This window comes from Canis lupus, chromosome X, assembly GCF_003254725.2.
Source record: "Canis lupus dingo isolate Sandy chromosome X, ASM325472v2, whole genome shotgun sequence".
In the NCBI taxonomy this organism is placed as follows: Eukaryota; Metazoa; Chordata; class Mammalia; order Carnivora; family Canidae; genus Canis; species Canis lupus.
The window spans coordinates 75,661,251-75,733,339 of record NC_064281.1 but is presented as its reverse complement, the minus strand read 5'-3'; the positions used below and the strand labels follow the sequence as shown (position 1 = coordinate 75,733,339).

At 39.6% G+C, this 72,089-nt stretch overlaps 1 protein-coding gene, 1 long non-coding RNA gene and 1 pseudogene across 5 annotated transcripts; 1 reads left to right on the top strand and 2 right to left on the bottom strand.

Annotated features, from left to right (window-relative positions):
* Window positions 1-3,092: 3,092 nt before the first annotated feature.
* Window positions 3,093-5,727, bottom strand: LOC112649467 (signal transducer and activator of transcription 2-like; annotated as a pseudogene).
* Window positions 5,728-42,000: 36,273 nt separating this feature from the next.
* Window positions 42,001-50,859, bottom strand: LOC112649405 (uncharacterized). 4 transcript variants are annotated; one of them, XR_003129564.3, is made up of 6 exons: window positions 48,800-50,859; window positions 48,388-48,473; window positions 46,697-46,786; window positions 44,541-44,681; window positions 42,805-43,264; window positions 42,001-42,194 (listed from the first exon to the last, which is right to left on the bottom strand). It is a non-coding gene; the product is annotated as an uncharacterized LOC112649405 (long non-coding RNA). The 4 variants fall into 4 exon arrangements; XR_004813092.2 differs by having other exon boundaries at window positions 42,908-43,264; window positions 48,800-50,042; XR_007409315.1 differs by lacking the exon at window positions 46,697-46,786 and having other exon boundaries at window positions 42,821-43,264; window positions 48,800-50,856.
* On the top strand, window positions 48,045-52,366 carry ARMCX2 (armadillo repeat containing X-linked 2). Its single transcript, XM_025431671.3, has 4 exons — window positions 48,045-48,198; window positions 49,386-49,449; window positions 49,769-49,841; window positions 50,202-52,366. Exon 4 carries the CDS (start codon window positions 50,329-50,331, stop codon window positions 52,138-52,140), a length of 1,812 nt encoding a protein of 603 aa, XP_025287456.1. The 5' UTR covers window positions 48,045-48,198; window positions 49,386-49,449; window positions 49,769-49,841; window positions 50,202-50,328; the 3' UTR covers window positions 52,141-52,366.
* Window positions 52,367-72,089: the final 19,723 nt, after the last annotated feature.

The window sequence follows — 72,089 nt, the reverse complement described above, 5'->3', positions numbered from 1 at the left end:
AAGACATGAACAGAAATCTCACAGAGGAACACATAGACATGGCCAACAATCACATGAGAAAATGCTCTGCATCACTGGCCATCAGGGAAATACAAATCAAAACCACAATGAGATACCACCTCACACCAGTGAGAATGGGGAAAATTAACAAGGCAGGAAACCACAAATATTGAAGAGGATGGGGAGAAAAGGGAACCCTCTTCCACTGTTGGTGGGAATGTGAATTGCTGCAGCCCCTCTGGAAAACTGTGTGGAGGTTCCTCAAAGAGTTAAAAATAGAACTGCCCTACGACCCAGCAATTGCACTGCTGGGGATTTACCCCAAAGATACAGATGCAGTGAAACACCGGGACATCTGCACCCTGATGTTTATAGCAGCAATGTCCACAATAACCAAACTGTGGAAGGAGCCTCAGTGTCCATCAAAAGATGAATGGATAAAGAAGATGTGGTCTATGTATACAATGGAATATTACTCAGCCATTAGAAATGACAAATACCCACAATTTGCTTCGACGTGGATGGAACTGGAGGGTATTATGCTGAGTAAAATAAGCCAATTGGAGAAGGACAAACATTATATGGTCTCATTCATTTGGGGAATATAAAAAATAGTGAAAGGGAATAAAGGGGAAAGGAGAGAAAATGAGCGGGAAATATCGGAGAGGGAGACAGAACATGAGAGACTCCTAACTCTGGGAAACGAACTCTGGTGGTGGAAAGGGAGGTAGGCAGGGTGGTGGGGGTGGGGGTGACTGGGTGACGGGCACTGAGGGGGGCGCTTGATGGGATGAGAACTGGGTGTTATGCTATATGTTGGCAAATTGAACTCCAATAAAAAAAAAAGAAAAAAGAGCTCTAGGGAGTTGTAAAAATAAACAGATCACAAATACACCATTAATATCAGCAACGCCACCAATAACAACAGTAGTCAGGTTCTATTCTTTAAACCCTAGGATTTACATGTATGATTTTGATGGGGTGAGGGGACAAACATTTCTTTAAACATCTTAATGAGATATTATGTTGCAAAGGGTGTGGAAAATTGTCATTCTCATACACCCTTGGTGGAATTATAAATTGCTGCAAGCTTTTGAAGGCAAATTAAGAATGTGCATGCTCCTTCTAAAAATGAGGAAAATAAATGGCACAAATATTGACAAATTAGGGGCACCTTGGTGGCTCAGTGTTTGAGCATCTGCCTTAGGCTCAGGATGTCATCCCGGGGTCCTGGGGATCAAGTTCCGCATCAGGCTCCCCACAGAGAGTCTGCTTCTCCTTCTGCCAATTTATCTCTCTCTCTCTCTCTCTCATGAATAAATAAATAAAATCTTTTTTAAAATTGACAAAGTTAAGTAATATATATTAGACATGAGAGTGTTTCTATAGCAGGAGTTCAATTGTTTCTAAAACCAAAAATATAGTTAAAAATAAAGACCTTAAACTGTATTCATATTTTAATCTTAAACTTGGTGAGATCTTTCAGAAAAAAATAAGATATGATATATACCTAAAGTTCAATATAGTTTACAGATTAATTTCTATTAATCTTTAGCTAAATCAGATAAAATTCAAAATTTTACTTAAAAATCCACACATAGTAATGACCAATATATATAAGATTATTACCTACACTATATCTCTCTTCCCTGTGTGTGTGCATATACTGATGAATGGTATATAGTCAGTGTTAATGAGGGTTATTTTTGAATGATAGGGTGAATTATCACTTCCAATTTTGTACTAAAACTGGTTATAATATTTAAGTAAGCATATATGTGTGTGTCTATACAAATAAACAGATTATTCAAAAAATTTGAGAATTTAAGTAATTATTAAAATTATTGATTTTGAAATATTGATAATGAATGAATAAAATATGCATGACCTTTTAGACACCAATTTCATAAAAATTTATCACACAAAAATAATGGGCATACTTAAGTAAAAATATATGTGAGAATATTCACTTAATCACAGTATGTAACAGTGAACAATTTTTTTTTTTTTAGGTCAGCACAAAGTTTATTAGCCGCATCTGCTCAGAAGGACCTCTTTTGAACAGGACTATTCCTCTAACATACCAGCCAGAAAACAGCCCCATGTGCAGGGCCTCACTTCTGTTCATCTCAAGTCATACTAGAAACATATTTTAGAACAAAGGCAGTTGTCCTGGGGTTCCCTGGGAATGACTAATGTGTGAGATTGTCTGGAGCCCCATGAAAAACATTCAAGGTTCTAAGTTCCAGGAACCTGGTTTTTGCCCAGGTCCACACCCAAGGAACAGAAACTCTCCTTTCAGATAAACAATATATTGCACAAAAGAATGAATGATATCTTAACAGAGAAATATCTAAGATGCAGAGCAAGATCTTGCTCTGTAAAAATATCAAATTCTACCTATACTATAAAAAGCGATTCCTAAATGCCCAGCAACCCCACCATCCTTGACCTCCAAGAGTAACAGTTGGTCTCCTAAGCAGTGAGGAAGTGGAGACTAGACAGAGAGAATTATTGTGCAAAGCTTCACAGGCATATTAGATTGGCAGGATCATTTTAGGAGAAGGAATGGGTGTGGCCAGCTTGGGAGGCAGGGGAGGAGACTGTTAAGCAGAAGAGGTTTATCTCCTATTCCCTTCTTTTGAGGGGAGCTTCACATGATGGGCTGAAGCAGAAAGCTCTCAATCTCTGCAGAACAAAGGAATTTAGGACTTGAATCAGGAGTGAGGGGAAGAAGGAAGGAAAAGATTATCCTAGACATGAGGGAACCAGAAGAGAGAAATGGAATCCCATCACATGTCTCTGCTCCCTACCAATGGCCAATGCTGTGGGCACCACCACATTAGCTTTACCAACCATTCGAACGTTGACATTCCTCCCACACTGGAAAGAAGCCACTCCAAGTGCCTGAGCCCTCTAAGTACCTCCTAACTGTCCTGGCCTACCCTCAGAACTCCTGTACCTCCCAAAACAGCAGCTGGCCTAAAATCCTAGTTAGAGCCATCACTAACATCTATTCTGATTCATTGGCGCCTCTTTCATACCTGTAGTATGGTTTTACTTCCCACTCCAAAACCCAGAGTTAACTTAACCAGCTTTGAATGGGTTTTCCATTCTTAGAGAGCAACATCATGATGTAGGGGGTAGCAGGGACAAAAAATACAGGAAGAACAGGAAATGTAGTTCCTAGTAGTCAGAAGGAATCAAAGGTCCATCCGTGTAGAAATGGCTGGAGTGGAAGATGTAAGCCTCATCCATGGTGTTCTGGCCAACCAATAGTGGGTCACCATTTGGCATGATTTCCTCAATCTTCATACTGTTTCTGAAAATTTCCATTTCCTCAGTGTTCAAGTGTCTCAGATCATGGGGCAGATCTGGCTCTGGAACTGCCTGTGATGCAGGGTCTGGGAGAGGCTCCAGCCTCAGCTCTGGTCCCAAGTCTGGCTCTGACACTCCCTGGGGTACCACGTCTAGCGTAGGCTCCAGCATGGGCTCCAGTGGTGGCCCCAGATCCAGCCCAGCCGCGAGCAGTGGCTCTAACTCCAGGCATGGCTCTTACTGTGGCAATGGGGCTAGTCCCATCTCCAGCTCAAAGGACTCTTCTTCTGGCTCTGGCTTAAGCTCCAGCGGTTGTTGCAGCTCATCTACCTGTCTGTTAGAGACCAAAATGAGCCTATGTTTCAGGTATTTCCTCCGTTCTTCGAGATTAACTTTCTCCTGGTAGTAGCACCCAAAAGCCTCATCCCGGGGGATTACGGGGTAGAGGAAGCACAGTGGGTTCTCAGGTATGTTCTCTTCGGTAAGCAGCTGGTAGTGGCGAATGATTTTGGTCAGTGGGAGAGACTGTATGTAGCACTTCCTTGGTGAAGGGTTGCAGAGAGTTGATGAGCACCTTATCATCATCCTGGTGTTCCACCCAGGAGCAGGTGATGCCCCCTTCTGATGTTTCACTGAAGCGCAGGAGAAAGGTGCCGGAGATGGTCTTCTTCAGCAGCCTACGTTCCTTGCTCCAGCTCACAAAGCCCATGATGCATCCATCATTCCAGAGATCCTTCAAGTGGTCATGTACCAGCTCCAGAATTTTGTCTAACCACGTCCAGAATGGTAGCTTGCTGGGAGGGCTCTCTCGCTTAGTGAAGTTGGCCCAGGATAACAATGCGCCCTCAGTCCTAGGGTTCTGACCAAAGAGCTTGTTCCTCAGCATGTTCAGCTGGTCTGGGTCAAGGCCTCGGCCAACATAGGAGAACTGCCAACTGAGAGCAGGGCCCAGCAAGCTCCAGGGTGCCATGGGAGGGCTGGAGAAGAACTGCTGATTCTGGGAATTTGAGCTAAGCAGATTGAACCAAAGAACCGAGGCCCAGGCAATGAAAACTTGGTTCATATTGGAAATAATCACCACAGGGAGGGTGTCCGTTTTCAGCTCCTCCTTCAGACCCTGGTAGGTGTATTTGACTGTAATGCTGATAATGTGCAGTTCCTCTGTCACACCCAGCATGCCCTTATTGCAGCCCTTTCCTGGGCCACCTGAATGTTGTTCCACCAGAGTCAGGTAACCGAAGTCCCAAATTAAGCCCTGACTCTGCCCCTTCTCAGGGGTCAGGGTTTTCTGGTTTGAGGTTAGAATGTTGAACTTCTGGAAGCCTTGTGATTGGGGATTCTTGTCAATGGAGACTTCTGCAGTCAGTGACTCATTGCCTTCCTGGAGTCTCACCAGGAGCCTGTCTTGAGGATGAGGGGTCGGTGGGGAGTTTGGGACATGCAGGGCTGGGTTTCTACCACGAAGGCTCTGTGGAGCAGGCGCTGTAGCAACTCCATGACCTGGGCCTTCCGCAGGTCAACCCCTGCGGTCAGAGGGTCATCCTGATAGCTAACCAGGTGATTTAATCCCTTCAGCTCCTCCAACAGCTGGTGCAGGTGGAACAAGAGCTTGGCTCCAGCTGTGAACCACTTCCCCAGCTGTTCCAATCCTCCTTCCTGAGGGGCTCCAATGCAGGCTTTCTGCTGCTGGGCTTTCCGTTCCTCCAACTTAGGCAGCAGTAGCTCAATAGGGGTAGTTAATCGGCCTAGCAATGCTTTGGTGGCATCCAGTACCTCCTTTCTCCTTCTGTCCAGTTCATTGAGAGTTTCCTGCTGAAGCTGGTGCTGTCTCATCTGATGGGAGTCTAAGGAGAATTTCTTCGCTTGGGCCTAGATCTTATATCAGAAGCAGAAGACATCCTGCTGGTTTTTCAGTTGGGAGATGGATTTCACTAGCCTCTCCATCATAGCCTTTAATTCCAGGATCCAGGACTCAATCTCATCCTACAGGTGTTTTGAGGGCTGGATCTCCTTCCTCCAACTGAGCCCTCTGAGCCTGGGTCAGAATTCTTTTTTCTTCCAGAAGGAGATTGAAGATCATCTCAGCTAACTGGGTAGGGCCCTGGGGAAGGGCCTGAATGTCCCGATAGAATTTTTGCAAGTTGTGCTGTAATAAAAAGCACTTAGAGTCCTGGCTGCAGCGGCCACACTCATACTTCAGTTGGTCCATGAAGTAGAAGAACAGCATGTTCGCCTTGGAATCATCATTGACCAGGGCAGCCTCCTGCCAGTTCTGATCTTCAATCCAGACAGCCAAGTGTTGTCGAATGTCCACTGCAGGCTATCTGAGTAGAGCTGATGCAGCTGATCCTGAAATGTGTTGTCAAGATTCTGTAGCATCTCCCACTGTGCCATTTGGGGTCTGAGTCTGAAGGATGCATGTTCCCAACTGGAAATATTGCTGGACTAAATCATCCAGAGTCTCATGATTGCTTATCACTACTAAGAGGCTCAGGCTCCCTTCCGTCCAGCCAACAGTGAACAATTTTAAAAGGACCTAAAACACATATATAACTGATTGGTTAAATTAAAAGATGTACACATTCATCTGACTAGATTAAAGGAAATTGGGTGGAACTATATGTATTGTCATGGAAAGATATCTAATATATACTGTTAAGAAAAAAGGGGATCCCTGGGTGGCGCAGCGGTTTGGCGCCTGCCTTTGGCCCAGGGCGCGATCCTGGAGACCCGGGACCGAATCCCACGTCGGGCTCCCAGTGCATGGAGCCTGCTTCTCCCTCTGCCTATGTCTCTGACTCTGTGTGTGTGTGTGTGTGTGTGTGACTATCATAAATAAATAAAAATTTTTTTAAAAAGTGAGTTGCTACACCATATACCCTATATGATCCTTTTCTGCACACGTGCTCACACACAGAGAATGAGACAGAATGAGAGGTTGATATTTTGCAAAGAAAATAACAGGAAGAGCTACCTTGAAAAGGGAGGGGAGAGATATACAGGAAAATCTCCCTTCTTAATTTAAATAATTTTGTATCATTTGAATTTTTGCAGCAAGCATATATAGTTTGTAATCAGAAAAAAATCTTAGTTAAAATTTTTAACTAAGGAGGAAATCTTATTGAATAGTGATTCATAAAATGATGTAAAATATATTTATTGACTTGAAATATGTTCACGGTTCATTTCTAAGTAAAAGGAGCAACCTGCACACATTTGTAGGTGTGTGATAGAATTAGAAAGATATGTGTAGAATATGTTTTAGTATGGTCTCATTTTTGCAATAGAAATATGTGTGCTTCCCTAAAGAAGATTCTTCTGAAGGAATGTTCTCTAAGCTATAAATAGAGAATATTTCCACAGATTTGACAGGTGAAGGAGACGCAAAGACAATTTTATTACCTGTGTTATACAGTTCTATTTCATTTGATTTTTTAAAAGATTTTATTATTTATTCATGAGAGACACACACACACACACAGAGAGAGAGAGAGAGAGAGAGAGAGAGAGGCAGAGACAGAGGCAGAGGGAGAAGCAGGCTCCATGCAGGGAGCCCGATGTAGGACTTATTCCTGGGACCGCAGGATCACACCCTGAGCTGAAGGCAGATGCTCAACCGCTGAGCCACCCAGGTGTCACTCATTTGATTTTTACAAGGATGTATTACCTTTGAAATCAGAAAAATAGGGATTAAAATTAGAAGCATGAAAAAATTTTGTTTTACAAAATAAGGTACAAATATATTTGCTCACATTGAAAGATATTTACAACTTATGGCTAAATTTAAAATGTAAATGTAATTTAAAATTAAAATTGTATGTACCTATATATTTGTGCTTAGAAAATTTTAAAGTATGAACAAACCTACAGAAACACAACTGAACATCTAAATTATAGGTTTCTAAGTAAATTGTATTTTCTCCTTTATCTTTTCTGAATCCTATAGATTTTTCTCAATGAGGAAGTATAACATCTATAATCAGAAAGAAGCTGCAAACCTGATCCTATTTTATCTTTAGTAAATCCTACGTTTTTCTCAATGAGCAAGTAGAGCTTTTACAATACAAAAGCTGTCAACAAGATCCTATTTTTTCTTTAAGCCTTGAATGTGCACACACACACACACACACACACACACACATTCTCTTTAGTTGAGAATGGAAGATTCCTTAAGACTGAGATGGCTCCCTGCCTGCTCTGAACAGAGGATGGTAGTTGTTCCTACTCTGCTTTGTGTATATTGTGGGAGGAGTAAGCTGATGAGGAAGAGAGGAGGAGAAGGAAGGGAGAGGAGGGTGGGCAGAGGGAGTGGGGAGAGGGAAGAGGAGGATGGGGAGGAGAAATGGATACCATAGACTAGAGGCCTGGCTGACTTGCCTAGAGAAAATCTCAGCAGATGCTGCCTGTCCCTGATGTATTTCTTAGGCTATGCAAACTTCTGGAAAGCTCTGTCTGGAGGTTAAAGTAGCAGTCTCTCTTTGCTTTACTTCTACCTTCCTACCTTCCCTCTCAGCATTCCCATTCTGTGATATTCAAGCTGCCATTCTGACTTTAAACTCCAAGCAGCATTCATTTGTATTTTCTTTTCTTTTATTTGTATTTTCTAAATATTCTCCAATTCACATGTATCATTAGTACAGGGTGATTTTCTATTTCCTTTAGGGGATGCACATGAGCTAGATGTCAGTGTTGTGATTGAACCTCAGAATATTAAGATACTATAGGGCCACAAAGCACAATCATGACCTGATAGACAAAACATTGGAATGAGAGTCAGATGATAAAACCAGGTACTTGAGTCCTTGGGAATGTCACTACTATCTTATTGTTAAAGTTATCTTATGTTGAAATTTTCCATATAATTCATTTTACTTTTCTCTCTTTATGCAGCATCTTTTTATTGTTAAAAGGCATAATTCAGTGTTTAAAAGAATAAAATGAATTGTACTCATTATAGAAAATCAATTGAATCAATACAGCTGGGGACTAAAGGATTCCCAAGACCCAGGCAATGGCCTGCTTCTCCAGCATTACTTGTTAGCCATGTTAATGACTGGGTAACCATGACAACCATCAGGACTCAGACACCAAACCCAGGCTCTTCACCACTAGATTATGCTGCATCTTAATGAACATGTCTAGGAGGGCCCCACCAGCAGACTCTGGCAGACAGAATTGCACAAACAGCCTGAAAGAGAGAGGAAAAAAGGAAATTGCCTTCCTCAAAAGAGGAGGAACACCAAGAGCCCTCAAAGGCCCCAAGAATACAAGGAGTATAAAAGTATCACACACTCCCAACCCAGCCCACCCCACCTCCAGACACACAGACACACATAGATAGGAAACCAAAGTAGCAAGGAAAGAAATGACATTGATGTGGGATGTCACAAAAGTTCTCTTTTTCCACACCATGTGATATACATTTGGCCTCTGCTGTCTGAGCCTCTGGTTTTCTCCTGCTTCCCATTTCCCTTCTCCATTTCCATAATCTGGCTTCTTCTAGCCAGCTGGTTCACCCTCAGGGTCTGTAGGCTGATGATACCCACATCTTTTATCTTGCACACGAAGTCCAGATCCATGTGATCAACTGGTCAGTGAAGAGCTCCATTTGGACAACTCACTGGCTCCTAAAATTCAGCTTTTCCCAACTTGAGCTCCTCCTCCTCCTCCTCCAACTGTTCCTCTTCTTCCCCTTTCTCCTCCTCTCCTCTTCCAAGGGGTCTCACTCTCAGTGAAGGGCACTAACAACCCACTCCACTGCCCAAGCCAGACTTCCTTCTCCACTGCACCCCCACATCCCATCCATTTACCTCTGAAATGTCTCTCATCAGTCCACATTTCCTGGTTATCACTTCTGCCAACCTAGCCCAATCATCTCTCTCCTGGATGATGGCAACAGGCTCCTAAACTGGTCTACCCACGCTAGAGGGTGGGGCTGAGAGTGGTTCCAACACACTCTGCAGCCAAAGTGATCTCCCTCAAATTTGAGTTCCTTCACATCTGACTTAAAGTATCTCAATGCCTAGCTTGCCACTACACTGGGAATAAGGCCAAACAACTTTATGGGCAGGCAAGGCCTTCCACAGCGCCCTTCCTGCCTACTCCTTCACTGTTTTGGACATACTGAGCTTATTAATGATCTCTGAATGTATCATTCTCTGTGTCACCTCCTAGCTTTGGTACATGTTGTCCCTTCTCCTGGAATGCACTCTTTCTTCCCTTTTATCTGGCTGGTCCCCAGGGCTGGTCCCTCAACCTTGACTAGCATGTTGGATGTGTGCATATTCTGCTGACATACTTGAGCAAGCAAGTCCCTCCTGTCCTATAGTCTATTTTGTCACATCCATTGTGGCTGGCTTTTACTTGTTTAACTTTCAGAAGGAAGCCTTATTTCCAAACTCTTTGATGTGTGTATATGTGTGCGTGTGTCTATATTTCTCTTCTTGAAGAAAATTTGGTTATAGGATGACTTAATCATTTATTGCCAGAGACTGAGTTTAGTCCTTTGTCTATAGTCATGTATTCCATTAATCATCTAGTGTATTTTCTTATTACTGGTCTTTATTCATGTGCAAGAATATTTGTGATCTTATGTTTCTTGTAAGAAGGGCTCTATAGTCAGACTGCATAGGTACAAACCTTGATTTTATTGTTATGTGTATGACTTTGAAGAAGTCACTTAATCTTTCTCTTTTTAAAAAAAAAAGATGCTATTTACTTATTTATTTATTAGAGAGAGAGAGAGAGAGAGAGAGAGAGAACACATATGAAAGTGAGGAGTGGGGGAGGACAGAAAGAGAGGGAGAGGGAAAGGATCTTGAGTTAGAAGCCCTAAGGGGCTGGATCCCAGGACCCTGAGATCATCACCTGAGCTGCAAGAGTCTGGTGGCCTGATCAAATGAGCTACCCAGGTGCCCCTGTCTCTTAACTTCTTTATGCATTTTTCTTATGTGAAAAATATAATTTTCATACAGTATTTGTGAAATATATATGATACAGATTGTAGAATGTTTAGAGAAGTGCCTGGCACATAGTAAATACTCAGTGAATTTTAGTCAAAGGTGTCATCCTGAATGCAGTTTTCCTTTGCATATGCCTTTTTCTCTAAAGAACAGAGAAGCTACTGTCTCTGTGTTTGGAGTCTGTAGCCATTGAGTCTCTTCCAGTCATCGTTTTTCAAACATACTTTACTCTCTCAGCTTTCTGCTCAATTGTAAGTTGAGAGTTAAATATATCCAAAGATTATTCCAGCTTCAAAGACCACAAAGGAATTAAAGAGAACTGGTAAGTACTTAATTGAGAAAACATTAATTTGGCAATTGTTCCTGTGATTTTGGACATTATGAATCAAATGTCTGGCTAGAGTGAGAGAAATAGAAATTTAGTCTTCAAATAAAATTAGGTGTGTGATATAATTTTGGTTTATCTTGTTGAAGTATAAATTAATAATCACTATAAGGTCCAAATAATAAGGTCTAAGTATGCAAGCAAAAACTCTCCCACCCACTATCTCCTAATTAGCTGACATTTTAAGGTAGGATGGTTTTGAATGACCAGCCAACTGCAAAATAGATTTCCTTTGTTTCTTTCATTCTCTGCTCATTGAGTTAGAATAAATCACATCATTAAGAAGCTTCTCTGGGCAGGCAGTCTACAGAAGGGGGTGAATGAAGGTGAGCCACATGAAAAGGTATTAGAATCATGGGCATTTAAACTACCCCCTTATCTTGTAACTCAGTGTATCAAGGTGTTAGGATTCTCCAGAAACCAGGAGCCCTCACTGCAGAATGCACATTAGTTCACCAATCATACTGCCTTTTTTAGGTTTATGGATGGCCCAGGGCCATATATATCAAGAACAATCTCTTGATATTAAAAGAGGGAAAGAAAAAGAGTAGAAGGAAAAGAGATAGAGAATAGTTATTAAGTTCATGGTATATACTTTATCCTAAATCTTGGACCTATGCCTGTCAATATCTAGCAAAATGTCCTGATTACTTTTAAAAATTATGAATGAAAATATTTTAAATTTAACACCATTATTTATGTACTTTTAATTCACAAGCACCTTCCCAAAAGCATTAGAAAAACTTTTTTTTCAAATTTTTGTTTAAATTCTAGTTAGTTAACATATAACATAATATTGGTTTCAGGAGTAGAATTTATTGATTCATCACTTACATGTAATACCCAGTGCTCAACACTGTGCCCTCCTTAATACCCATTACCTATTTAGCCCATCCCCCACCCATCTCCCCTCTGGCAACCCTGTTTGTTCACTATAGTTAAGACTCTCTTATGGTTTCCTTGCCTCTCTCTCTTTTTTTCCCCCTTCACCTATGTTCATCTGTTTTGTTTCTTAAATTCCACACGATTGAAGTTATATGGTATTTGCCTTACTCTGATTGACTTATTTTGCTTTGCATAATACAGTCTAGCTCCATTCATGTCATTGCAAATGACAAGATTTCATTCTTTTTGCTGGCTTAGTAATATTCCTGTGTGTGTGTGAGTGTGTGTGTGTAAAACACATCTTTGGGCAGCCCAGGTGGCTCAGCGGTTTAGCGCTGCCTTTGGCCCAGGGCCTGATCCCGGAGTCCCGGAATCGAGTCCCACGTCAGGCACCCTGCATGGAGCCTGCTTCTCCCTCTGACTGTGTCTCTGCCTCTCTCTCTCTCTCTCATGAATAAATAAATAAAATCTTAAAAAAAACCCACATCTTCTTTAATCTGAATGGGAATATTTTATTTTATTTATTTTAAAGATTTTCTTTATTCATGAAAGGCAGAGAGAGAAGTCATTTTATAAAATCTCCTTATAATTTTATAAAATCTCCTTAAAAATATAAATATTCATAAACTTTGAGAAGAGTCTTGGTTCATAGTCCCAGATAGCAGTCCAGCTGTGTACTCAACACTGTTCTCTCCGTCAAGCACGAGGTTTGCTTCTCCATCTGAGGCTCCCCACCACTTTGCCATCTTCCTTTAAGAAAAATCTTACTGATATACTCCTGGACTTAATTTTGTTTTTCTTTTTACCTACAGCTTTGAACTTAAGTTTTAGATTTATTCTGGTTCCCATTTGTTTAGAAACCAGCCTCAATGACTCAACTCAGTGACAAGGCAATAGGATATCAAGGCAATTTAGCAAGCATAACTAAGTATAAATAGGAAGAAATGAATTCTACATCACTCTTTTACAATCTAGAGACCTTTTTATGTAGTCAAAAACATTCTGCATGAATGACCTCAGTTTCTCTTTAACTGAAAACTTCCTGGGCTTCTGTTTGGGAAGAGTGGAGAGCAGATAGTACCCCTCAGCCATTAATAACTTTATCAGTTTGTGTGTATAAGTGCGTGTTTGAACGGGAGAATATAGGAAGAGGAGTTACAAGAGTGGTAATGGTGAGATTAATGAACATTTGAAGACCACTAACCAGAATCAGGAGCTAAGAGTATTGAGGTCACTGTTCAGGGCTGATCCTTTCACTGCTTTTGGCTTTCCATGGAGACTCTATTTTTAGAGACTGCTCTCAGTGAGTTACTTAGAAGGTATACATATAAAAAGTCCCAACTCCAGCCATGTCCATAACGGTTCATTCATCCACAGGCACCAAGGAAAGCTCCTCTTCCATAAGAGACCTATAGCAGATCCTACTGAGGCCTTAGCTACTTCAGGGTTGAGTTCCAATTTGAGGGCATGGAGAGTGAAATCAGAGCTTCCAGAAGGAAGGAAATAAATTTTATTGAGCTTCAACTGCGTGCCAGTTCACCACATCAGGACATATTATTGCCCCAAGAAAATTACTGAGTTTCACATTTTCAGGCAACAGAATGTTAGTGGGCTCCTCAGGAAGTGTAGTAATAGAGCAAAATCTCCTTGCTCTTGATTTCTAGCTAATTTTTACTTAGTCACAGGAAAGCTATTCAGTTTTATACATTAATCTTGTAACTGGCCATTCACTAAAGTGGCTTATAGCTTCTAATGCCTTTCCATTTATTTTTTTGAATTTTCCAAGTATTTTTTTAATTTTTATTTATTTATGATAGTCACAGAGAGAGAGAGAGAGAGAGGCGCAGAGACAGAGGCAGAGGGAGAAGCAGGCTCCATGCACCGGGAGCCCGACGTGGGATTCGATCCCGTGTCTCCAGGATCGTGCCCTGGGCCAAAGGCAGGCGCCAAACCGCTGCGCCACCCAGGGATCCCTAATTTTCCAAGTATTAAATCACATAATCTACAAATAAAGATAAAAATTTGCTTCCTCCTTTCCAATATTTATACCTTCTTTTTCTTTCTCATATCTAATTGCACTGGGTTGCAACTTCTAGAACCATGTTAAAATATAATGATGATAGCTCTGTTATTTTGTTCTTCATTTTGCTGAAAATGCTTCTGCAGTGTTTCCTCATTAATGAGTCTGGCTTTGACTTAAGATATATTTATCAATTTTATAAAATCTCCTTAAAAGTCATGATTATGGGATAAATATTAGCAAATTCTTTTTATGTATCTATAAAGATGATGGTATGATTTTCCTTCTTTAAAAACTGTTTTGATTAATTATAGCAGTAGATTTCTTAATATTCCCACATTTTTACATTACTGAAATGAAACCCAACAAAGAGTATTACTTCTAATGTAATGTTGGCTACTATTTGCTATATTTTATTTGATACTTCTGCATTGCTATTCCTAAGGAGGCCAAGTGTTCAGTTTTGGAATATTTATTGGGAAAACATGTTTATAACTTCCATAATTATAACTAGCTTTATAAAAGGGAATCTGGAAGCTTTATTATTTCTTTATGGTCTAGGATAGTTGAAATAACATGGAAATTATCTGTTTATTAAAGAACTATTTAAAATTTTAATCTGAGAAGTGGCAAGATAAAAATCTATACTGGCAGTAATGTGCAGAGGAGAGAGACCAGAAAAGAGTCTGGGAGTTATTGTAATGGTACAAGCAAAAGATGAATAAGGCCTGTTAAAAAGAGAAAGTGAAAAAAAATAAAAAGAGAAAGTGGTGATAATCCTGGGATTGCAGTAGTGGTGATGGAAGCAAAAGACACTGCAATAAAAGGAAGGAGAGAATTTGGTAACCAATAGGATTGCCAAATAAAAGACAGGGTAGCAAACATTAATTGAGTGACCAAGTAGGAAGATTGTATGATCCAATGCACCTTTTGATAGGTAAATGCCCTTTTTCTTGGGCAGCTCCAGTGATTGTATAACTGGAAAAATTACCATTTTGAATAATGAGGATAGAGCAGTGGTGGAAAGAACAGCCTTTAGTGTTCATGCATGATTTGTTTTATGAGGTTAGAAATTTATGTCTGTTTTTTTTTAGAACGGGGACAATGGTAAAACCTTTTATGACACCACTGAGTTTATTTAAGAAAAAGATGCAACTTCCTTTCTTCCTTTCCTGCAGAACTGAAATAATAACAGAATGGTAAGAAAGTAGAATATATGAACACGATTCATAGAAGTTGAAGTAATTTTTTGGAGTGATTTAGGTTACACAAAAGAAGGATTTCTTTGTAGAAGGGGATACTTGATGTGAAAATGTTTAAGTCATTTGTCCTCCCAACTTTGTGACTGAAGAATTATAGAAATGTTAATGAATAGTATATTCTATATTCTGGAACCCAAATACCTTTTTTTTTTCAAAGATGTGTTTTGGGTCACAGATTATTTTTACAGTATTAAATAATTTTTTAAAAATAATTTATTTTGCATTAAAAGGGAAAATGAAAAATACCCTGTAAGCATAATTATAAATTTCTGAAAGAAAAATTATAAGTGTTTGTAAAAGAAATAGTTTAACACTTAAAAATATATTTTATTTAAATTCAACTTGCCAACATATAGTATAACACCCAGTGCTCATCTCAAGTGCTCTCCTAAGTGCCCGTCACCCAGTTACCCCATACCTCCCCACACCTTCCCTTCTGCAACCCTTTGTTTCCCAGAGTTAGGAATCTCTCATGGTTTGTCTTCCTCTCTAATGTTTCCCCTCTCAGTTTCCCTCCTTTCCCTTATAGTCCCTTTCACAAAATAGTTTAATACTTATTAGTAGTTGCATCTTATTGCAGAGTTGGAGATATTTACTTACAACTTCTGACTGATTTTTAGTAGAATTTTTTGTTATTCCTACCAAAGATAAAATGTAGGTTCACATAGACAGTAATGAGTTTCTACTAGTCAGTCTAAGTATATTGAATATTTAGTCCTCTTTGGATTTTATACTCAATTGAGTCACTGAAACCAATGAGCTCAAATGATTTCCGTGTACTTTTTATTATTGTCTCAAGTTTCATCCAGAGAAAGCTAAAATGAGTACTTCTTTTATTCAATTTGGAAATCAATTAAATTTCAAAACCATTTGGAAAGTAAAATCCACATGATAAACAGATATTTAGAAACTCTAATTTGCAGAGAAAAAGAACAATACACCAGAGATGGCACTGCTCTTCATTAAAACACATGCATTTTGCTCTAAGAGTGACTAACTGCCCTCCTAGATTATCTCTAGTGTCCTATGATCAGTTTTGATTTGTTCTGTCCCGTAACTGGCAGCAAGGCATTCTGAATGGAATTCCTCCACTTCCTTCCTGCCACTCCTCTTTACCAGAATAGTCAATACCAAGGGTTTTTTGAAGTGAAATAAGACTTTGGGATCTTCCAAGATGCAGCAGCTATTTTTTGTGTGTGCTGAACTCCTTAGCAGCGAACCAAAACTAGATGCTCTCAGACTGTGGTGTCCGAGGGAGCAGAATACAGACCAATCATCTAGACAGAAACTGTTTCTTTTCCATCAGCTATTCCCCTGCTACAGTCCAGAATTCAGAGAGGTCTCCTAGGTAAAGTTCTGAATAGACTTAAGAAGGAAGAAATACCCAGTATGTTAAGATTAGATTAGGGGAGTGAAGGCTGATAAAGAACACAATCATTAACTTCCAAGTACTCTTCCTTAACTCTTGGAAAGAGATAACAATTTCTTATATTGTTGGAGGATGGACTGTCATTTGCTTGTGAAATGGAAAAGGTTTTTGCAGCCGAGTTAATAAACTCAACTAGTAAAGAATAGTCCATTCAGGTCCCTTACTAAAATACAACTTATTCATAACTCTGCCCTTACATTTTAAGGAACAAAAATATTAATCCTGTTTTGCCAGAACTATAACTGACAGTGAAAATGTGACATGTGATGCTGAAGTCAAGAGACTTTCTTCTTTCACAAACATGAGAACTTAAAATGCAAACAAGTATTGACCTTCAAAATAGTTACCTTTGAAAGAAGCCATTTGCTTCTGTTGTCATTTTTTAAAATACATTGAAAATTGCTTTCAAAACTGGTTCCAAAGTTATACAGGCAGAGAAAACGAATCAAAACAAAAACAAAAACTGGTGTTATGCCTGCTTAGATATTTCTCATACTATAGCCATAAATTATTTTATATTTTACATAAATGACTTCCAAATTTTCTGAGCTGTGAATCTTCTACTTCAAGAGATTATTATAATAGTCTTCATAATAAACAGATAAAAGAGAAAGTACTCTGGAGAAAGCTGTGCTGGGGGATGCCCAAACTCCTGCTAACTTGCTATAATCTCAATCTTTTACCAGGTTTATAAGAAATTTGCTTGGAATTTAGAGCTCTATGGAACAGAGTTCGAAAGCCACAGTTTTATATGGTTGTATGTCTTGTATTAGAAAAGTTAGTAAGAAAGAGGTCTACTAAAAAGTAGTGCTGTCAAATTTCAGTGTGCAAGCCATTTACATGCTCAAGTGTGCAAAGTTACTTTTTCTTTTAAGAATATAATTTAATGAGCAATAAATAAAATCCTTTTTACTAACTCAACTTAATTTCTGTTTTGAGCCTGTCACTCCCCTAGAGCAGCAAAAATTTAATCACAGAGTTTGGGTTCTTTCCTTCTATCAAGATTGTGTTTAAATTTCAGTGGTAAAAGGAGAAAGGAGTGAAGATATCAGTTGGAAGTGGGTGGAAATCTGGTCCTTGAGCCACAGGTCACACAGGTCTGGGTTATTAGTCCTTGGAGATTGCTACTGAAAAGTCCCTTATGCCTGTCTTATGGCCCCTTCAACTCTAAAACCTCTATCAGAAAGGGAGACAGAACATAAAGACTCCTAACTCTGGGAAACGAACTAGGGGTGGTGGAAGGGGAGGAGGGCGGGGGGTGGGGCTGAATGGGTGACGGTCACTGAGGGGGACACCTGACAGGATGAGCACCGGGTGTTATTCTGTATGTTGGTAAATTGAACACCAATAAAAATTAATTTATTAAAATAAATAAATAAATAAATAAATAATTTTAAAAAATAAAACCTCTATCAGATGCTTCCTTTCCATGTTAAAGCACAGGAACTCTGTAAGGTTGTCCAGGGTCCCATCCACCTCAACACAACCTTCATTCATTTCCTCTCTGGAATCTCTGCTCTCATTACTTCCTTTCCTTCTCTCCTCTCCACTGAGCTGGGGGAGGATTTTTCTCTAATCTTGGAAGAATCCTTCTGTTATTCTTGTTGTTTGCTTCAGAGGCTCCCAGAATAATGGGCTCAGGTTTTTATGGAAACACAAAAACCAGGAAACCCTGCTACAAACCTTCACTGAAGCACGGATATCTACATGAATGGCAGGAAAGCACAAGAGTGAAATACCCAGAAAAGCTATAAGAATACAGGTTAATATTTCAAAAATATTATCTTACACATGGCTAAGGTAGAAGAATGGATGTAAAATTATGCACATGTTAACGTCAGTGAAGAGGCATCTAATTCAGTAGCACAGCATTTCGATCAAGTTATGCAAATCATTATGCCAACATAATAGGGAGGGCTTTTTCATTTGTGAAATCCCAAGTGCTTTGTTCTTCCATAGACTACAGTACACAGAAATTATTAGAACAAAGGGAAATGGTTATAGGATGGGATAGAGCCCAGCTGAATGCTGAATGTATAAATGAAGCCCCCAAAACACCCTCTCATCAAGATTTTCTCCAGTGGCAGTAACTGCAGCTATAGTAGAATATGGGAGCCCCTTGGAACAGCATCAAAGGAAACTGATCTAGAGCGGGGAGTGACAGAGGGATGTGAATTAAAATGGCAATCAACTCAGGGATTGAAGGTTCTGCTGACAGGGCCATAATGGATGAGTCCAGACTGAGTCAAGATTAAAGCAAGATAGGAAGTACCTGTCAATCTAAGAGAATAGTCAGGCATGTTAGTTTCATGGCAGAATATATTGGGGAGGAGCACCTGGGTGGATCAGTGGTTGAGCATCTGCCTTGGCTCAGGTCGTGATCCCGGGGTCTTGGGATCAAGTTATGCATCAGGCTCCCTGCGTGGAGCCTGCTTCTCCCTCTGCCTATGTCTCTGCCTCTCTCTCTCTCTCTCTCTCTCTCTCTCTCACTCTGTGTGTGTGTGTGTGTGTGTGTGTGTGTGTGTGTCTCATGAATAAACAAATATTTTTTAAAAGAGTATACTGGGGAGAAGGTGTTGAAATTCAAGTGGGAGATGGATTGAAGTATTCTTCCTTAACGAGTAGCTGTGGCTTCTAGGACTTTCAGATAACATAAATTGAGAGAGACTATTGACAGGCAAATTCTCTTTGCTGTTAGTATAGTATGCTTTCATGCTACAGAAGTGAAGTCCACTCCCAATCCAAGTTGCCTCAGAGGAGTTATCATAATTAATGTTAGGCCTGTTTCATCAGTTCCACTGAGAGGAATTCTGCCTTCAGTATAGCCATGCAAGTCATCAAGTGGAGTGAGGATGGGAAGAGTGAATGCACTATTATCAGGAGACACCAAATAAATTAGTAATTACTACAACGTTGCCCTTTTTCCTGGCTGTGTGGGGATGATAGTCTGATCCTTTCTTGCCTAGTGAATGACCACCTTACACTTTTATATTCCATATAAACCATGACCATATAAAATACTCTCTGGTCCCTCTGCCAAATATAAGATACCAGATATTGTCTGTTTAATCACTATAATAGCTGATACTTGTATTGGACTTATTGTGTGCCAGGCCCCGTTTTAAGTGTTCTCCGTATGTTAATTCATGTAACCCTCACAACAAACCCCTGAGGTACATGCCTCCACAATCATCACCATTTCAGTGATGAACAAATTGATGAACATTGAGGTTAGCTGCCTTATCAATGTTACACAAGCTAGTAAATGGTAGTTCTGGAAAAGGTAAGCAAGCAGACAAGCAGTCAGGCAGACAGGCAGGAAGTATGGCTCAAGCATCCATAAACTGAACCACTTCACCTTTGTTACTTATGTACTTGACTAACGGGAGGGTTATAACTGACTCCAAAGCTTGGGGCATGTTTGTATAACAGAAATATTCTAATTCCTTTAACTGGGAAGTAAAGGAACAAAGGAATGCCTTGTGAAGATGACTAACCATTCAGTCTATCCTGCTTTAAATGCCAGCTAATGGGGGAGGCAGTAAAGTTAGAAAAGTTCTCTTCCTCTAAATTTACTGCCAAAACCATCTTATTAGCAGTCTTCCACACAATAATATTCCACTTCAAACTATAACTCAAGTGCTAAGAATATATATTTTGATCAAGATGTTAGAAAGTTTGCCAGAAATAGTTTTATGTGGTTAGGTTAGTGTGAAAATGGTGGGGCTGAGCCAGATGCTGTAAGTAGATGTTAGTAGAGTTTACCTTTTTGAAGCCTTGGCTTACTTTGAACATTGTTTAGAACTCTTATGGAAAGATATGGGGGAAAAGAGCAAGGGAATGAGAATGTGGGAAAGCTCAGCATGAAGTTGGAATTGAGAGAGGCTGGAAAAAAAGAAGAGAAAGGGCAGAAAAAAGAGGAGGGAAGAAATTCACTTTTTACATTATATGCTTTTACACTGTTGAATTCTTACCACAATGACTACTTTTGTAATTTGAAACAATAACAAAGGAAAATTGATAATCAGTATTCTTTTTTAAAGGGAGAATTAAAAAATGCAATACAGATTGTCAGTATAAATTATGTTTCTCTTGGATGTCCCCCTGACTTTTTTCAACTATGATATCAATGTCCAACCAAACACTATGTTTTACATTCTGAATTCAACTTGGGACTTGGTAAGGAAATTCAACTTTACAGTCCTGAGTTTGGTTCCCTGCACCACCTCTACTCCCCAGTCGTATGCTTCTAAGTTTTGGATTGATTGCCTTTTCTGTAATGTCTGTTTTGCTGTGTAGGCCAGCCTGAGAGAAGGAGTCCAAAAATCCAGCACTCTCCAGACAAGCTTGAGAGAGAGGACCAAGAGAAGACTTGAGCCCTTACAGCATCCCAGAGAAACTCTCAGCAATACCTGTCCCTGTGACTCCTCTCATAGGGCATGGACTTATGGATATAGCTCCCCAACAGTTCTGAAGAGGAAAGTGCCAAATCAACAGTCCCCCTAAGTGAAACACCATAAGATTTTGGGTAGATGTAAAACCACAGTGAAACCCCCATTTTAAGAATGAGAAAAAGTGGAAGAAGAAACCTCAGTGATAGAGACAAACAAAAATCATTAAAAACAAAACTGGGCTAAGTTACACTAATTTGCCCAGTAGCCTTTGTAAGAGAATTCTTCCAAAACTTTAAAAAATTAACACCAATTCCAGAAAAATAGAAGAGAAGGGATCACTTTCATCTTATGAAGCTAATATTGCCCTGATACCAGACCAGTACAAAAACCAGTACAAAACCAGTACGAAAAAAAGAAAGAAAGAAAGAAGAAAGAAAGAAAGAAAGAAAGAAAGAAAGAAAGAAAGAAAGAAAGAAAGAAAGAAAGAAAGAAAGAAAAGGAAAAGAAACAAGAAACTACAGACCGATACCACTATGAATATAAGGACAAAAACCTTTAACAAAATATTAGCAAATAGAATTCAGCAATGTATAAAAAGAATTATATAGCAATCTATAAAAAGAATTAGACATCATGATTGAGTGTGGTTTATTCCAGAGTTGCAAGGCTGGTTCAACAACCTGTACAAAGCCTGTACAAAATGAAATGCTTTTAGGTAAATAATGACAAAAAAACCCCAAACAGTGTAATCTACCATATGGAGAGTCTGAAGGAGAAAAATATTATTTTATCATTGACAGAGATAAGAAAAATTTGGCAAAATCTAATACCCATTCATGACAAAAGCTTTCAATAAGTTAGGAGTAGAGGGAGAAGATCTTCAGCTTGATATAGAACATCTACAAAAGATTACAACTAACATTGTATTCAATGGTGAGAGACTGCTTTTTGCCCTAAAATCAGGAGCAAGGCAAGGTTTTCTGCTCTTTCTACTCTTATTCAACATAACGTTGGAACCATTGAAATAAGGCAAAGAAAAAAAAAGGAAATAAAGGCATACAGATCAGAAAGAACACCGTACCTATTTGCAGATGACACGAGTGCCTATGTAGAAAATCTCAAGGAACTTACATTTTGTTGTCTTTTAAATAACTCCTACATGAACTTGCAAAGGAATATGTTCCAAAGAACATATTAAAAATAAAAAAATGATTAAAATAAAACGTTATTTGCTGATGTGTAAAAGATTCTTTTATACAAGTGTGATGAGGTTACTTATGAAATGCCAAAAAGCTTGGTTGTGCTAACTCTGCACCAGGCTACAGCCTCAAAGGAGTTCTTATTAGGGAAAGTTGAGGTAACCAGGAGAAATTATCCCATGTCCTCAAGTCATACAGCTAAGACTACAGAAGACTGTCACATTCTCTTCTTACCAGGGAATATCCCAGAGGTTGAGAGTGTATTTCTGCGGATTATATGGTCTGGGTATGAGTTCCAGCTTTGCTACTTAAAATTAGCTGGTGCTGTGGACAAACCCCTCCAGCCTCCATTTCCTCTTGGATAAAGCCGGCATAAAAATGGTACCTACCTCATAGGCTTGTGGTGAGGATTAGATGATGCAAGAAGAGCACTTAACACAATCCTTGTCACACAGTAAAGAGTATTTACAGTAAAAGTCACATACAATACCTGTACAAAATGCGAAACATTTAGGTAGATAATGACAAAATATGCAGAGCAGAGACAAAGAAATTTGCTGAATCTTTATGTTTTCTGCTTTTATGTCAATGGAGTGGAGACCCATGGTTTCATGAGCAAAGCCAGAGCCAGCTATTCAATACCAAAAGGCGATGTTGATGAACTACATATTCTGTTCCCTTTTAGCGTGTTCTTTGTTCTTTTCTTCTGAGAGCTGCAGATGACAACTAAGTTTGAGAATCTTTCATCTTAAAGCGGCTGCATCTCCTGGAGTTAAGTTGTCCGAAGTTGTTTCCAAATGTGAAAGGCCATACGTGACACTAATGTGATGAGGAGCAGAAGGGAGAGAATTAGCTGCAACATGAAGCAGTGATAGGGAATCATATCTGACCAACCACCCATTGTGATGGATGGATTTTTCACTCAAAGAGGGTCCTATGTTCACTTTGCCAACATCAGGGAATTCATATTGTATTGGAAGAAGAACCTTCCCATGGCCATGAGACCTTAAGGTTGTTGTCTCCTCCTTCACTCAGTGTAAATTCACAGTGACAGGTGATTTTGGTCAGAGGTTTAAAGGGAGTCTGACCAGAGTTCAATGTCTGTTGGCCTGGCAACAGGGTGGCTTCATTATTACCTGCCTATGGTGTTTACTCTGAAACCTCCATTATTACCCTAGCATTCAGACCTACTCCTCAGACTCTGGGCTTTCAGTTCAGCCTTGGTGGAGGAGCTACTGCTAATTTTCCTAAGAACTTTGTTTGCTGGCTGATTTATTTAGTGTTCCTCATTTTGTACTGAAAAATAGTGATTCTTTTCCGCCAGCACATCAGGAGGCAAGAGAAGTGCTGTAGCTTTCATCAAAAGTGTCCAGCCTCTGCTTTACCACATGTTGTGATCTCCTTCTGGGATTTTCTTTTATCTTTTTTTTTTATTTTTTTTTATTTATGATAGTCAGAGAGAGAGGCAGAGACACAGGCAGAGGGAGAAGCAGGCTCCATGCACCGGGAGCCCGATGTGGGATTCGATCCCGGGTCTCCAGGATCGCGCCCTGGGCCAAAGGCAGGCGCTAAACCGCTGCGTCACCCAGGGATCCCTCCTTCTGGGATTTAGCACAAATCCTTACTCTTGCTTTGGGCATATTGTGCTGAAGGTTCCTCTTGCCTCAGAACCCTTGAGGAGAGACTTCATTCAAGGGCCCCCTTTCCAATCCACTTCCCCAACTGTTGACAGGGAGCAGGAGTAATTTCTCAGAAGCCCTTTTCCCAGCCCTCAATAAAGACAACTCCTCTCACTTTACCAGGAGACCTTAAATTAATTCTTAGAAAAACAATTTATCCCATGAACCACCTTACTTTACAACTAACTCTTTTCAAGTCTAAAACTGCTGGACTGAACAGAACCTGTGATTTCTAGTTCTTGCCCAGAAACCGCCTTCTCCTACAGGTGGATTCTGCCACCTCTCTGCTCTTCTGAATTGATCCACTGAGCTCAGAAAAATGCTCACCAGGAAGCATTTAGTGCCTTCCTATGGTCCAGTGGGGGCAGAGTGGTGGTCACTTCTTGACTTGGGGCTTCGGCCCCTTTTCCTTCCAGCCTCAGTGGGCCTGGGAAGACAGAAGCTGAGTGGTACATTGGAAGGGAAAAAGAAGAGGGACTCATAATTTCTGAGGGTGGATCAGCTGAGTCAAGAATCTGGAGAGCTTTACCCTACTGGCAGCAGAGGAGGCTGGAGACTGTGACCTACAGGTGTGAGTATATTTGAGGGGCAGCATGATCTGGAGAATATGGAGAAAACAAGAAAAATACATGCACGTTTCTATTTTAGCTGTGAATCAGTGTCATTTCTATGAGGTACAATGAATGCCTTGATGGGGTTGGGAGAAGGGAATAAGATGATTTACATTCTCATTCAATTAAGTCCTCTACCCCATACAAGGAGTTTAGGATAAGGGACTGAAGTCACCACCCACCCCATCCCTGTGTTTTCCTTGTCCCTTATCCTACCCTCTTGTTTTACATAAGAATGTTTCCGTTGAGCTTCTGAAGAGTGAGATTCAAGCCCATACCACAAAATAGCCACTGGGGGAAGAAAACAAAAACAAAAAGACAGCAATAGATCCCAAACTTAGAAATGTAAGACTGGGTAGAAGAGGAGATTCGTGGAACCATATCTAAGAATATAATATTGCCACAAAGATAGCTTCTTCCTATCCTAACCAAGTTGTCTAACATCTCCCAAATAGGACAAGCAGGAAGACCTGAACTTCCATGTACACCTGCTTTCAAGAAAAATTCTCACTACCTTCACTCTGTCACATTTTGAGGATGAATGTGTGTAATGTGATTCAGTTAAAATAACTCAAAGAACAAAATCCATAGAAATAGTATAAACAGCAACTTGTTAACTCCAGAGATAAGATCAGGTATTTCAGGGAGACATTTGATTTTTATTATGAAAGTGTTTCAAAACATTTGTTATAACATTAGAGAATTTGATAAATGTCTTTTATGTTGTTCTGCATTGTATGGCATTTTATAATGTATGCAATGAAAAGATATTTCTCCCAGAAAGGGAAAAAAAGATCTAGAATTACAAAAATAAACATCTTATTGCTTAAGTATATGAAAATTTTAAGCTTTATCCTTTTATTTTGTACAATCAATTTTAACCTGATTTTGTTACTGCTTGAAACAGTTTCTTTTACATTTTGTCTAAATGAAAGGATGTTCATTTTTGGTGGCATGCATTTCAAAACAGATTCATATGTGATTTAGAGTACTTCAATAAAAGCATACTAAACATGTCAATGAAAATATACTCAAATTTACCTGTGATCAAAAATACAAATTAAAACAATGTGATATCAGCTTTCTATCTGATAGGCAAAGTAAAAGGCAAAAAGCAGAAAAACCCAACAGGGAAAATATATGTAAAAAAAATCAGAGTTAAAAGAAAAAAAAATCAGAGTTAATATTTTTAGTATTAAACAAACTTATGAAAGGAAAAAAAGACTAATATTCCATGGGAAATTCACAGAAGTGGAAATACAAATAGCCAATAGATATAGGAAAAGATGCTCAATTACACTAATAATCAACAAACAAAATAATATGTTTTTAAAAGATTTTATTTATTTATTTGGGAGAGGGAGTGTGAGCAAGAGAAAGAGCAGAGGGAGATGGAGAAGCAGACTCCCTGCTGAGTGGGGAGCCCTACATGTGGCTTGATCCCAGAACTCCAGGATCACGTCCTAAGCGAAAGGCAGACGCCCAACTGATGCCATCCAGGCATCCCCAAATAATATTTTTTTGCATATGGATTAACCAAGATGAAAAAGAATGATAATACTCCACGTTGATAAAAGTGCGAAAATACTTTTTTCTCAGTTTCTGTTGATTTGAGTGTCAATGCATACAGCATCTATGAAGGTAATTTGATATCATGTATCAAAATTATAAATGTACTTACACATTCATCCAGGAATTCTTTTGCTAGGAAACAGGTGTGTATTTCAATGTATCTACAGGATGCTTATTGAAGAGTTTTTCATAGTAGAGAAAAATAGAAAAAAATCTAAATTATTGTAAATAGTGGTTAGAAATAGGGTATATTCATACATTGGAATGCTATGAAGCCATGTAAAATGATGGTTTTAACATATTCTTATAGACATGAAAGGTGTCTACAATATTAAATTATGTGACAAAGGGAGGATTACAAAACTAGGAATGATATACAGTAATTTTCTTTCAATTAAAAATTTAAATATTAGTAATGCTGAATATGCACAGAAAACATCTTGAAAATTATAGATCAAATTGTTTATCTCTGGTTGTAGGGATTTTGGGGGATCTTTCATTTTATACTTTTGTATTTAAAAACTTTATATTAGTTTAAACAATTTCTGAGCAAAAATAGTAAGCCTATTACCAATGTGAAAAAAAATTTAATTATGTAAATATGAAAAGGTGTTACAAGGTTGTTTATTGCAGCAGAATTTATAAAGACAAAAAGACTGAACACAATCTAGAAGACTAACAAGTGTAGATTGGGTTATTCCAAACAATGGGATACTGCTGACAATAATATTTTTCAAGCATATTGTTGATGTGGCATATTGTTTTTAATCAAGCAAAAATACTTTTTTCAATGTGATCTCAGTTCAGTAAAAAAGGTATGTATCAGAAAGAACACATGAAAAGATGCTCAACATTGCTTATCATCAGGAGAAATGCAAATCAAAACCACAATGAGATATCACTTCACACTGGATGGCTTATATCAAAAAGACAAGGAATAACAAGTATTGACAAAGATGTGAAGAAAAGGGAAACGTTGTGCACTATTGGTGGGGAATATATATTGGTACATCCACTTTGAAAACATTATGGAGGTTTCTCAAAAAAACTAAAAATCGAAGTACCATATGATCCAGTAATTCCACTTCTGAGTATTCACCACCCAAAAATGAAAACACTAATTTGGAAATATACATGCACTCCTATGTTTATTTCAGCTTTATTTATAATAACTAAGATATGGAAGCAATCTAAGTGTCCATTGATAGATTAATGGATAAACAAGTTGTGATCCATCTATCTATAGATATAGATATAAAATTCAGATGTGAAATATTACTCAGCCATAAAAAAGGATGAAATTTTACCATTTGTGACAACCTGGGTGGACCTGGAGACTATTTTACTAAGCGAAATAAGCCAGACAGAGAAAGCCAAATCCCAGATGATATAATTTATATGTGGAAACAAACAAAAAACCACAAACAACAACAACAAAGAGAAAAACAGACTCATAAATATAGAGAACAGACTGATGGGTGCCAAAAGGAATGGAGCTAAGGAGATGGGTGAAATGGATGCAGTAAGAGGTACAAACTTCTGGTTATAAAACGAATAAGTCACATGGATGAAAAGTACAGTGTAGAGAATATGGTTAATAATACTGGAATATACTTATGGTGAGCATTTTGTAATGTAGATAATTGTTGGATCACTTTGTTGTACACCTGAAACTAAGTATTATATGTCAACTATACAACAACTAAAAATTTTAAAAAGGAAAGAAAAGAAAATATAGTATCGAAAGCCAAAGGTAAAAAAACAAAACTTTATTATTTACTTAAAGGAAATGGATATCTCTTTTTTTTTTTTTTTTTTGCCTTGGCATTTTTTTTTTATTATTGGTGTTCAATTTACTATCTCAATACATTGTCCTGCCACACATATTTTTCTTTTTTTAACTTTAAAAAATGTTATTTTTAAATGCTTTATAGAGATATAATTAACATACCATACAAGTCACCCATTTATTTAAAGTGTACAATTCAATAGTTTTTAGAATATTCACATTCCTTTTTATTCTTCTCAATTTTTAAATCGATTTGCAAACTTCTAAAAACATTTATCAACTTCTATATGCCATCCTTCAGGAACTTTGGTTAATACTGAGTGAATTCTGCATATCAAATCTTTTTAAACAGCAGGAGCATGGTATAATATTTCATTGATTCATATCTCCTTTTATTTCCAAGAGAAAAATATGTGTAGCAGGAGAATGTATTAAGATATCAATACATTACTTTGTCTTTGGCTCACTGTGTTTTTCTTCTCTTTCAACTCCCATCCCCAATTCCAAAAGGAGAATCAGGTCCATTGTACTCTTTAACCCCTGGGCAAGTTAATGCTATAGGGCTGAAAACAGATGTCTGCCAACAACCTCCCTTCCTGGTTTTTGTTTTCTGAAAGTCTGTGTTCCTAAAGATGATTGTGCTGTGGTGGGGTGGGGTGGACAGACAAGCAGTCAGACAGTTTTCCAAGACTGGGGACAGGGCTCAAAGACGACAGATCTTCTGTTAGGTGGAAGCCCCAATCCCAAGTACTGTCCCAAAGTGATGGATAGGAGGGGCTCAGAAAAGAACATCTCCATGATACACAGTTAAGAGAGTCAGACCCCAAACACCAAAACCTCTGGCCTCAGCAAAGTTCTGAGATCAATCTTGGCACAGCAGCAGTAAAGCTCCCTGCTCTCTAGAAAGAATTCAGGGTTAAACAACGAACATAGCAGTGGCAACCATAGCACCACATTTTCCGGACAATCTTGGATTCTGATAAAGCCTTGAGGAGGGAGAAACCCACCCAACAACAACGACAAATAATCTACTGTGATTGGATTTTCTACCAGTCAAGTGGGATGGAAGCTTGAAGTCAGATTAATTTGATGTTTTTAAAAATAACAATGTGCCATTTCTTACACACGGAAGTTTATGAAGTAAGACTCATACCAGCTACACACGTATATACAAAAGAAACAATTCTGGAAGGTTAAACACCAAAATGTTAATAATGGCTATCTCCAGGTAATGAGCTCATGGATGTTAGTATGCTTTCCAGTTTCCTTATCTTTATTTTTTTTTATTTTTCCATAATGAATAGATAATTAAATACTTTTCAAGTTATATATTCAAAATATGCAGAAAATCATGTTTAGCAAAATCATGCTTATACCTTTCTTTTTAATTATTTTTTTATTTATTCATGAGAGACACACACAGAGAGGCAGAGATATAGGCAGAGGGAGAAGCAGGCTCCATGCAGGAAGCCTGATGTGGGACTCGATCCCAGGACTCCAGGATCATGCCCTGAGCCAAAGGCAGACGCTCAACCACTGAGCCACCCAGGCATCCCTATTCCTTTCTTTAATTTAATCTCTACATGCATACTTATATTAGTCTTGTTTTCTGTATGGTTTAAGGCAGTTAACTATGCAAATTATCCAAGATCATGAACCTAAAAGTGGCATAACCTCGAGTTTTACATAGAACTTCACAATCTAGAACCGATCTCAGTTCATGTTTCCCAGAAGCAGACCTGAGATAAGAATTCATGTGCAAGTGATTTATGAGGGAAAATGTCCCATGGAAGCAAACTAGTAAGGGAGTAGTTGAGTCAGGACAGGGAAGGGAAAGAAGCCAAGCCGGAGTAAGAATTCGGGCAAGTGGAAGGAAGCCTCAACTGAATCTTGAAGGGAGCTCTAAAGTGTATATTGTGCTTCAATTTGCCATGCCTTCAGGCAAGATTGCTGAGCTTTGCTATCTCTAAGCCAGTTAGTCACTGCCTATGGGGCCACCTTGGGGAACATAAATGCCCAGGAATTCCAGCTTTCTGCACAAATAAAGCAACTTCAAGAGCCCAAGGGCAGAAAAGTCACAGGTGTCAGCCTTTAGAGGCAAAATGCACGAAAGTCAGGGGATAGATGCATAGAAACAGTGAAAGGGATAAAAGGAGATCTGGGTGTAATGATACCAATTTCTCCAACACTACCTCGGGGTTTTTGACCTGTTTTGTTGCTTTCTTTCTTTTTTTTTCAGAAGATTTTATTTATTTATTCATGAGAGACACAGAGACATAGGCAGAGGGAGAAGCAGTTTCCACGTGGGGGACTCGATGCAGGACTCGAATCCAGGACCCCGGGATCACGACTGAGCCAAAGGCAGACGCTCAACTACTGAACCACCCAGGTGCCCCTGTTTTGTTGTTTTCACCTGAAACCTTTTCTCACCCAGATATCTGAGTGGCTCAACCCCTCTCTTCCAAATTTTTGCCTAAATGTCACCTTCTCAATGAGGTCTATTTACTTCATTCTTTTAAATTTGCAGTCTCTCTCCTGACCTTCCAATCGCTTTTAACACGTTCCATTTGTATTCCATAGTTCCTATCATCTTCTAACAAACGTATTCTATAGTGTGCTTACTTATGATATTTACTGTTTAATGTCTGCATTCCCCCGATGCAATATAAGCCTCATGAGGGCACAGATTTTTGTCTGTTTTGTTCCCTGTACTTCCTCAGTACCTATAGCAGTGCCTGAAACATAATAGTCACTCATTAATAAATGTTGAATAAATTACTTAATGATTTAGGAATTTATCCTAAAGATAAAATTAACAATTTAGATGAAGCAAAGTACTCAAAAAATACTCAAAATCTGTCACTGGATGAATGTGGTTTTGTTGACATCTATCAACATATAAATCAATATATCTATTATTAACTCCCTATTCTCAATCTCAGAATAATTATTTCATGCAGAATAGGTAATGAGGAAAAAAATAAGCCCATAAAGTAAAGTGATGTTCAAGTCCTCTAAGTCCTTACTAATTTATTTTTTTGTGTTGTACTATCAATTACTAAGAGATATATTAAAATCTTTCACTATTATTATAGATTTTTCTATTTTTCATGTACTTCTGTCATGTTTGGCTTATATTTTTTATGGCTATGTTATTAGGTGCAAACAAATTTAAAATTGTTATGGAGTCCTGGTGATTTGAACTGTTATTCATTTAAATGTCTCTTTTTAATCCCTGGTAATTAATTATTTGTTTGTTGCCTTCGTTTTGTTTTGCTTTTTTCTGCAAAGTCTACTTTTCTGATAGTAATATGAATTTTTTTGATTACTAGGTGTTAGAAATTTGGTTTGCAAATTACATGAAAGCACCACAACAGTCTGCAACATCCTAACAGCCTCTTATTTGGTTAGTGCCAAAGAAACTTTCCTTGTAGTGGGGAACACCACCTTTATACTTTTAGCATTAACAGCTTTAACAGGGGCTGTCTCCTTTTGCTTATTAGAGTAACCATCATAAGCAGATTATTGGACTTTTTTTTCTGTTTCACAAATCCCACTAGCTCATGAAATTTTAGCTCAAGTTCAGTAGCTTGGTAAATGCCCTCAGAATAAAAACAGTCTTGGCATTTTGCTTAAAAATTGAGTTATTGCTTTCACTTAGATTTTGGCCTGGTTATCTTAAGATCTTATCAACTCTTTGATGCCTTTAAGTTTTAAAATATTTTATCCAATATTTTTTCATTGCTTTTGATGAGATTTAGTGGTCTGAAAAGTTGGGAACAGGACTTCATCATTCATCATTTTTTTGACTCAAACTTGAATTTATAGAATAGTGGAGAAACCACGAGAGAAATGCAACAGTGAAATTTCAGAAAGAAACAGCAGGAACTTGTCTGAGTAGCAGAGTTTTCTCATCAGTTACAATATCTCCCCAAGAATAATAATAAAATCTGATGTGGAAATACATGCAAATATATGTTAAAAATTTTGCACTTGGTGTTGGAGGCTTTGAACAGCAAGGAGATGGTATATGGTGCTTTAGATATTAGAAAGATTAGTTTATTAGGGAAATGTAGTAAGATTGCTAGGCAATGTTCAATGCTCACATGTCAAAATTTAAAGGGGCAATAGTTGGCAGAGTTGATTTATTTTAGCTGGTCAGGAGCAGAAGAGTAGGAGGTGAAATGCTTTAAAGTTCAGATTTCTTCAGATATGGATGTAAAGAAGTGCAAGGAAATTAAGGGTGTAGGCAAGTGAGTGGTTATGAAATTAAAACATAGTTTGAGCTGGGATAGTAAGAATAGAAGGAAGATGATGAACAGTGAAACATGGTAGGGCCAATTGTTCGGAGATCCCAGTGGAATTGAAGAATTGTTGGAGTAAGGATACTAGAGCAAGTGACCTGGAAATATAGAAGTGAATGTTGGAGAATGGGATGCTTGAAATCAGTATTTTAGAGATGGTATCATTGTTGGTGGTGATAAGGTCCAAAGAATGGCGAATGGGAGTAGTTAGCTGATGGGTGGAGGATAAGATCCATGGAGATGAGAAGTGTTGATGAAGTGTTTACATGGAGTTGAATTCACCAAGAATAACAAGATTTGTAGGGAAGATAAAGGAAGATAATGAACCAGATGCTAAGGAGAGGTAACAACCAGCAGGTTTGTAGATGACTGCAACAAAGAAGATAATGAGTGGTTTCATCTAATAGCTTAGGCTTCAAAAGAACTGGAATGTGTAAAAGATGAGAAGAGACATAGTCTGGAAATGGCAAGGAAGAGCAAAGAAAGAAAAATACCTCACCTTCAGGCTCATTGGTGCCATGGGAATAAGAGAAAAATTAATAGGAGGGAAAACTTGCTAAAATTCATTCATTATTTCATTTGTTTATCTAATAATGTGCTCAACAGCCACTATGTGATAAGTAGTTTGCCAGATCATGAAGTAGTGTGACAAAGACACAGTGAAAATTTGCTAGTAACTTTGTCTAATAGAAGCTAGAATGGATTCTCCTTTCATGAACCAATAATTTGGTCTAGTCCACATACTACCATGCCTGATTGGGTTGTCCCTAGGCCTAAAATGTCGCTGCCTAAGGGTAAAAGAATAATAGATTTGGCATCTGTCCAGTCCTAAAGGATAGAAAGTTATCTTATTTAAATACAGTTGAGGGACGCCTGGGTGGCTCAGTGGTTGAGCGTCTGCCTTTGGCTCAGGGCGTGATCCTGGAGTCCCAGATCCAGTCCCATGTCGGGCTCCCTGCGAGGAGCCTGCTTCTCCCTCTGTCTCTGCCTCTCTGTGTCTCTCATGAATGAATAAATAAAATATTTTTAAAAAAATACAGTTGATGTTAAATTTAACTGTATAGCTACAGTAATCCAGATAGTGTGGTTTTGGTGTAAGTATGGATATATAAACAAATGGAAAAAAATGGAGAATCCAGAGATAGACTTACATTTACACAGTCAACTGAATTGAATTTCCACAAAAATTTTAAAGTAATTCCATGAGGAAAAGACAGTTTTTTTCAGCAAGTGGTGCTGAGACAATGGAATATCCATATGCAAAACGCAAAAACAAAACAAAACCCTTTACCTTCTCTTCACACCATATGAAAAAATTAACTGAAAGTGGACCAAGGACCTAAATGTAAAATATACACTCTAAAATTCTTGAAGAAAATGTAGAAAATATTCTTTGTGACTTTGGGTTAGACAAAACATTCTTACACATGATACCAATCCACTAAAGAATTGATAAGTTGTATCTTATCAAAATTAAAAATTATTGCCCCGAAAGACACACTGTTAAAAGATGAAAAGATAAGACAAATGTTGGTAGAAAATATTGAAAAGCATATATCTAAAACAGCACTTGTATCCAGAATACGTAAAGAATTCTCAAAATTTTATAGTAAGAAAACAAACAGCCCAAAGGTAAAATGGACAAAATATATGAACCAAGTACCTAACCAAATAACATATATAAATGGTAAATAAAAAAATAAATGGCAAATAAACAAATGAAAGATGCTCAATGTCATTGTTATAATGAAAATGCAAGGTAAAGTTGCAAAAAAATCACACTAAGTCTCCCAAGGATGACTATACTTAAAGGGCTCCAATATGAAAGGTTGGAGAGGGTTTATAGCAACCTCAACGCTTACACATTTATGGTAAAAATGTAAAATGGTGCAGTGACTGTAGAAAAACAATTTGGCACTTCCCCAAAATGTTCAACATAGAATTACCATATGATCCAATAATTCTACTCCTACTTATATACCCAAGAGAAATGAAAATATATCTATACAAAAATGTGTATACAAATGTTCATAACAGCATTATTCACAACAACCAAAGGAGAAACAACTCAAATGTTCATCAATTGATGAGTGGATAAATAAATGTGGTATATGTGCAGTAAAATAGTATTTGGCAGTAAAAAGGAATGAAGTACTTCATTCAAAATGCATAAGTTCATAATATTTCACTGTTATGTACATTATAAAACAGAAAACTTAATCATTTGAAAGGGCAAGATAAAAAATAAAAAGCATCTTTTTTTAAAAAGATTTTATTGGGCAGCCCCGGTGGCACAGCGGTTTAGTGCCAGGTGCAGCCCGGGGCGTGATCCTGGGGACCGGGGATCGAGTCCCGCATCGGGCTCCCTGCGTGGAGCCTGCTTTTCTCTCTGCCTGTGTCTCTACCTCTCTCTCTCTCTCTCTCTCTCTCTCTCTCTCTCTCTCTCTCATGAAGAAATAGTCTTTTTAAAGTTTTTTTTTTTTATTCAGAGAAAGAGAGAGAGAGAAGCAGAGACACATGGGATCCCTGGGTGGCGCAGCGGTTTGGCGCCTGCCTTTGGCCCAGGGCGCGATCCTGGAGACCCGGGATCGAATCCCACATCGGGCTCTCGGTGCATGGAGCCTGCTTCTCCCTCTGCCTGTGTCTCTGCCTCTCTCTCTCTCTCTCTGTGTGACTATCATAAATAAATAAAAATTTAAAAAAATAAAAAAATAAAAAAAAAAAAAGAAGCAGAGACACAGGCAGAGGGAGAAGCAGGCTCCACACAGGGAGCCCGACGCGGGACTCAACCCTGGGACCCCAGGATCATGCCCCAGGCTGAAGGCAGGCTCTAAACCGCTGAGCCATGCAGGGATCCCCTAAAAAGCATATTATACATCTATTACGGCCTACACACCCGTCTTGGAAGACCAGTGTTCTAAATAAGAGAAATACATAGATTTATCCTTGCTTGCGAACAAGATACAGGCATTAGTCCATGTGGAACGGGCAACACAGAAATTAATGTCAAATCTGAAAAACAGGGAAAATAAAAATTGCAGATTTAAAGTAAGCAATCACTAAAGAAATAATACACTTTAATTAGATATGAGAGTCCTTATATTAATGAGAATATTGTTTTAGTAGCCTGTGAAACCAAATTATCTGTTTAGCACAATCTAAAAGAGATGAAGACAAATACCATATGATTCCACTCATATGTGGAATTGAAGAAACAAAACAGATGAACATAGGGGAAGGGAAGGAAAAATAAAATAAGATGAAAATTGAGAGGAAGACAAACCCTAAGAGATGCTGAACTCTAGAAAACAAACTGGGGATTGGTGGAGGAGTGGTGGTAGGGGAGGGTAATTGGGAGATGGGCATTAAAGAGGGCACTTGATGTAATGAACACTGGGGTGTTATATGCAATTTATGAATCACTGAATTCTACTCTTGAAACTAATAATACAGTATATGTTAACTGCATTGAATTCAAATAAAGAATTTCAAAAAATAAAATAGAAGATACAATCTAAGAAAAAGAATAAATTAACTGGATTTGATTGAAAAAGAATTTGTAAGAAGAATAATTTAACTGTTAGGCAGAGTAAGATAGCGTCAAACTTGCTTTATGAATGTTAAAAACTAAGAAAAAAATGAAAAAGTTTAATTTGTGCAAAATGTCACTCTCAACACAAAGAAAATCAGATTCATAAACAACACTACCTACTTAGAAAGGAGACACTCTTGTTTGAGTATCTATTGGAAAGCAAAAAGGAAGGAGATACAGACATAAAAATAAAACAGCCACTCAAATATGTGATGGCTGAAGATTTTAAAGGTAGATATTTCTGCAACAACAGCTATGGGATCTTGAAGAAAAGTCATATCAGTTTGAGAATGTGGCATCCAGGTTGACAACACTGATAAAATACATATATGACTTATTAGACCATAATATTTCCTTGGGTATCAATAATGACCAGTAATGAGAAAGCAAATTGGGTAATTAAGAAAAATACTTGAGCAGAGAAAATTAGCTAAAATCTGCCTTTGGCAGTAAATTATGAAATCATTATTTTACCCAGTTTGATGAGATAAATCATTCAACTATAGACAACTATTTTTTAAAGAACTGAAAGCAAGGGTATTATTTTGGTAGAGAGAAGCTTCAGTGAGGTAAACATACAAACATACAAACATCAAAGGGCTTCTCATTCATTTGGGGAATATAAATAATAGTGAAAGGGAATATAAGGGAAGGGGGAAGAAATGTGTGGGAAATATCAGAAAGGGAGACAGAACGTAAAGACTGCTAACTCTGGGAAACGAACTAGGGGTGGTAGAAGGGGAGGAGGGCGGGGGGTGGGAGTGAATGGGTGACGGGCACTGGGGATTATTCTGTATGTTAGTAAATTGAACACCAATAAAAAATAAATTAAAAAAAAAACCTGAAAAAAAAGGGGGCTTGGAAACAAGGTAAAAACTAAACAAGTAAAAGCCAGCCACAATGGATGTGACAAAATAGACTATAGGACAGGAGGGACTTGCTTGCTCAAGTATGTCAGCAGAATATGCACACATCCAACATGCTAGTCAAGGTTGAGGGACCAGCCCTGGGGACCAGCCAGATAAAGGGGAAGAAAGAGTGCATTCCAGGAGAAGGGACAACATGTACCAAAGCTAGGAGGTGAGACAGAGAATGATACATTCAGAGATCATTAATAAGCTCAGTATGTCCAAAACAGTGAAGGAGTAGGCAAGAAAGGGGCTGTGGAAGGCCTTATCTGCCCATAAAGTTGTTTGGCCTTATTCCCAGTGTAGTGGCAAGCTAGGCATTGAGATACTTTAAGTCAGATGTGAAGGAACTCAAATTTGAGGGAGATCACTTTGGCTGCAGAGTGTGTTGGAACCACTCTCAGCCCCACCCTCTAGCGTGGGTAGACCAGTTTAGGAGCCTGTTGCCATCATCCAGGAGAGAGATGATTGGGCTAGGTTGGCAGAAGTGATAACCAGGAAATGTGGACTGATGAGAGACATTTCAGAGGTAAATGGATGGGATGTGGGGGTGCAGTGGAGAAGGAAGTCTGGCTTGGGCAGTGGAGTGGGTTGTTAGTGCCCTTCACTGAGAGTGAGACCCCTTGGAAGAGGAGAGGAGGAGAAAGGGGAAGAAGAGGAACAGTTGGAGGAGGAGGAGGAGCTCAAGTTGGGAAAAGCTGAATTTTAGGAGCCAGTGAGTTGTCCAAATGGAGCTCTTCACTGACCAGTTGATCACATGGATCTGGACTTCGTGTGCAAGATAAAAGATGTGGGTATCATCAGCCTACAGACCCTGAGGGTGAACCAGCTGGCTAGAAGAAGCCAGATTATGGAAATGGAGAAGGGAAATGGGAAGCAGGAGAAAACCAGAGGCTCAGACAGCAGAGGCCAAATGTATATCACATGGTGTGGAAAAAGAGAACTTTTGTGACATCCCACATCAATGTCATTTCTTTCCTTGCTACTTTGGTTTCCTATCTATGTGTGTCTGTGTGTCTGGAGGTGGGGTGGGCTGGGTTGGGAGTGTGTGATACTTTTATACTCCTTGTATTCTTGGGGCCTTTGAGGGCTCTTGGTGTTCCTCCTCTTTTGAGGAAGGCAATTTCCTTTTTTCCTCCCTCTTTCAGGCTGTTTGTGCAATTCTGTCTGCCAGAGCCTGCTGGTGGGGCCCTCCTAGACATACATGTTCATTAAGATGCAGCATAATCTAGTGGTGAAGAGCATGAGTTTTGGAGACAGTTGAAACCAATCCCATTAATTTCTAGTTGGATGCACATTAGCAAGGTTGCTTAACTATTTTGTGTCTCTATTTCTTCATCTCTAAACTAATACCTATCTCCAAAGAGATCTTGTCAAAACTGAAATAGATAACACGTAGAAAGCTTTCATCACATTCATTACTATTATTATCATCATTACCATCATCATCATTTCTATATTTATCATTTCTGATCCAGGACAATCTGGAGCATGCCATCCTAGGGTTTTTATACCATGCATCAGGAGGAAGAAAGAGCGCCTGAGAAGCATACAGTATTCATGATCTATAATAAAATTTGTACTTTCTAGATGAGGAGAAAATCACAGGTCTAGGTTGAACCTGATGGGGAAGTTCAGGATATTGATTCTCATAGCCCAGGGTAAGGGTTCTCTTTCCCAGGATATCATTAACCTACTACAACATATCACATGAAAACTTCTCACATTCCAGCAGACTGGTTTGGAGTCTCAGAATCTTTATTGATGAGATTTTGATTGCATGGTCAACCAGTAAATCAGTTCTATACTCACCCTTTAAAATAAAACTAAAATAGGTAAAACACATTTCTATGAATTTCAGATCCCTGGGGGCCCTGAGATCCAGATAACAGAAAAGCACTTCTTCACTTAGTAGTCAGAATTGTCATGGTTACCTAATGGTTCACTCAAATTCACAAGTACATTCTGCTCTCCTATAAAGCAGTATTTGCATTTCAAAGAAATCCACATTTTTTTCAAAATTCCCTTCTAAAAATATTTGCTTCAATGGGGAAAACGGAATTAAGGTCTAGAAAAATTGAGACTTGCAATAGCAAAGTTACATTTGCTACAAGAATTTCAATAATAAAGGTTTTATTAGACCTATAAGTATGTAGCTATAAAACAGACTTCAGTGAACAAATTCAGGGTTTGATTACATGAAGCATTTGCTCAGGAGTAATGGCTTTTCTTTTCCTTATCCACCAGAATCTTTATCATTAAGACAAAGCTTCTTACACATTCTTTATCAGTTTTTATCACTTTTATCATCCACTAGATTTTTTGGATTAAAAAAAAGTTTAAAGGCATCCCAACCAAGTTGGTGTATTCTTAAACTTAAAAGAAAAATACAAGTGATAATTGCTCCTGATTTCGATGGCCTTAATACCAACCACTCTTTACATAATGCCAAGTAGGTTTCTTAATCGATCACTAAATATTCAACTTGAATTATGAAAATATGGTTGTGAGACAAATGCTTGTACTAAATAAAAATAGGCCATTAGCTGGTACTTGGGAATCCTTGTTATGTACATTTTTATATACTCTCACGTAATATCCTATATCGTGCTGCAATATTTAATTCTCTCACAATATTAAAAGTTGCAAATGTTTATAAATGAAACTGGTTGAGGAGAAGAGAGGAGAGTAAATTAAATTATAGTATAATTTCTCAAATTTTAATTAAGATTTATATTATTTCATTATTTAATTTAACTTTACTTTTTTGTATATTTCTTATTGGAGTTCGATTTGCCAACATATAGTATAATACCCAGTGCTCACCCCGTCAAGTGCCCCCCTCAGTGCCCATCACCCAGTCACTCCATCCCCCCACCCACCTCCCCTTCTACTACCCCTTGTTCTTTTCCCAGAGTTAGGAGTCTCTCATATTCTGTCACCCTGTCTGATTTTTCCCACTCATTTTCTCTCCTTTCCCCTATAATTCCTTTAACTATTTTTTATATTTCCCATATGAGTGAAACCGTATAATATTTGTCTTCCGATTGACTTACTTCACTCAGCATAATACCCTCCAGTTCCATCCACGTTGAAGCAAATGGTGGGTATTTGTCGTTTCTGATGGCTGAGTAATACTCCATTGTATACATATACCACATCTTTATCCATTCATCTTTCGATGGACACTGAGGCTCCTTCCACAGTTTGACTATTGTGAACATTGCTGCTATAAACATTGGGGTGCAGGTGTCTTAGTTTTTCACTGCATCTGTATCTTTGGGGTAAATCCCCAGTAGTGCAATTGCTGGAGAAAGGGGAACCCTCTTGCACTGTTGGTGGGAATGTGAACTGGTACAGCCACTCTGAAAAAATGTGTGGAGGTTCCTCAAAGAGTTAAAAATAGAGCTACCCTAAGAACCAGCAATAACTTGATATATTTTTTAATGAGAAAGGATTTATCTAATGACACATTACTACCTATAGGGTCTTGGTTAATTTACTTACCCTCTCTGGCATCTGTTAAGTTGAGCAAGATAACTTGCAGTTTAAAGACACAGGAATTTCTCCCCAGGCCAAAAAAATTTTTTTCTGTTCCGGGAAAGTGTTAATGATAATAAAGATATGAGGAGTTCCTGAAAAGGAGATATCAGTGCCTTACTCCAACAATGTCTGAAAGATGCAGCAAGGCTCAGAAGAGCCATTGTCAAAGCTGCTCCAGCTTTGAAAAAAAACTTCTGTTCCTTTAGCACAGAGCACAAGCACTAGAGCCATCAAGCCTGAAATGAGTTTGCAATCTAAAACAATGTGTGTCTCAGCAGACTATGTGACTGTGCCTGCCTTTCTGACACTCTGGCTCCCAGATTTTGACAATACTCAAGGAGTAAGGGAATCACAAACATAAATGATGCTGATTTTTCTTCCATTTTAGCAAGATAGGGACCCAAAGCTTAAATTCCTCCAAGGTAACGTCTATCCCCATGTGGGCCAAGGCTCCACATGGATATTACATTAATGGGAAGCCCATTTGTCAGAGTAGCAAGGTCCCCTTAACTTGACAACTTCCCATCTCTGCTTGGGTAACCTCTGATTGTCTAGGTGAACAACACTTGACCTTCGCTTAGCAACTTCTTCATTACTTTCAAGAAATTTGGAAGTGAGTTGTAAGGCAGTAAATTTAACATGTGCCAAAACCTGTTTTAAGTGGGATAAATCTGCACATCATACGTCTAAACATCCCTCAAACTTTGTATTAGCCTCCAATCTCTACAGGCAGAATACATTTTCATGAGATGCTAAACTGTATGCTATACAGTCCTCCTCCAAAATTTGTACATTGAAGAAGGAGATTTGATTCTTAGGTTAGAAAGAGAAAACTAGCCTCTAAGGGAGACTGCAAGCCAGTGCTGAAGCGAAAGCCTTCTGGTGGGAGAAGCACATGGATAGGAAGCACATTTGCATTCCAAGAATGCTGATTGGCTAGAGTAGAGGTAGTAAATAGTATTGATAATCTATCTAGATTCCACTTACTTGGCTAGTACATCCATTCCTTAGCTCTTCTGAAGGTTGGCTGCTAAGGATTCATAGCTGTATCCTTGTCAGAGGATACCCAGGAGCTAAAACCCCTCTCCCTTCATACCACCTCACTCATCCACAGTGACTTGCAGTCAGTGGATATAAAAGCCTGGCTCCTTTGTCTCAAGGTGGATTAATTCTGTGGTGCTCTTTATGTCCCAGAGCCGCCTGGGGCTCAGGCTGAGGCTACACTTCAGCTGAACCACAACTATGCCTAGTTTCTTCCCCTGTCCTATACCGCTCTCCTCACCTCCATGCAAGTTTCATCCAAGAACACTTCCTCAATAAACTACTTTCACAAGAGTCCCCATCTCAGGATCTGCTTCTAGGGAACCCCACTTGAAACACAGGGTATTAATATGTTTCATCTCTATGCTTGTCTTTGTTCTCCACTTTCCCTTTCTCAGTCAAGTCAACTCTACCTCCTGGCCTCAGAGTAAGTTTGTGGCAGGACTTTCCAGATTTTGTTTCCCCAAAATCCAAAGTCCACTGTGACTAACAGAGTTCCGAAAGTGAGGGATTTCCCTCACACTAGAGAGAAATCACCTCTCCCACTGGAGGAGGAAAGAAAGAGGTCTTTGAGTCCTTTGAGCAAATGGGACTTCTATCCTGTTTCATGGCAGTCCAGAGAAAAGAGTAGGAACTCAAGGTTGATGACCTGGATTCTATCTGGGGCTCCCAGCCTCACAAAATTCCTGTGTCCTCTATGCAAAGCATGGCACAGAAGCTGCCTAGCTGGCCCATGTAGAAACTTGGATAATGAGTACCATGACTATAATTAATGTGGAAACATATCCCCTTGTAGACAGAGTTTAGTCTACATATTTTTTAGAAAATGAAAACATCTAATTTTTTTTACACCTGAGTCTGAGAACTAAGTTTCATACCTGCTACATGAAAGGTCAGCAAAAGGGTGAAGACTATGATTATCATGTTTTGTTATCAAGAAAAAAATCCATTGCCAGAATGTTTGTGAAGGATTTTCATTAACTAATAAAACGCATCCCCTACAATGTGACCTGAAAAAAATAATTCCAGGATAACATAAACAGTATGATGCAATAATATTAAACACACTCATCTGCATTCTTACACAGAGAGAAAGACAAGGAATGGTAATTATTGATGGCTTATTTTATTTTCTTCCTTCCAGTTTTCTGTACTTTCTAAACTTTTTCTAGGCAGGATTAATGTCTTTTGAATCAGTTGGTTGCTTCTTGTTCTGCTCTCCATCCATCACAGGTCAGTTGGTAGATGTAGTATCAGGTGCCAGCCCCAATCACCAGTCCCTCTGCCATCAAGCCCAAATTCTAAAAAAAAAAAAAAAAAAAAAAAAAAAAAAGCCCAAATTCTGGAAACGGCTCATACTGCAGCGGCTTCAAAAATCTCAGGGGTTTCACCCAGGCTATTGAGAACGTTTTGGAGGCTGGAATCTAAAAAAGCAGTCAAGTGGGATCTAGGGGCCTGAGTGTTTGGGGAGGAGGAAAAACAGAAATGAGGCATTGAGCTTCTTTTGCATCCCCATCCCATCACTAAGGGGTAGACTGGCAGACATGGACAGACCAAAGCCAAAAGCAGCCATGAACAGGAGGCTAGGGATTTAAAGCTCCAGTGGATGCGCCAACACCCAAATGTTGGTCCAAACCCCGACCTTTCTCTGTTCCAGATCCAGGCTGTCAGACCTATCCTTCACCTCACGGTGCCCCCATCTCTCTGCTCCCTGATAACTACTTCCTCCCCTTTGTCTCTAAAGTCACCTAAGCCAAGCACTTCTGCTGCTGGTACTGCCCTGCCTTTTACTTGGCATGATAAAGAGGCTGGGTTCGGGTGTCTGCATAGGGAAACACAAAAGCGCCTCCAAATCAGCAATTGTGCTGCTACCCTCCACCCTCACTCCAGGAGTTTTCAATCAACACCCACCCTCACACCAACATACAGGAATCAGGAATGGTTTCCTCTTCGTCCTCCTCCTCCATCCTTGCCCACAATCACGCCACCTCCAAGGAAACAGGGAAGTGGTTACCTGAGCAGAACCGCTGTCTGGACCAAGACTTCAGTACATAGGCTCCTGGTCACGTGAGGCTACGTCACTGGTGAGTTCAGGTCCCAAATGTCCCCTCCTATTATTAGCAAAGTGGAATGCGACTCGCCTCTTCCACCACCACCACCACCGTGCTGCCTGACCACTGTCCCTTTTTTTTAGTCTTTACACACCCAACAAGTGTGTTGTCTTTCTGATGACTGGAAGGGGCAGCATCTTCTCCTGGGCTGCTGGCCAATTCTATTGCTTCTCTGGAGGAATGGTCCCATCCTTTTCTCTGCTCCCTCCACCTTGTTTCTTTTGAATCCCTTAAGTTCACATTGGTCTTCCTGAAAATACCTAGAAATGGGGGTGGGGGAAGCAGTGCAGGAAAAGAAGCAGAGAGAAAAAATGAAAATTTTGTTATTTTTTTTATTAGCACTATTCTGTTCCTCTTTTGAAACACTAAGTATGCATCCTTTTTATTGTCAGAAAATATGATAGAACTATTTTCACTTAAGAAAAGAAGATTCACTAAAAAAAGACATGTATCGTAAACAATCATATTTACTACATAATGAGTTTTGCACATGCCACTCAAATCAATCTTAATTGATCTTAATTTTCTACGTCTTGTCACATGACAAGATCCTGATTAGGCAAATCAGCTATCTGAGGGTTTACAAATCTACTAATGTGGTATAATCAAGTAAGCTTTATTTGTGGAATGCAAGAGACTTGTTCAATGTTGGAAAGCCATTCATTCTTTTATTCAACACATTTATTGAGCACCTACTATATGCCATGCATTGTTCTTGATGCTGTGGTTACAGCAGTAAATAAAACAGACCTCAATCTCTAATCTCATGGTCCTACATTATAGTCAGAGAAACAAACAACAAGCAAGATTAATAAACAAAATATATAGTATATTGTTAGTGATACCTACTAAAAAGAAAAAAAATTAAAGGCAAGAAAGGAAGATATGAAAAGCTGAGATGGGTTGAACATTTGGATAGTGTGACCTGAGAAGGAATCACTAGGAAGGTAACCTTCGAGTAATGACATGAATTTAATGAGGAATCTAAGTATGTTGATATTCTGGATAGGAATATTCCAGGCAGGAGAACAAGGAAATGAAAAGGCTCTGTGAAGACAAAAAGCCCAGTATATTCCAAGAACATCAAGAAAGCTAGGATGGCTGAGCTACAGAGAGAATAATAGAAGATGAAGCAGAAAGGTAATAAGGTTGAAGAGGGTAGGGCCTTGTAAGTCCTAGTAAGGACATTTGCATTTACTCTAACCATCAGGGGATGTGGGGTGGGGCAGAGTTTGAACTTGAGAGATGTGTGGAGAATAGTCTATAGGGAGACTAGAGTGGCAGGGAGACCAATCTATCTAAATCACTGATTGCAACAGCAAACCAAAGGAGAAAAGAAACCTTTCCATCAAAGCATTTGATAAACTTACCCATTCCTAAATATTTAAAAATTATTAGTAAAATAGGAATAGACAGAAACTTAGTTTATGCAGTAAAGAATTGTACATAATTTTAAAAATCATTCTTGGTTATATTAAATCAGATATGAAAAATCCTCCTTATCCTGATAAAGAATATATCAGAGGATCTTCTGACCTGGCAGATTCCTCACTCCTTGTGGGCTACCAGGACCACAGAACATATGACTTGACTTCATCCAGACATTATTTCTTTGTATTGTTTTTTGTTTTGTTTTGTTTTGTTTTTGCAGTACTGGTAAACGTAAGTGAAAAAAACCTTCAAAAAGGAGAGAATGACGTTAGTAAATGCAACTCCTTATTAACAATGTATCCTATTTCCAATCTTTCCAGTTACATCCTTCTCTCCCTAACCAGTATCACTTTCAGGTTTTTGCCTTTGAGAACCTTCTTGGGGGCATTTCAGGCAGTAAGGCCGTAAGTAATCTGTCTTTCCTAATCTATCTTTTTCTGCATTTTACAATGAGCAAGTTTTTCCATAATTAGAAACTATCTGAAAATTGGAAATCAATGATTCCATTATTTAATGCATGGAGAAAAAAACATGGATATGAAGACATCAGAATATTTTATGGGAAATATTAATTTGTGCCTTTATTTTTTGTATTTTTCAAATGTTCTATGAGGCTTTAGTAGTTTAATTCTATGGCAAAAATATCAACCTAAATACTTGGTAAGAGCTCTCCTCAGTCATTAAAATATTTCTTCATACATATTAAAAAAAAGAAAAAGAAAAAAGGAGAGAATATATCAGAAACAGCAAAAGTTACAGTAAATGATGAAACAAAAGAGGCATCCCTATTTTCTTCAAAAATAGGATCAGGAAGCTCTCAGTCACCACCATTTCTCAACATAGAAATGGGGGTTCTGATCAATGTAACACATGCAGAAAAGAAAAGAAAAAAGGTATAAATATCAGAAAGGAAGAAATGAAAAAAATCATCATTTGTAGATGATTATATATAAATACCTGGAAAAACCAAAAGTATCAACTGAAAACTATTGGAATTAATAAGCCAGATCACAAAAATTGGCAGATACAAAATAAATATATAATAGTAGAATATTTTCCTTAAGCAGGAAATTCCCTATCAGAAATTATAATTGCAGAAAGAATAGCATTTCAGCAACAAAGATTACTAAATACCTAGGAAAAACCTAACATGTCATAGGAATTATTTAGCTGAAGAAACTTATGAAATGAAATTTGATTAACAAACATAAAAATAAAAAAAACATAAAAATAGACTTGAACAAAATGGAGATATACCAGTACTTCTGGAGGGGAAGTCTCAATTTTAAGATGTTAATGTTTTTCAAATTAATCTGCAGATTTGCTACAATTACAATAAAAATTCCAAATGTTTATTATGTGCTTACTGTTGCTAAATCTGGAATTTGATTAATAACCACAAATGCACCTACTAATATGTGCATATAAAGGACAATGGAAATTGTTAGCAGTGGCTGAGAGTGGAAGAGATATCACAGAGCTCTTTCCTTTTTTTTAAGATTGTATTTATTTATTTGAGAGAGCACGACAAAGATAGCAAAAGAGAGCACAAATGGGGAGGAGAGAGAGAAGCAGGCTCCCCACGGAGCAGGAAGCCCTATTTGAGACTTGATCCTAAGACCCTGGGATCATGGCTAGAGCCTAAGGCAGATGCTTAACTGACTGAGCCACCCAGGTGCCGCACACAGAGCTCTTTCTCTGTATACGTTACATATTTCTTTATTATTCTGAATATTTGTAACCATTAATATATGTTACCTTTTTCACCAGAAAAGAAAAAAACCAGAAGCTTCCTAATCTGGATGATTATATATAACACTCTCTAAGCCATTGTATCAGTTCTTAATATCTAGGGGAGCAGTTACAGACCCTTTGAGAAACTGATGAGGTCAATGGCCTCTATTCCCTCGCCAAAAAAAAATGCACTTAGTCACACACCCACTCACAAACAAAACCTTGTGTACAATTTCAGGTACAGCACAGAGGCAGCTCCTTGAGAAAGCCTACTGGAGGTTAATCAGTATGGTCAGGGGGAAGACCCCCTGGGGCCTGGGCACACATCTGGCCAGGGGGCAGAAAAGTGGGTGTGGGCTGCAGGCAGTGACCCTACAGCAAGGTTAGGTTCTCCCTGGGTGCCCTGTGGCAAGGAGGCCAGAGGTAAGAGGCCCAGCTGGCTGCACCTCTCAAGCCAGGTGGTAGCAGCAGACGGTGTTAGGAGCAATGTTAATAAGGCACCAAGATCGAGGGCAGAACAGGCAGACCTGAGTGCTTCCTCCAGCCAGCAATCACTTCTTCTTCGTGGAAACCCACAGCTGCAGGGATATGTGGGAACAGCAGTCCCTTCTACATCCCTGAGGGAATTTGGGAGGGGGGAGGGGGAAAGGGAAGAAGCCAAAGACAGTTACTCAAGTTGGTCCCCTGAGTAAGGGTGGCATTTACCTTCTTGGTCACCTGTCCATGTGTACTTTTAGAGTGAGCAACAGAATCAAGAAGCTGAATGCAGGGAATAAGAGGCTCTGGAATATGGAAGGAGGTAGAGGGGTCAGCATCTCCCCCACCCTTGACAAAACAGGGGGGATTTGGCCATCTCTGCATCCCTTTTTGTCCTTTCCTTGGCCTAACAGCTCTTCCGTTTGCCCAGAGCTGAATCATGAAACTGGAACCTAATCCAGGGACAGGTGTTCAAAACTGTCATGGTTACAGCCATTGAATTACAGGAGGTTCACACAGCAGTCAGCAATGGTTTAGGAACATTAAATAAATGTGTTTCTCTAACAGAACAAGGCAGGATCATTTATTTATCCAACTTAAAAGCTGTCCCATAAGGAGAAAAAGTAGAATATTTGTCCAAAATAAATAAGATTGGACAACTGAACATCTCTCCATGGATCAATTGACAGATCACATGAAAACATGCTTATCTTGTTGAGGAAAGTTCCCTTTTTAGATGTTCAAATACCTTAGCATGTTCTGAAAACTATTTCCTATGTGGCCAACAGAATTCATTTTCTGCGTGGTAAAAATTAACCAAAATTAATGGTGCCTTCTTCTATTAGTGGGAAATCTTTAGAAATCATGGAGCTCTTTTTATTGCTGCTTCCCACACTGTGGTATTTTCTTACTGTGATAATAAAGGATAGTAATCGCTTTAAAAAAAAAAACAAATCGGAGAAGTGTCACAGAAATACAGACCCCATTCCCACTCCTTGTCTCCTTTCTGACACATTACCTCTTACCTATTCTGGAGCAGAGGCCAACGGCAAGGGAAAGGGTGGGAACTAGTGGATGAGGGATTGAAGGTGGTGGGAGGGGAGAGAGTCCAGTTGCCCAGGAAAGAAAGAAACAATTCCCCAACACACACACACACAAGTAAAAGTTGCCAATAGCCGTCCAAAATGCATCCCATCTCCCGTGTGTAGAAAAAGGCAAATTGTAACACTGGGAGAAGGGGCTACTTTTGGCCTCTGGGACGACAAAGACACCCCGCCGCCGCCAAAAAAATGAGTGACAGGACCTGATGTGGTGAGGTGGGAGTGGGGCTGAAGGAGGGGGCTTGTGCTCTTGGTGGGAGTGGAAATTGGGGACTCGAGCTTACTGGTGATATAGCCCTCACGTGACCGGGGGCTGACGTGGGCAAAGGTACTTAAAGCCCTGACTGCCGTCCTCCGTCCTCCTCTGGGTACCAACTCTCTTGCGCTGCGCACTGCCGTGCGTTTAACCCAGGCGAGGAGGAGGAGGACAAAATTCTCCCAGATCCGGGCAGGTGGGTGTGAGGGTGGGCAGAGCCTGGCACTCCTGAAACGGGTAGCTCAGAGATGCGGGAGTCTGAGGCCGCGGGTGCCTTCACCTCGCCCACTCCTGGCTGGCTTTCCAGATCCCCGCGCGGAGTCGCAGCTCATTTTGGTGGGCGGCGGGGAGAGGGGGTAGGGGGAACCTAAAGACTCGGGTATACTTGCGGAGAATCCGCTGACTTCTTCTCCCAGTCAGTGTTTGTTGGTTTTGGTTTTAACACTCAGGCCCCGCACCCCACATCGCGTCCTGTTCAGAGAGGAGAAGGGAAGAGAAATAAACGTGGCAGCGCACAGAAGGCCAGCTGGGTGGTTGGGCAAGGGTTACCGGAGGGGGACGCAATTTGGAGACGAGCCGGCCCGTTCACTCGCACCCTCACTTTGCAGATACCTCCCCTGACTACCCCCTTCCCACCTTCCCACCCCCCGCCCCGGCCGGCCCGCTGCCCTTTGGGGATGCCGCAAAATGGGTGTGCCAGCCTCTGTAGGGGAGATGGCGGGTTTGGCGCTGTCTGGGCTTCACAGGAGGGGGGGATCCTGAGAGAAATCGGGTATTAAGCCGTCGTGCTAACTCACAGGCTGCTTTCCAGACACCTCCAACCCACATGGCTCTTCACTCTTGTTAATTCAGTCCTGGAAGGGGAGTTCTCGTACGCTGGAGGGAGACATGGCGGTTATCGGGGGATTTGGGTGGGGGGTGGGAGGCGGAGCCCAGAACGTAGAAACAGTGGAAAATCATGACCCTGAAACCGAAAGGTCAGATCTTGGGGGCCCTTGTTCTGCAGGCTTATGTTAAGTCTGGGGGCTGGGGATCGAAGGACAGGTGGTCTTGGGAGGAAGACACTAGACTGGCAGTCATCCCTCATTTGGCGTCCCATCCAGTTTTTGCTGCACTAGCGCCCCGCCCCCTCCCGCTCCGGTGCAGGAGAAGGGGTGTGGCTGTGTGTCCCAGAGAAATGGCGGACGGGCGGAGCAGGGCAAAAGGAAGGAGGGATTGAGTGCCTGAGGAGTCTGCCCCGGGGCAGGAGATTGGTGTGGGTTGGGAGGGGTAAGAAGAGTTCATGGAATTGAAAGATTGTCATTCTGCTGCGTGAATACTAGAAGACAGTTATAGGGACTTCTGTCCGAGTTCCCTCCATCCACCAGGCTCTCTGCCCTTCAGTCTGTTCTTAGGATGAAGCTTTCACTGAACTGAAGGAAGAGGAAACAACCCTGAATCCGTGGAGGTCAGTGTTGGGGGTGGGAGGTGTCTGGGAACCCCTGGTGTGTGTATGGCAGAAACCAGAGCAGAGTCTGGGACCAGAGGCTCCTCTTCCCCCATCTTCTCCCTCTTTACAAGACACTCTTGCCTTGGGCCTATCTTTTGGTGCAGAGAAAGGGGTGTGGCACTGGCCTTCTTAATTAATGGTTTGAGGAGGAAGGGTTACAGAGGGAAAGAGAATTCCTGAGAGGGGAAAACTTGGCCCATAAGGATTCAAATCAGGAAAGGAAATGGAATCCAACTACCAAAAATGCCAAAACACTGTTTCTCGGATCTCTCTGCAGGTCTGTCTGAATTTGGGGCCCTGCACAAGTACAGGCCTGATAGAAAAAAGTAAACTGCTCCTGCTCCCAGCAGGTTGGTATGGGCATGATCACCATCTGGGAACCCTTGGGGGTGAGTGTGGGGGATCAGAGCAGCATCTGGGGTCTCTACTGTTTTTCCTGCTCTCCAACAGCTTTCCTAATGTCCTTATGCCTCTCATCTCCCATTTAGGTGCTGGGAAATTGTGTGTTGGCATTGGGTAGGGCCAGCTAGGGATGAAGGTGTAGAAAACCTTAGACAACCTGGGTCCTGTATCAGCACACACAGGCCTTGCCATCTGTGTCTGGGTAGTAGCTCACTCACCGAGCCTTGTTTCTGACCTCTCCTCCATAGGCCTGGTTAAGCACAAAGTGAGCCAGAGCCTTAAGCTTCATTTCTGCCCCTTTGTCCCAGGTCCTGCTCGGCTTGCAGTCTGGGCAAAACCTGTGAGCCTGAGTAGAAGTGCCTTGCCCAGACGTGCAAACCGCGTTTAGGCAAGCCAGCTCCACACTGTGGATCAGAGAATTACTCCAGCTGCACCATGAGCCGAGTTCGAGATGCTGGCTGCGTAGCTGCCGGGATAGTGATCGGAGCGAGTGCCTGGTACTGTGTCTACAAATATGCCAGGGGAAGAAACCAGACAAAGAAGAGACTGGCCAAGCCTAAGACCAGGGCTATGGCTGGAACCGGAGCCAGGGCTAGAGCCAGACTAAGGGCTGGATTCACAATTGACCTTGGGCCAGGATTCGGCCCTCCAACCCCAGTCCGCACTCAGGCGGAGAACAGGGCCCAGGAAGAAGCCTCTGCTCTGGACACAGATGGAGCTGAGGCAGTGGCCCCAGCTGCCACCGGTGCTGAGGTACAGAGTGGGGCAGGACATCAGGTCCAAGAGGCAGAAGGGGCAGGGGCTGGGCCTAAGGCTGAACCAGTAATGGGTGCCACAGGGACTTCCTCAATGGCATCACCTCTCGGGGAGGCAGAGGCTTCCGTGGCTGCAGAGGCCCCCACAGTGGCAAGGGCTCCCAAGTTGCCAGAAGCCCCTGGCACAGCAGAGGCTCCCGGGGTGCCAACAATGCCTCCAAGTGTGCCAGCGCCTACCGAGGCCACAGCACCTATGGAGGCTGCGGAGGCTCCTGTACCCACACCACCTACTGCTGTTCTAGTGCCTTCTGGGGCTGCAGAGGCTCCTGGGACTTCAGGATCCCCTAGATCAGTGGCACCCTCCAAGAAAGCGACCCCTGGGGCTCATACCGGCGCTATACCTAAGGCTGGGTCAGCGACTGGAGCTGTACCCAAAGGTGGAGCCAAAGGAACCAGGTCTCGGACTGGGGGCAAGGGCAAAGGCAAGAAAAACAAGGTTGAAGTGGATGAATTGGGGCTGGGCTTCCGCCCTGGGGATGGGGCTGCAGCAGCTGCTGCAGCATCCGCTAATGGGGGACAGGCTTTCCTGGCAGAGGTCCCCGATTCTGAGGAAGGGGAGTCCGGGTGGACTGACACAGAGTCAGAGTCAGACTCTGAGCCTGAAACGCAGCAGAGAGGAAGAGGGAGGAGACCTGTCCCCATGCAGAAGCGCCCCTTTCCTTATGAAATAGATGAGATTCTCGGTGTCCGAGACCTCAGGAAAGTCCTTGCGTTGCTTCAGAAATCGGATGATCCTTTCATCCAACAGGTAGCTTTGCTCACCCTGAGCAACAATGCCAACTATTCGTGCAACCAAGACACGATTCGAAAATTGGGAGGCCTCCCGATTATTGCAAACATGATCAACAAAACTGATCCCCACATTAAGGAAAAAGCCTTAATGGCCATGAATAACCTGAGTGAGAACTATGAAAATCAGGGCCGACTTCAGGTCTACATGAATAAAGTGATGGATGATATCATGGCCTCTAACTTGAACTCAGCAGTACAGGTAGTTGGACTGAAATTTTTAACAAACATGACTATTACCAATGACTACCAGCACCTGCTTGTCAACTCGATTGCAAACTTTTTCCGTTTGTTATCTCAGGGAGGTGGAAAAATTAAGGTTGAGATTTTGAAAATACTTTCGAATTTTGCTGAAAATCCAGATATGTTAAAAAAACTGCTCAGCACCCAAGTGCCATCATCATTTAGTTCCCTTTATAATTCTTATGTGGAATCAGAAATTCTTATTAATGCCCTTACTCTATTTGAGATCATCTATGACAATCTCAGAGCAGAGGTATTCAACTACAGAGAATTTAATAAAGGTTCTCTTTTTTATTTATGTACCACATCTGGAGTGTGCGTTAAGAAAATTCGAGCCTTAGCAGATCACCATGACCTCTTGGTGAAAGTGAAAGTTATAAAACTGGTGGACAAATTCTGATTGGCTATGTGCTCTCAAATGACTTGAAGAAATTTCTTGGTGTTCCAGTCTGGAAGCAATGAAAATTGAAAGTTGCTACTTTTCCACTTGTTCATATAGTAAAGGGATCCTTTCAGCCACCAGTTTGAATAATGTATCATCCAGAATGATGTTATCTGTGACAGTCTCCAGCTTTCAGCTGAACCATTTTATGAATACCAAATAAATAATCCTCTTAAACTGAAAACACATTTGTGACTTTAATCGTGCTGCTCAAATGGAAATATTTTTACTGGTTCCTCTATGTGAATTGACAGTGAATCTGTCCATCATATATAGCCTACACTTTTATCATTTGTTTTGACTTGAATTTATCCACCAAAGACTTCATTTGTATATCATCAATAAAGGTGTATGTTTTGACTGACAAAAAAAGTTCTCATATTTGAATTTTAAATCTAGCTGGAGAGATAAGGTACATAAACACAAATGGTTTACTAAAAGCACCTGGGCATATATTCATTGTCAAATATATGCTGTCTGGTTAAATGAAGAAGTTGCTAGAAAGCTTTAAGCTGGGCTCTGAAGGGACAGCATAAGAAAATACAGAAGAGCATTTCAGTTGGGGAAAATGTCTTGAACACAGGCAAGAAGTGGGAAATCTGCTCCTGTGATAAGGTAACCAATTTGCCTGAAATGGAAACTGTGGGAAGTGAAAATGAAGGGTTGGGGGGCAACCTGGATGGCTCAGTGGTTTAGCGCCACCTTCAGCCCAGGGCGTGATCCTAGGGACGCGGGATGGAGTCCCATGTCAGGCTCCCTGCATTGAGCCTGCTTCTCCCTTTGCCTGTGTTTCTGCCTCTCTCTCTCTTTCTCTCTCATGAATAAATAAATAAAATCTTTAAAAAAAGAAAGAAAGAAAATGAAGGGTGGGGAAGATCCCGAACCCCCCAGTGGAGGTTGAAATATCCTGTCATATCCTGGGAGTTACTGGACATTTTTGACCAAAAGAAAAAACCTGGTGGCAATGTGCAAAGTGGAACTGGGATGGGGTTAGGCATCAAGACTGGAAATGAGGGGCGCTGGGTGGCTCAGTCGGTTAAGTGTCTGCCTTTGGCTCAGGTCAAGATCCCAGGGTCCTGGTATAAGTCCCTCATTGCACATTGCGTAGGGTTCCCTGCTCAGCGGGGAGCCTGCTTCTCCCTCTCCCCTGCCCCTCCCCCACCACTCGTCTTCTCTCTAGCTCTCTCTCTCTCTCAAATAAATAAAACCTTTAAAAAAAAAGACTGGAAATGAGAACTGTTGTTAAGTTATGACAAACCAAAAATGAAACAGTGTAAGAATTGTTAGGGAATAGTGGGAACGAAAGATGCTTACGGGGGGAAAAAAAAGGACCTAGATCTGCTACCTGACTTCACTGTAGTTTGACAAAGACAGAGAATTCTATGATCTGGTGCATGTCCTGACATAGAAAGCCCTCTTTCTAGTTATAGTTTCTTTTTTTTTTTTTTTAATTTTTATTTATTTATGATAGAGAGAGAGAGAGAGAGAGGCAGAGACACAGGCAGAGGGAGAAGCAGGCTCCATGCACCGGGAGCCCGATGTGGGATTCGATCCCGGGTCTCCAGGATCGCGCCCTGGGCCAAAGGCAGGCGCCAAACTGCTGCGCCACCCAGGGATCCCGAAAGCCCTCTTTCTTGGGCAGTTGTGGTGATCATGAAATGCCAAAGTGAGTTATCATTTCTAATGATGAGACAAAGCATTGTGACACAAAGAATGATTCATCGCCAAGAGTGGTTTTCTTTCCCTAAGGTTAGAGATCTAAGGGGATCCCTGGGTGGCTCAGCGGTAGCGCCTGCCTTTGGCCCAGGGCATGATCCTGGAGTCCTGGGATTGAGATCCAGTCCCGCATCAGGCTCCCTGCATGGAGCCTGCTTCTCCCTCTCTCTCTCTCTCTCTCTCTCTCTCTCTCTCTCATAAATAAATAAAATCTTTTTTAAAGAAAGGTTAGAGATCTAGGTCTGTCTTCTCTTAGAAGAGGGGGAGTGGTGAGACCTTTATGGGAATCCCACCCCCACCCCAAATTCATTTAAGGGCAGATTGCATCTTCTTTGTTCTTCTTGGCCCAATGAAGTAATGAAAGTAAAAAATGGGAAAAGTCACAGAGATTTTTCAAACCCAGCCTGCTTTCCTGACACCCCTCACAGAACACTCATTTTTATGCAAGTGTATGGTGGCCTAAAGAAAGAATAGAGATAGGGACTCCTAGGAGGGGTTCACTCAGAAAAGGGACAGATGGGCATTATATATTGGTACAATTTATCTGGAAGGCAATTTGGTAATCTGCATAAGAAGCTATAAAGATTTAGAGAGGAAAACACAGGCAGCAACGTTTTTTGACCTGGGCCACAAAAACTTCTTACTAGACATGTCTCAGAGGGAAACAAAAGCAAAAATGAGCTACTGGGACTTTGTCAAGATAAAAAGCTTCTGCACAGCAAAGGAAGCAATCAACAAAACTAAAAGACAACCTATGGAATGGGAGAAGGTATTTGCAAATGACATATCTGATAAAGGGTTAGTAAAGAACTTATCAAACTTAACATCCAAAAAAATAAGTAATCCAGTTAAGAAATGGGTAGAAGACATGAATAGACATTTTTCTAAAGAAGACATCCAGATGGCCAACAGATGCATGAAAAGATGGTCAACATCACTTATCATCAGGGAAATACAAATCAAAACCACAATGAGATACCACTTCACACCTGTCAGAATAGCTAAAATTAACAACACAGGAAACAACAGATGTTGGCAAAGATGCAGAGAAAGGGGAACTCTCCTGCGCTGATGGTGAGAATGCAAACTGGCGCAGCCACTCTTGAAAACAGTATGGAGATTCCTCAAAAGTTGAAAATAGAATTACCCTATGACCCAGCAATTGCACTACTAGGCATTCGCCCAAAGAATACAAAAATACTGATCCAAAGGGGCACATGCACCCCAATGTTTATAGCAGCATTATCTACAATAACCTAACTATGGAAAGAGCCCAAATATCCATCAACTGATGAATGGACAGAAGAAGATTAGTTATTTTTTACCACTTATGTTAGCTAAATAGAATCTAAAAAAAAAAAAAAACCTGAAGTCAAACAAAAAAAAGGAAAAAGAAGCTATAAAGATATATCTACTTTCAGAAAAGCATTCCACTTGTAGGATTTTTTTTTCCTATGGAAATAATAAAATAATTTTACACAGAGAAATACACAAGGTATGTTCATTTCAGCACTGTTTCTAAGGAGGAAAAATTAGAAGAAGCTTAAATTTCTAACCCTATGGAACCATCTAAATGATAGGTGGTAGGTCCACACAGTAAAATATTATGCAACTATTAAAAGCTGTGATGTGCTTCTGTATTATTGGCATGAAAAGACATTCATCGTATATGAGTCTGTGGCATCAGTCTAAAAAGGCCCCTGCAACTGAAATTCAGGCAAATTCTTTCAGATGTTCATGTCATCTCCTTGTTTTTTTTACACAGAATTGGAATCATATTGCATGTCAGTGGTTCTCTATGTATAGCCCACAAACCATTGCAGGTCCCTGAAACTGTAAGGTCAAAATTATTTTCAAAACAATTCAACATGGTATTTGCTCTTTTCACTAGGTTGACATTTACATTAATGCTACAAAAGCAATGGTGGGTAAAACTGCTAGAGACTTACCATAGCCAAACTGTACTAGCAGCAATCAACTTTTTTACAGCCACATATTCAAAAAAAATTTTTTAATCCGGCTTCATTTTAAAATGTTGTGAAAAAAGTCCTTATTTATAATAAATTACTAATTTTATTCAATCTCAATTCTTGAGTGCATGCTTTTTTTATATCCTCTGTGATAAAGTGGGAAGTGTGCACAAAGCACTTCTGCTGTATAGCTTAAAACAATGGTTGTCTTGAACAATATATTTGCATGATCATTTGAGTGAGCTGTTTTTCTGTATAGAGCATCATTTTTACTTGAAGGAATGACTGGCAGAAAAACTCCAGTTTTTCAGACTTGGATATTGGGCATTTTCTTTAAAATGAAAGTGTGGGGGCGCCTGGGTGACTCAGTCTGTTAAGTGTCTGCCTTCTGCTCAGGTCATGATCCCAGGGGCCTGGGATCCAGCCCCTCAGGGGGCTCCTTGCTTAGTGGAGAGTCTACTTCTCCCTTTCTCTCTCCCTCTGCCTCTTCCCCTGCTGTCCTCTGTCTCTCTTTCTTGATCTCTCCCTCTCTCTCAAATAAATAAATAAATAAATAAATAAATAAATAAATAAATAAATAAAATCTTTTTAAAAATGAACGTGGGCAGCCCTGGTGGCTCAGCGGTTTAGCGCTGCCTTCAGCCCAGGGCCTGATCCTGGAGACCCAGGATCGAGTCCCAAGTCAGGCTCCCTGCATGAAGCCTGCTTCTCCCTCTGCCTGTGTCTCTCTGCCTGTGTGTGTGTGTGTGTGTGTGTGTGTGTGTGTGTGTGTCTCATGAATAAATAAATAAAATCTTTAAAATCAATCAATCAATCAATCAATCAATCATGAACCTTCAAGGAAAACAATTGATTATATTTGTCACCAACAATAAAACTTTCAGACAAAATCAAAATTTGGAAAATCTGCATCCACAACCACAGCCTAAGGACTTCTGAAGAAATCAGTGGTGATAATGATAATGGGTGAAAGGTTTTTTCCTCCTTTTTGGAGTGAAATGATAGAGGACTCCAAGTTTTACTTGATTGATCTTCCTTGATTTTACTATGACCACCGTAATTCATATGACGTCAAACCTAAGGCCATTTAATAAAGAAGATCATTGCTGTAGTAATAGGGTGATCCTGGGTGAAGCTAAACCCAAGATTGTTGGAACCCTTAGTAAGGAGAATATGAAAAGCTGTCAATTCTGGAACAATAATATCTTCTGGGCAAGATAGAGTTGGTGTCTGAGCTCATATCCCAAAGATGGATGCATCAACATCTCTTGGTTCCATCCCAGCTATTAGGGTAATCCACCCAGCTTCCTTCACTCTGATTAGCAGTGGAAACTTCCATCCACTTCAGATGAAACCTATCCCCACACAGAGACATGTAAGTCTGGCCTTATGAATGAGCTAAGAATCACACAATAGGCAAATATTTCATTTTCTGATATCTGAGTTTTTGCATCTTAAATCACATTGCATATGAAAGTTCAACAGCATAGCCCTGGTGTGGCTGAGTCTTAAGAGTAGTTACTTGAAAAGCTTTAACTTATAATAACAAATAGGCACAAAATAATAATAGGTACCAGGAATTGAGCACCAGCTACATACTATTCTATTATTCCTAAATAATGGTGAAGCATTCCTTAGACCTTCTTTACTGTAGTTTTTAGCTTTTACATTGTATGTCCAGGGCATGGATGAAGTGGGACAATTCTTACAACCATGTTTGGACTGAATAGTCCTGCTTTCCTTGCTCTAATTAATTGGTCTGGGTAAACAATCAGATCATGAAGTGATCATGTTCTTTTTCTTTAATAATATGAAATAAATGCAAGAACTGGGAATACATTGTTGCTATTTTAGTGGTAGAACACAAGGATGAAGTGATACAAACTGCTACTTTTGGAATCCCTAGAGCTGCACTTGTTTCCACCTTTTATCAGGTCAGGATATTCAGTTTTTCCACTACTTGTAAGATATAGCACAGTATCTTTCCTTATATTCCTTTTGTGTGCGTAAACAAATGGCTACAGACTAAAAGTAAGCCAGAAACAGGGTAGTAAACAATAGAATCTCAAGAAAACATAGGGTATTTGGGTTGAGATGGGAAAAGTACAAATGAAGCTTCCTTCCACAATCTGGGGTTGAAAACTAATAGCCTACAATTAACAATAGGTTCTACATGACAAGGTACTCATTCCTATGGAATGACTTCATATAGAAAAGGAATTAGGTGGGATCAGATGTTTGTTTCTAGGGACACTGAAAAACCTCCAGTGAAAACAATGAGTAGACTAAATTATGGAATACCTGATTCAGTGTAAAAGATAAAATAGAGCCATTACAAAATTCTACTACAAAAATCTCCTCCCACTTAAAGCTGTCAGACCAAGACAACTTGAAAAATGAGTTTAGAAATTGGCTTATTACTTAAACGTAGTATCAGTTGAATTCACCACTTTACCACATTTCCTTAGTGAAACTGGGAACACTGGTAACTGAACTAAGTTATATGGAAAATCCTGACCCTTTCCAGGCCTTTAAAAAATAGTTCCCACCAAGCCCTGCTTATAAGAAAATGAATAACAATTTCTCTCATATTTCCCATTGAGGCTCACATTTTGAAATATTAAAACCTCTTAGGTCTGATGGTGATGCTGCACTATCAGAACAAAATAGAGAATTATATATTTTGAGGGTGCCTAAGAACATAAGTATTATCAGTCCATATTAATTGCATTGGGGGCTGTCATCTATTATTTATATACTGATTAGCTCTAGACTTAAATTAGAATTAAATGATAAAATTTCAGAAGTGACCACTAAAATAATAGTGTATAATGTCTAAGGCAGTAAAGAAAAAATGCACTAACAAAAAATCCAAAGGAAGGTAAGAAACGAGAAATGTGGAGCCTCAAAAAAGCAAGACAAATAGAAGGCACAATAGTTTGTATGTATTAGTAATCATAATAAGTGAAAACGAGCTAAACTTAGTAGTTTATTTTTTTAATATTTTATTTATTTATTCATGAGAGAGAGAGAGAGAGAGAGAGAGAGAGAGAGAGAGAGAGAGGCAGAGACACAGGCAGAGGGAGAAGCAGGCTCCATGCAGAGAGCCGGATGCGGAACTCGGTCTCGAGACTCCAGGATTACGCCCAGGCTGAAGGCAGGTGCTAAACCACCGCCCAGCTACCCAGGGGATCCCCTAAACTTAATAGTTTAAAGATGTTACCAGATTTTTAAAAATCCAGTCACATGGTAAAGAATAAGTATACAGAAACTTGGAAAGTAAAAGGATACAAAAATATACTATACAAGTACTAACCAAAAGAAAGTTGGCATAGCCAAATTAATATGAGACAAAATAGATTTTAAGACAAAAAGCATTATTAATGATAAAAATAGGTGAATGGTTAAACAAACTGTACATCTATATCATGAAATACTATTCAGCAATAAAAATGAATGAATTACAAGGGGTACTGGAAGGGGAGGTGGGCGGGGGGATGGGGTGACTGGGTGACGGGCTCTGAGGGGAGCACTTGACAGGATGAGCACTGGGTGTTATACTATATATTGCAAATCGAACTCCAATAAAAAACATACAAAAATAAAAATATAAATATAAAAAATAAAAAAGAATGAACTATTAATTGACAGAACTTAAATGAACTTCAGGGGCATCATACTGAGTGGAAAAAAAGTCAGTCTCAAAAAGTCACATACCATATGATTCCATTTATAAAGATTCTTGAAATGAAAAAAATTGAAGCGATGGAGAACAGATTAGTGGTTTCTAGGCATTAAGGGATGATGGGGAGGAGAATGTGTGTGAATAGAAAGAGGTAGCACAAAGGAGATCTTTGCAGTGATGGAATAATTCTGTATCTTGATTGAAGCAGTGTGATAAAATAGTGTAAAACTATGCATACACATTGTACTAACATCTGTTTCCTAATTTTGTTATCATACTATAGTTATGTAAGGTGTAACCATTGGGGGAAACTCGGTGAAGGGTATGGAAGACCTCACTATACTGTCTTTGCAACTCCCTGTAAGTCTATTATTATTTCAAGATAAAAGTTTTCTTGAATGATGGTAAAAGTTTCAATTCACAAAAAAAAAAAAAATTTCCAAGTGTTTGGGCATTTAATAAGGTAACTTCAAAATATATAAAGAAAAATGTTACAGAACTATAAAAAGAAATGAACAAACCAACAATCACATGAGAAAATTCAACATACTACTCTAAAGTATTTTAAGGAGAAAAAAAAGGTAAAGATATATTATAGTGAACAATGCAATCAACAACTGATTTAATGGACATATACAGAATCCCGCACCCAATAATGGGAATACACTTTCTTCTTAAGCTAGATAGAACATTTATAATAATTAATCATGTACTTGGCTGTAAAGCAAGTCTCAACAAATTTCTAAGAATCAGTATTATAAAAATTATCTTATCTGACCAAATGCAATTAGGATAGAAATCAATAACAGGATAACATTTTTAAAAACTCACGTGCTTGGAAATTTTAAAATATGCTTCTAAATAACTCATGAGTTAAAAAGGAAGCATAATGGAAATGTTTAAATACTGAGAACTGAATGATAATTAAAATACTGAAGATTAAATTTATGGAATTCAATAAAAACAGTATATCAGGGAAATTTATGGTCTAAAATTTTTATGTTATGTGATACGTTTAGTATAGGCAAATCTATAGAGGCAGAAAGTAGAATTGTGGTTGATGAGGGCTGGAGGGACAATGGAGGAGAGATGACAAATGACAGCTAGTGGGTACAGCTTTTCTGGGGGGAGTGACAAAAATGTTTTAAAATTTATCATGGTGGGGGCACCTGGGTGGCTCAGTGGGTGAGCATCTACCTTTGGCTCAGGTCATGTTTCCCGGGTTCTGGGATCGAGTCCTACATCAGGCTTCCCCCAGGGAGCCTGCTTCTCCCTCTGCCTATGTCTCTGACTCACTCTGTGTCTCTCACGAATAAACAAATAAAATCTTTGAATAAATTTTATAAATAAATAAATAAATAAATAAATAAATAAATAAATAAATTTTATCATGGTGATGGTTGCACAACCCTGTGAATATACTTAAAAAATGTTGAATCATACACATTAGTGAATTGTTTTATATATGAATTACCTCTCAAAAAAAGCTGTTCTTTTTTTTTTTTTCAAAAAAGCTGTTCTTATATTAAAATCTTATGTTAGACTTAAAAAAACGACGAAACATCCATAAGCTAAGCATCCGAATTAAGTTAGGAAAAAACACTAAGAGAATAAGCCTAAAGACAGAAGAATGGAAAAGACAAGAGCAAAAGGTAGATAAAATAGAAAGCAAAAATACATTAGACAGGATTAACAGAATCAAAAGTCATTCCTTTTTATGGTATAATAAGAAAGGCAAACCTTTGGTGAGACTAATCACGACAAAAATATAAGTAAACAATAATGCATAAGTAGATATTTTGAAAGATAATACTACGACTAACTTTATGATAATAAATTTGAAAACATGGATGAAATTGATGAATTCCTTGAAAAATAGAACTTAACAAAACTTACTCGAAAAGAAAAAGAAAACCCAAAGTGTCCTATAATCATTGAGGAAATAAATAAGTAGTTTTAAAGTCCCTCTACTCCCACAAAAAAACCAGAAGGAATAGATAATTCAGATATTATACAAAATCTTCCAGAGAACAGAAAGAATAATACCCAATGCATTTTATAAGATTAGAACTAACCTTTATTTAAAAAACAGAAAAAGTCAGTATGAAAAAGGAAAATTATAGATATCTCACTTATATATGTGGAAATTTACAACAAAATACTAGCAAGTAGAACCCAGGAAAGTAGAAAAATATGTCACAATCAATATTGGAAGGCAAAATTAGCTTAACATTTAAAAATCTATCAAAGCTTAATTGACACATTCTAATACTTATATGGAAGTACTAAACTACAAAAATGGTATGTCAATTTTGAGAAATAAGGATAAAGAGGAGATGCTTCTTCTACCAGATAGTAAGATATACTCCAAAACCATATATATTAGTCAGGGTAACAATAAGCTCTGTTGCATTAACAAATGAACCCCACAATCTCAGTGAAATAAACACAGGTTTACTTGTTATTTACATAAAATGTAATAAGGTTTGAGCAGCTCTGCAGTCTTCCATATAGTTACTCACTGATCCAAGGCTTCTTCCATCTTGTGGCTCCTCGACCTTAATACCTGGTCTTTTTTACAGGTGTTTAAACTATCTTGGCCCGGAAGTTATTCACATTATTTTGCTTATAGTACCCTGTTCAGGTCTAGTTATGTGGCCCCAATCCAAAAGCAAGGCAGGCTGGGAAAGTTAGGAAGCACAAAGACCATTTGGTGAGTATTAGCTGTCGCTGCCATATCATAGTGATAAAAACAAAATGGAAGAGATAAATAGATAAATGGAAAGACCTAGAGACAGATATAAGTAAATATAGAAACCTATTATACTATAGGTTTGGCACCACAAATCCATGGAGAAAGGATCCACAGCTTAATATATGGTATCAGGAAGACTGGCTCACTATTTGGAGAAAAATAAAACTGGACCCCTGCCTAGCACCAAATATAAATCTGGACACCAGAGGATGAAAGACCTAAATATATGAAAGTTAAAATTATGAAGTCAATAGAACATAGTAGAGAAGAATATCTTTGGGGCCTATAGTTGGATAGCAATGGCTTTTTTAAAAAGATTTTATTTATTTATTTATTTATTTATTTATTTATTTATTTATTTATTTATTTATTTATGAGAGACACAGAGAGAGGCAGAGATATAGGCAGAGGGAGAAGCAGGTTCCCCGCAGGGAGCCTGATGTGGGACTCCATCCCAGAACCCTGAGATCATGACCTGAGCTGAAGGCAGATGCTCAACCGCTGAGCCACCCAGGTGCCCTGGATAACAATGGCTTATACAAAACCTCACAACTACACACCATAAAGCAAAAAAGGGTGACGCCTGGGTGGCTCAGCAGTTGAGCATCTGCCTGGCTCAGGGCATGATCCTGGGATACGGGATCGAGTCCCACTTGGCTCCTTACAGGGAACCTGCTTATCCCTCTGCCTGAGTCTCTGCCTCTCTCTCTCTCTCTGTCTGTCTCTCATGAATAAATAAATAAATAAAATCTTTTTTAAAAAAGCCAAAGAAAGATTAATAGATTTGATTAAATTAAAAATGAGAATTTCTATTCAATAGAGGACACCAGGAACAAAGTTAATTGATAACAGATAGAAAAAACATATTTGCAATATGTTAAACTAACAAAGAATTAATATCTAGCATAAAGTACTCCTGCAAATCAAAAAGAAAAGAATAGGAACACACCACCCTAAATTTGCAAAATATATAACAAGTATACTCAGAGGAGAGGAAAACAAAATCCTTAAAAATACATGAAGAGTTGTTCAAACTCATTATTAATCAGGCAGTTGCTAACTAAAATAAAATTACAAATATATTTACACTTATCTGGTTAGCAATTAGAAAGCTGGGACATGACAATTGTTAGTAAGGGTCCAGAGACATAAGAACTTCAATACACACAGCTGATTAGATTTTAGACTGGAGATGCTATTCCAAAAAACAATCTGACAGTACTTAATCAAATTAATTATAGATATTCCTTATGGCCTAACAATTCTATTTATTTGACATATATTCCAGAACACATTTTACACAGGCATATAAGGGGATATGTTTAATGGCATTCATCACAGTGAGGTAGTATGCAGTTGGAAGCAATCTAGATTTTGTTTCTAGGAAAATGAAAAAGTGAATTAGAGTACATGAACACTGTGATACACCATACAACAGTTAGAAACTACAGACTACGTGTACACAGAGTAACATGTAACATATTTTTTTAAATGCTGCTGAGCAGAAAAAAAAAAAAAAGCAATGAGAACCACAGCACCATACCATTATCTAAATTTAAAATATCGGGCAGCCCGGGTGGCTCAGCGATTTATCACCTCCTTTAGCCCAGAGCATGATCCTGGAGATCAGATCAAGTCCCACGTCAGGCTCCCTGCATGGAGCCTGCTTCTCCCTCTGCCTGTGTCTCTGCCTGTGTGTGTGTGTGTGTGTGTGTGTGTGTGTGTGTGTGTGTGTTTCTCATGAATAAATAAATAAAATCTTTAAAAAAATATATCAAAACCAGCCTCCTGAACAGATGAGAGACAGGCCCTGAGATGGGGTGGCATGTATCCTGAGGGGGCCTGGGCCATGCAGGGGCGAGTAACCTCCTTGTTTCTGGTGGCCACCCCTCCCTGGCAGTGATGAGGGCCAGACCCATGCCCCATCTCTCCTTTCTGGTTTTTTTTTTGTGTGTGAACGTGAGAAGCAGCAATTATCGTTTACTCATTTGACTCAAAATTGCATGTAGGGTTTGGGGGTGTGGGTTTTTAAACACTTTGTTTTCTTTTGGTTTAAAGGAGGACATAGGGACCAACCAGGGCCAATGCCCAGGGGCCAGGGAATGGTCTGATGGCACCACCTGGTCTGCAGACACCTGTGCTGCTGGAGCTGGGCTGGAGTGGGCTGCTGGTAGTGCTGGGTGGAGTTGGGGGCTGATGGTCTGTGCTCAACTGATTGACAACTGCCATGCACTGTACTACACCCATCCTCAGAGCCTTCCAGGACCATACACTTTGCAGGGCATTTCTCCCTCCAGTCAGGGCCCTGTCTTGCACCTGCCTGGGCGAGTCTCCTCCAAGGAAGTCCCAGGAAGACAGAGACCAGAGAGGGCGTGGGGCCCCCCTCCCAGCCTGAGCCCTGCCCTCCAAGGTCTGGAGGAGGCTCCTATAGAGTCTGGGCCATCCTTGGTCCCTGTCAAACCCCCAGCTGGGGTTGCAGCCCAGAACGAATTCCGTGTGGGGCCGGCACATCCTAGCAGGCAGCCCTTGGCGCCTGCTGCCTCAAGGATGCTCCAACCATCCTCGTTCTCTCAAAGCTGCCTTGGCTCCTTGTCTCCCCTCAGCCTGTCTTGGGACCTCATCAGCCTGGCCCCACTCTCACGGAGAACTCAAAGTCTCACTGTATATAACTCCTGGTGACGTTTCCATATTTATAGCACTGCTGAAATTCCACGTGTTTTACACAGAGAACCGCCCCCTCCAACCCTCGACTTTTTCCCACCCCAACAAAAGGTTTTCAGAATCCTTAAGGTTCCTGGGGGTGGGGGGTAGGCGGAAACAGGCTCCAGGATTGTGCATCGTCATGGGCTGCAGCACAGATTCCGAGGAGCAGCTATAGGGGGTCGGGGCGGGAGGGTAATGCAACCTTTAAAAAAAAAAAAAGTCATCCCCAAAAAAGATTTATAAAACTATTATTTAGGATGTTTGGGATTTGCCGACCTTGCTATAGATGTCATGTTAACCGAAGCTCTCCTGTGGTGGGAGCTTGTCATTGTTTACTCATTTATTTACCAACTTTTAGCCTCTGCGTGACAGTGGGCACCTTCCCCCAGCCCCTACCTCTCACTGGGCCCCCGCACCTGTTTTGTGATGTAATTTGGAGGGAGGGGTCTATTCCATGCACATTTTACAGTTACCTCATTTTTTCCATGTATGTATTTGAGAAAATGCTAATATAAAGAGAAAAAAATGGTTCTTAAAGCTTAGATGTGTGGGTTTTTCCCATTCCATTGGATTCACACTGGCTTGTAGCATCTAACATTAGTATGTTGTATTATATATGTGTGTATACTAATTGAAATTTTTAATAGATTTGTACTTTTTAAAAAGGAAAGTAGTGTGGCGCCTGGGTGGCTCAATGGTTGAGAGTCTGCCTTCAGCTCAGGGCGTGATCCCCGGGGTGGTGGGATCGAGTCCCACCTCGGGCTCCTTGCATGGAGCCTGCTTCTCCCTCTGCCTCTGCCTCTCTCCCTCTGTGTCTCTCATGAATAAATAAATAAAATCTTTAAAAAAATAAAATAAAATGAAAGTTGCTAGTTCTGCTTGACCAAGTAGTGCAATGATTTTTAAAAATATTGTTGCTGATTTTAGAGGGATATTTACTAATAAACGTATGGTGTATATCAAGTATAGCCCCCCAAATAAAAATGCACAAAAATTCATGCATACAAAATAATGTAAGTTTTAAAAGAACTCAAAAATATACACATCAAATATATTAGAACAGTAGCCTCTGGGGAGGAGGATGGAAGTGAGGAATAGGGATGAAAGCAAACAAAGTAGTAAATGAGTGAATAAAGAGGGGAAGGTTTTGATTTGACCAATGCAGATGGTATGATATGAAGGAAGGAATATAGTTCGTATAATCCTCATCATCTGAAGTCGAAAAAAAAAAAGAAGGAAGCAAAGAAATCTATTAATGTCATAATAGCATAAAAAGCTAGAACTCTTGTAGCAAAAAACTCAAAAATAGTTTTTAAAAAAGAGTCAAAAATAATTTTTGAAAAAATTATTTCTCGCTCACAAAAGAGTCTTAAGTTAATGTTCCAGGTCAGCAGAGAGGTTCTGCTGCCATGGTCATTCAGAGTCCCTCGCTCATTCCATGTTATTATACTCCACTCTCCACTAAGTACTCAGAGTTCTCTCCATTAAACCAGTAGGTAGGAGGGGAAAAGAGCACGGATCGGGCATGGAGTTTTTTGAGGGAGAACTTCGCCACTCCTGCAATTCATTGGACTAAACTCAGTCTTACAGCCCCATTCATTCATAAGGGACACTGATCATTGTCATCTAGCTGGTTGCCCAGGAGGAAGCAGACAGTGTGGATATCGGGGAACACTAACAGCCTATGCCACAATAAGCAACAGCTTTGTAAAAGGAGTTATAAAATGTTATTAAAAGATATTAATCATTCAGGATACTGGTCACAGTGCTTGCTTTTCCTGACTCTGGGTAACAGTTTTCGAAGGTTTTCAGATTCATTCATACCTTTCTCAGAGCTGATGGGACCCCCAGGGCCCAGACCCCTCTCTCCTTCAATCCCACAGGCAGTACTACCTTCCATTTCCCTAGCAACCATGTCCACCCACCAAAATGGAGGGTGGAGTGGGCAGGGATTGGGGCTGGAGAGCTGGCAGGAGGTCAGCAATAGAGGCAGGGAGTGAACATGAGATTTTTACTTACTTCCTCATATTTTCCAATACTATTTCAGCCTTTAAAAATAAGCATCAGCATGCAATCATTTTTACCATCAGAAAAAAGGCCATGAAATTATTTTCACTGAAAAAATAACAAGGAATCAATATGAGGAAAAATCCGTCACAAAAAAAATTTTCCAACCTAAGAGGAAGGCATCATTTCAAGTGCCTTAGTCCAATTAAGTTTTACAATTGTATCATTTTTCTATGGAAGAAGTGTTAATAAACATGCTAAGATATTTAATACATTTTTAGACTGAATCCTTCTAAACAATGAGATTCAACTCTAGACAAAGGGAAGAAGTGTGAGGCTGAGGCAGCTGAGAGTGTGGAGTGTGAGGGATGCAGAGATGGTCTGATCCTCCCTGTCTTGTCAAGAGTGAGGGAAGGAGGGGCACCTGGGTGGCTCAGTGGTTGAGCATCTGCCTTCGGCTCAGGTCATGATCCCCAGATCCTGGAATCGAGTCCTTCAGGGAGCCTGCTTCTCCTTCTGCCTATGTCTCACCCTCTCTCTGTGTGTCTCTCATGAATAAATAAATAAAATCTTAAAAAAAAAAAAGAGTGAGGAAAGGTGCTATCTCCTGACCTCTTCCCATATTTCAGAGCCTCTCATTCTTTGCATTCGGGCACCTAACTCTGTTGCTCATTCCAAGGATATACATGGACAGGTGACCAAGGAGGTGACCTGAGTAAATGCCTTTGGCCATTTCCATCCCTCTTCCAGTTTCCCATAGAGATGATTCAGTCCCAGCATAAATGGAAGCATTGTTCCTACCAATGGAAACCAGAATGAGATCCCTCCTAGATCTCTGCAGCTGAGGGTTTCCACGAAGCACAGAGAAGTGATAACTGTGCGGAAAGCCCCCAAGACCCACTTGTTCTCAGCCTTTATCCATGATGCCTGAGTAGAATCTGCCCTGAATCATTTCTGCTGCCTCTCACCTGGCCCAGAGAGTGCATCCTGGTGAGTCTCTTATTCCCAAACTCCAGAGAACCCAGGAGTAACCTAGCCTTCCAGTAAGGTAGTTGCCTGCCAGTCCACCACCTCCCTGGTGGCCCCTCAGCCAGGCTTAGGCCAGTATCCAAGGAATTCTCACCCACTGACCATACTGATTAACTTAGACCAAGTGTTCTCTGATCAAGTAAAAAAAAAAATACCTGGAAAGTATACGCACGGTTGTGTGTTGGGAGTGAAGGGAGTGTAGGGTGTATGGATTTTTCAGGAGAGAGAGAATATAATTACCAACATATTCTTGATGGTTAGTATGACCCTCAAAGATATTAAGAATCAGACTAAATAGATGATCTGTTGTTGTTTTTTAAATAGGATGATTTTTATTTTCTTTTAATAATGAAGTTAGTATTACTACAATCATTGTAAAAATATTCAAACAATGCAGAAATGTATTCATCAATTCATTTAATAAGTCTTTATTAAGTGCCTATGCAAGTTACTGAGAATACAATGGTGAGAAAAACAGATTGAGTCTTTGCACTCATGAAGCTCACAGCCTAGTGGAGTATATACATTAACCAAGTAATCACACATGTGTATGTATAATTATAATGTCATATAAGTACAGAGAAGGACTAGAACACAGACATTAAAAAGCATATACCAGAAGATCAAGACACATCCTTAAGGCAGTAGACAGGGACAGGAAAAATTCCCTAAGGAAGTGAAATTTGAGCTGAAATAAGGAAAAGTAGAGTTACCTAGCCAAAAAAGACTATAAATATCTTGTAATCTCACTGCTACAGAATGCCATAGCTAATGCACTGTGATATACCCTTCCAGCTGTTTTACTATCCATAAATAAATCTGTATGTACATATATGTAGATATATTTTCATGAAATTGGAATAAATCTCAGTCCACAAATTCAAGTGTTTAAGACATCCAACTTTTATTTTCTATAGCAATATTCATGATTTCCATTTTGTTGTCTCACTACATGGGGGTGACTGAAATCAGTCAAGATCAGTTCAAGATCTACCATTTTCTCCATGGTTGTGTTTAAGTTTGAGGATGCTTATAGAGTGCCTTACAATTGTTGGAAGGAAGGAGTCCATATGGTTCCAGTGTCATCTACAAAATTCAACATTCCCATTCCTTCCTTGTGGCCCCTTCAGACGTGGTGGCTCTCTATTTGCTTCTGGGTCATCCTTGATTGATCAAGACTTTTTCTGCTGCGTCCTGCCATTGCTATGCTGGGACATAGAAAGCTTGGTAAGACTCTATACTATCTGGCTGGGACTAATATAAAGCAGCCATCTCCCACCCACAAATGTATCTTAAGAGATAGGACCATAAGTCACCTACACAATCCAATCCAATAAACCTATCTGAGAAGTTTCCAGTCAGTGGAAGTCTGAACTGACTTGGAAAACTTTCCTCTTCCCACCTGAAACTCACAGAAATGATAGAATATGCACCTCTCTAAAAGTAGTAATACAGTCAAGCTCATAATAATGAAATGGAATTCCCCAGAAAGCAAAGAAGGAACTAACAGTGAGCAGAAGATAAAGACAAATAGATGGATATTGGTTTTAAGGGCCTGGGACTAGGGTTTTAATCCTACCTAGTGACAGAAGGCAATGTTTCTAGGCAGTGGAAGATGGGAAGTTAGTACTGAGCTCCTGTCTAAACCCAGATCCTACCGAGAAGCACAACCAGGACACAAAATGATGACTAGAAAACCTTTCCTCACAGGAAAAATACTTTTTTGCTTATCTTTTATGTGAGGATGTGGGTAGATAAAGGGCCTTCTGGGAGCAATTAGAACCCAGGCCAACTCCACCCATAGGTGTGTGGTTGAATTCACACTTCCTACATGTTGGATAACTAAAGGATATAAATTAACATAAAAATAATCTGGAACTGGTGAAATGTGTATGGTCCTAGCACAAGTAAACTCAAAAGCAAGGAGATAATTAAGACATCCAAACATAAATCTCAAAAAATTACCCAGAATGGAGCCCAAAAAGATGAAGTGATACAAAATATAAATGAGAAGCTAGACTACATGGCAGAAAGAATGAAAAGAATTAAAATATGCCTGGAAGAATTTCCATAAAGAGAGACTAGAAAGAATAAGGAAAAGGCAATACATGAAGAGATTGTGGCACAATTGAAGGAAGACATGAAGACTCATATTGAACACACTGAGTCTTCAGCAGGCTGAATACAAATAAAACTGTAACCAGATACATCTCAGGGCAGAGCACCAACTATATCTAGTATGATATTTTCATATGTTTGGGCTTCCAAACCCCTTCCATAAATTTTTCCTGAGGAAAATGAAAAAAGTAAGAAATATTGTGGTAGAGAAGAACAAGACCACAGGTTTATATCTAAAACATAATGTTCTATCATAAGCAAAACATAATATTCTATCATATAAGCATACAGGCAAATATGTATATATTTATAATCCCCAGTGCAATGTTAAATCTCTACTTTAAGATCAAATAAGAAACCATCTTCAAGGGAAGAAGGAAATGGCACTCTCTTTCCAGTATTCCAGTGAGAAAGTACTTCGAAATGTTCAATAATTTTCAATGTCTGTCACTCCATCCATTAGTAAATAATTGTATGCTTTCTTCTTACTCTTGAGAGATTTTCCTGGGAGACATAAGCAGGATGAGCCCATTGGGAAATGATATCGGCTGTTCATCAAGCCATGGTCTCTACACAACTTATTTGCTTGCACTCTGCTTTCACCTAGACACTAAATTCTGAGCACAGCTTTCTTACCCTACAACTAAAGTAATCAACACAAAATACAATAGCTGGAACACTGTGCTAATTTGATACATTACTGATCTGCAAGGGGTTGGGGAGACAGAGAGAGAACAGGTAAATGATGGGTAACAGTTTCAAGACACTTTCTGAAATTTTTTTAATGTACTATTAGATAAGCATCACTAGGTATGTCTAAGAAACAGTGAAGGAAATGTGAATATGGTGGAAAAATAAACACAGAATCATAAAATTGATTTCAAACAAATTTCAGTCAAATCCCAGTCCTGCCTCCACAGGATAGCTCCCAGAAGACCTTCCTTGGAGTTTTTGATCCTCCAAATTTCTCCAGTCCCTTGTATCATTTCCATAAGTGACTATTCATATCCATTGCCTGTGAACTGCAAATTTATATTATCTCCCACTGAAATAGAACAATCAAAGGAATCAGATATAATCTTTAGCAAAATAAATAATGATACCACTGCAAAGACTATAATTAAAGCAAGAAAAGTAATTTTGGGGACTGAAAAATAAAATTTTCAAATTTAAAAACTCAGATTATATGAATAAGGATATATATTTTAAAAATTAAAGAATTTACAGGCACACCCTCTTATCTTAACAAAATTAGAAATAAATAATAAAAGAGCACCATAAAATGTAACTGCCTGATAATATAGTATTGTCCTTTAAAATAACCACTGGGTCAAAGAGAAAGTTAAAACTAAAATTGCAAGCTATCTGGAAAACAAAGAAAAAGGGAATACATCATATCAAAGCCTATAGGGCATGACTAAAGCTGTATTCAGAGAAAAAATAAAGTCTTAATTACCATTATTATTTAAGAAGAGCATAAATAAAGGAAATAAACATTCTTCTTTAAAAATTAGATAAGGAGGGGATCCCTGGGTGGTGCAGCGGTTTGGCGCCTGCCTTTGGCCCAGGGCGCGATCCTGGAGACCCGGGATCGAATCCCACGTCAGGCTCTCGGTGCATGGAGCCTGCTTCTCCCTCTGCCTGTGTCTCTGCCTCTCTCTCTCTCTCTCTCTCTCTATGTGACTGTCATAAAAAAAATTAGATAAGGAAAAATACAACAGAATATATCCTAAAATAGAAGAAATGAGAAAAGTTAAAGATAAAAATAATGACCAAGATAAACAATTGTAAAAGTGATAAATTAAAGGCTGGTTCATTGAAAAGACCAATAAAACAGATTCTTCATGAGTACAACTCAGTGAAAATAGAGAAAAAGCAAAAGTATACAAATTATGAATAATAAAGAGTCTAACTACATAAATAT

What these genes read in the sequence shown, in the direction of transcription:
- ARMCX2 (XM_025431671.3), top strand. Translation starts at nt 50,329, where the DNA reads ATGAGCCGAGTTCGAGATGCTGGCTGCGTAGCTGCCGGGATAGTGATC.